This window comes from Strigops habroptila, chromosome 5, assembly GCF_004027225.2.
Source record: "Strigops habroptila isolate Jane chromosome 5, bStrHab1.2.pri, whole genome shotgun sequence".
Taxonomy (NCBI): domain Eukaryota; kingdom Metazoa; phylum Chordata; class Aves; order Psittaciformes; family Psittacidae; genus Strigops; species Strigops habroptila.
Genome location: NC_044281.2, coordinates 25,398,472 through 25,469,968, shown reverse-complemented (window position 1 = coordinate 25,469,968; position 71,497 = coordinate 25,398,472). Strand labels below are relative to the sequence as shown.

Genomic DNA, 71,497 nt, shown 5'->3' with positions numbered 1-71,497 from the left:
CATTTAAACTATTACCACTTCATATGAATGCAGCCATGCATACACATAACTGACACAGTCATGTTCTACTGGTGCCACTTGGGGGTGGGGGGTGGAGGAAAAACAACCACAGAAAAAACACATCACTAAGTAAGTTTACAGCCATTTGGACGAAAACTCTGCTTCTCTCTCCATATATTATAATCACCATTACTTAAGTAATGTATATGACCAACAAAGAGAGAATAAGAGGCTACAGTGTCCATCTAACAGCTTAAGAAAGTTTATGTTCATTTCTAACATAAGCTTGTCATTCATTGTCTGCTTTCCCCTCCAGATGCAAACTTATGAGTTGAAGATTAGTGGAGAAGAAACCCCAGCAAAAGCCTAGCAATGCACAACTAAGTAAATTAGTACTCCTCAAGTTGACCTAAGGGGTAGAGCAGAGATTATAAAAGTATAACCAGCAGGGAAAGGGCAGAAAATAATTGAAGGTAGCAGGAAACAAGTTCAGAACAAGCAAAGCAAAGTTTTTCTCCGCTAAAGGAGTGCTATTCAGTGGAATGACCTGCCACAAGAAGCTAAATGTTTATATGGGCTCCAGGGGAAACTAGGCAGATTTGTGGAAGAGAAATCCAGCCAGGATTACTAATTACTAATCCATTCATATGTCTGTATGGCCTCTTTGGAGTCAGAAAATCCCCAAGCTGCAAATGGAGGTATCATTTAAGCTTATCCCGTTTTCACACTCTTTTTTTTTTTTTTTTAAGCACGCATTGCATAAATCATTGCTTAATTCATTGACTTGGAGGCAGAAATATTAGGCTAGCTACACCTTTTGTTTGATACCATACAACTGTCCTTATGCAAATCAGGCACCAGGAAAGCCCTAAGAGGACAACTAGAAGAGGTCCATACTGCCAACATTCTTTAGAGTGACAAACTTTTAATCCTTGCCCCTGCCGAGCAGTTTTAAGTAACCTTCTTTCAGTTTAGTTTGAGCAATTAGGAGGAAGTTTAACTTAAACCATGTTCTAAGATACACTTAAAACAACACGTCCATACAGAAGCCAGCACATTTAAGTCATCTGATACAGATACATATGCAGGTAATCCCTTAGCTCAGAGGACCACCAACAAATATTAGTCTGTGATTTTAGAGCTGAGAAGGCAAACAGAAAGCAAATCAGAGAAAGCCAACAAGGAAACCAACTTGTTTGCAGGCGCTACTAAGGCTAATGGAGACACAGAGCACCTTACAGCTGCATAGCTAACAAAAGCCAATTGCCCATAGCTCTACAGCCAAAGCAAACTAAGAATCCAGTTCTTCTTGTTGTGGCCAATGGAGACACTGCACGCTCTTCTAGTACGTGTTCAATGCTAAAGCACCCTATTCCCAAATAAGCAGTTATAGTGATGTGGAAAAGGTTCCGTTAAAGAAAAGGGAGAAATGAAACTGAAATGAAAACCAACTGCATGCAGAAGAGCCTGTATTTACTCCTTCTGTATTTATCTTTGGTTTATCTTAAACTCTTTTCCATCCTTTTTCTTTCTGTTGCAGCTTTCATTGCCTCAGAACTTTTTTTTTTTTTTTTATCCTCAGTAGCTCAAGGAATAAGCAACTTTTAAACAAAGCTAACTACTGCCTGCTAGATCTACAAACCACCAGGTTTCCTGACACCATGAAATAAGTAAATTAATAGCCTTCATTCTTTGGAGGAGATATCTCTTAAAAAGGGAGGGGCAATTAAGCAATTAAATGCTGATTGGTAAGCAAAACACAACCATTCATGCAAAACTCACTATTTGAAACTTAAAGATATATGGCCACTGTTCCTAAATCACTTATGTGGAGGAATAGGTTTGAGTGATTAATGCAACAGTTCTCACCTGAAGTAAATATGAGAATGACTACTCATTTCTGCTCATGGTCTAGACTGTAGCAGTTACTGTGTCAGATGGATATGTGACACTTTTAGAGGTTACAAATTTTTCAATTCTCTGAAGCTTTTCATAAGAACTTGAATGAGGATTACACACCTCAGAAAACTCAATGAATTTTACACCAAAGAAATAACATTACAGAGCAATACGATTCCAAATCTTTACTTGCTTAACTTAAAACAATTTGGTTGCCTCCATGAAACACTGTGGAGGGGGGGGGAAACAAAGCAAAGGTAAGCCTTGGTGGAGAAGGAGGAAGACCTGGAAGGCTGTGCCCAAGCCATTGCAAGTTATGTACAGTGTTCAGAAGTGCTAACAGGGGACTTAGACAACAGTTTGCCCTGAGAAAATCCTTCTCTGAGAAAAAAAAAAAAAGTGCTTCCCTGGCATCACAACCTGTTACGTTATTTATAGGGTATCCTTATTATGCTCAGAGTATTCTTGTGGTCTTTATTGTAAGCTTTATATTGTAAACTTTACTGTAAACTGCTCTGGGTGCAGAGCTCCAAACCTGAAGGCATCTGTACATAACAGCACATGTTGTTGGCTATTTGATTTTTGAGGAACTAAGTTTTCTTTTACCTAAACAACATGAAAATCTTGACAGTATTTGCTGTCATTCCAACCTGCACTTCGATCAATTTCTCCCTGAATGTAAATCATTCTTAAGGTCACCTCTCTTTCTAGGGTGCCTGTTTGTAGCACGCTTTACAAACACAGCGAGTGGTGGGAAGCCATTTGAAATAGTCAATCTGCAGGGGTTTTGGATGGCTGTAACCTGAGCTCCTGCCCCAAACGGCCTCAGAGTTTGAGGGCAAACTGCCCAAGGGCCCACGGCCCAAGCCGAAGCCAAAGCCGAGGACAGTCTGGCTGAGGTCTGACACGGGCACATGCCTTGGCTCCCGGAGGCTGAATGTCACCATCCCCTCTGTGTAGGTAAGGCAGGTTGACTTGGGGTAGGGCCACACTGTGGGACATGGATCTTTAAACCGGCGGAAAGCAGGAGATTTCTGGAAGCAGATGTGTTAGCGGTAGGCTGGTGGTGCTGAGTGACAGGACGAGGCTGAGCTAGTCAGTGGGGCCCTCCGCTGTGCTGCTGTGGTTGCTTTTTGGTTCTGGGTGCATCTTTCAGCTGCAGTAGTTGAATGCGATGCCAGTGACCCCTGAGCAAGCTCAGGACCAGCCATCGCCCACCCGTAAAGAGCATGGGGTAGCCTCTATTTTATCCTGTGGGCACATAGGGATAAAGTGCCTGCTGTACAGGTCTGCTCTGTTCTCAGCCCCAGCAGTCAAGACACTTTGTGGAACAATTCATTCCCTGGCTGCTGCCTTTCAGGAGCACAGGCAGTGGAGGGCAGGCTTTCCCGGCTGGCTGAGCACGGCCAGGTCGGGCTGTAGGAGGAAACTGAACTGTAGATGCTGAGATAGAGCTCAGGCTTTTAAAAAATAGGACAGAGGGAAAGAGGGGGGAGTTGGGCTTCTTTCCACGTCTTTATAAAAGCAAACTGACATCCTGTATTACACCGAATGATTGTCAGTAGCTCCCACACCACCCAGCAGCACATCCCATGGAGACACAATGTAAACGAAGTTAACCTAAAATCGATTGATCTGTGATCAGCTAGAGTTCCACTGGAGCAACCTGACACAGCTGGTTATCTGGGAGGAGAGGCTTATCTTGATAGGACAAACCTGTTATAAAACCTACAGGAAGTGATTTATCTACAGATCTATTTCGACAGCTCTCATGCTAACAAATAGAAAAGTAGCAAAGGAATTACATTCTCCACCTGCATGATTTCCTTGGGAAACTGTGTAGTCCACACCCTCACATGGCATGGGCATGTGTGAAGTCAGCAACCTTTGCCAATGTATGTGAATTCTCCAGTCTGTCAAGGGTTTGCATTTTCATCTGAATATAAGATATTAGAACACACACACACACACACACACACACACACACAAAGACCTCTCTTTCTATGGCAGATTTTTCCTCTTTCACAGAATTTGACAATGATGCTCTAGTTAGTTGCCAGGTGCTCAGTGCAGCAGAGGTGATGATAGTGATTCTTATAATTAGGTCTGCCTAATAAACAGTAAACTGTCATATTTTTGGTAATATATTATTTCATTGACTCCTTTCTACTTAGAGTGCAAGTTCTAGTCTGGAAAACTGTGTCAGCCTGAAAGATTTTCGAAAATTTTGATTTAAATGTTCAGGGCTTTATAAGGAAAAAATGCTGTTTACCCAGTTGAAATAGTTCTTAAAATGATTTAATTGAGAAGGTTCTGTGCTTTTCGTGTTGAAACAGGTCTTTCAGACATCATATGGAAGGACTGCCCTTTTGCTGTCTAGTAAAATTCACCCATTCAATCTAAACTTCATAAGGATCTCCCATGGTGCAATTTGGCAATTGATTTCTCCAAGGAGTGTATTGATGGAGCATGTTTCATCTCTGCAGTTAACGTAATTGGTCTAAGCCATCTCCCAGGAGCAACTGTGCTTACTTCATCACACAGCTGAAGAAGCGGGCTGAGATTTCTTACATGATTTTAACTCTGTATTGTAAACCTGACTGCGATTCTGAGCAGAATGGAATGTGCCTACAAGTAACCATTCAGGAGAATAAGAATCCCGAATGCCTTCTATGCCAAGGAGTAAAGAACAGAAAAGAGTATAGAAAGAAAATGCATGACAGAAGCACTAATACAAGTAAGTACTAACACAAGGGGCTAATGAACTGTGACGGGACCAAGGGCAAAGGCGTCTGTTGACAAGAATGAAGAAACCAGGGCTTTATTCCAGATTTACCTGCAGCAATTAATTGCACTTCTCTTTAAGACTCTTTGCACTTCTCCAGAAAGGGAGTAATTGATATTGACCTCTTTTGTAGAGCCCAGCACACAGTGAATGTTGAAAAAAAATTGTCCTGTTTTCCAACCGTTACATAACTACAACTTCTTTTTTTAATGTCACATTGAAAAACCTGCACACTCAGGTGTAAAACTAACAGAGCATGTAATAGACACACAGATAAGATATTGTTTAAAATCTACATAGATGAAAATCCTCCAGATTCAAAAGTGACAAGACAGGTACAATAAATGTGGCCTATCACAGGCTATAGAGGCAATATTATTTGTATGCTACCAAACCACCAAGAGAAATCACACACCATTCTAAATAAAACTAAACAACTTTTTAGCTGTCCTCTTTTTTTTCCATTTCGAAGGAAGATGTAGCTAGGCATACCTATTTCATACCCTGAGAATACATTCACCTCATTCTTAGAATTCAGGCATGTAAAAATCTTCTCCTACACTATGATTTCAAGAGACATTTGTCTGGCACATCTGCCTACTTGGTTTGAAATGTGTTTCCAATGTTTGTAACACAAATGCTGAGCACTTGCTGGAATGATGAAGTGCTAAGAGAAATTTTAGATCATTCAAAACTTCAAGCAAAGCAGAGGATGGACATATAGACATGCTGCTTTATCAGTGCCACTAAAAGCTTCATCTCTCTGAGCTGGAAGAGAAACTGTGGTGTTCCTATGATGGTAATCTATCATGGATAATCTGGACATTCCTAAGCACATGCCGTATGAAGGCTGACCCTTGGATCCTGTCACTGTCCCTCCTCATTTTCACTGCAAATTCCATTATAGCAAAACAATAAATAAAACAGGAGTAATGTCTTAAGGGTTTTTACCAAAATAGACAACCCCATCTTTTATACCTGATGCTTAGGTTTAAATATGCACATGACTACTCTGGGTTAAATATTCACAAATATAAAGTGGAAATTGATATTTACTCAGCCTACACTTCACATGGGCTTTGCCCAAGCATGCAGAAAAAAAGCAATTTTATTGTATAAGTGGCTACAATCATGACATAAAGCTCAGTACGTTGTAAGATTAAAAAAAAGGACAAATTTTGAAAATTTATATTTTGATGGAGGGACAGAAAGAAATAGTTTTTATGTTGGTATCTGTATATAAATGTATTGTCAAAACTAGCCTAGACAGCATGCATGAATCTAGGAAAAATTCCAAAAACCACAATGTTACTTTTTATGTGGCCTGGAAGGCAAATGGGCATTAACTGTGTTTCAGAAAGTTATTTTGCATTTGCCAGGTATATCAAATGTGACATAAAACTAAGTAGGAGGAGTTATTGCTGAATTTACTGTCTTTCAGATACTGTCCTCAGATGCAGAGACTTGAAAAGCCTGTGTTGGGGGAAATGGACAGTATATATTTGCAAGTGCAGGTTGTGGAAAAATTCAGTGTCACTCACTTCATCAGTGTTGGTTATAACCAGAAACAAAGGTAGATCTTCAGAACAAAGACCTGCAAGTAATGACCCACAAAATACATATTTCTTAAAAATAATGGCACTGAGGACTGGCAATCAAACAGACCTCTGTCACTTGATGGGTATTCACAGCAGGACACAGCCAACAGTTCAGTTAACCCATCAGCAGATTAAGGAAGTCATAAACATTAAAAGGCTACCTAGTACATATATAGAAAATATATGGTTCATTGATCATAAGGAGTGATTAACAAGGAAGGAGTCCTTTCAGAGAGATAAGTGAGCCTTTGCTCCATTTTTGTCATGTAGAGAAAAGTTTTCTAGAAGGATGTTTTCAGACCCAGGAGGAAAGTTCCCAGGCTTCCGCATAACTCTCGCGATTCAAGCAGAAAATATAACCTTAAGAAACAGAATATAACAAAGAATAACAACTCAATTCAATATATTTTTATACACATTTAAACTCCACATTACCAGCTGATTAAAACTTAAGTGCACACTACATATTTTAAGTTTATGCATGCAGTAAAAAAACGTGTCTTGAAACAAGTTGAATATTTTTACTGAAATAACTTCCCACAATTTAGAAAATTATTGGAACATACTATAAACCATACTGGTTTACACTGGTTGTCAACAAATGCATTACCAAGGTGAACATGAACAGTTTAGTAATGTTGCCTAAGTGACAATGAGGTTAGAGTATCACAGTCCTCTACTGTGTCCAGGGTCCTTCTTGTGTGAATCCACCCACTTGTCTGATACGACCCACGAAATTGAGAAGTAAAAATGGGTTTGATGCTTCAGCGACTAGATATCTGACTGTGCATTACAGAAGGTTATAAACCCAAAAGCTTTCCTTTCTGATGTGTATTTGCACAAGATCTGGTTTCCCATGTATCTTGTTTTCAGTCCCATGTGCCAAACTGCTTTAAGTTATCCCAGCCCAAGTATCCCTTTAGAAAGGATAAAAAAAAAAAAAAAAATCTCTTATTTTACTTCAACACTTCCATGCTTCTTGCAGACAGGCTTCAACATTCAATCAGCCACAATAATTATAGTTCTGAGTTAGGCTTGAACTGTTGTGCTTCCTTTAGCAGCACAGTCTCTCTGTATTTCCCCTGACAATAAGGATAAAATTTAAAGCTTTTTATGCATTAAATAGAAAGCTACTAATTAGCATAACCTAGATATAGTCATTCTTTCACAGTTTTGAAGAGAGATAAGGTTGTACCAAAGTTGCAAATAGAGATTAGTAATAGTAATAGAGATTTAGCTGTGCAGGAAGTCTCATGGTCGGTGTTTGCAATCCTGCATTTCCAGAATTATTAAATCAGTAGGCATCCAGAAGTAAATCTTCAATATACTAGATTCATCCACCAAGACTAGATATTCATAGGAGAAAGCTGTAATGAAATCAGAAGATAATAATGTAAGATTTATTATAGAGTACAGTAAAAGAGAAGTTACAGAATGACAGAGATAAAACTTGCAAGATGCTTCTACACAGAGATCTGCAGAAACAGTTCCATCAGGCAGCAGCTTAACATGCCTGACATCATCATCCAGGGTTATGCCATCACTGAAAATTCACCCAGCAGCAGTAAATAGAAACATCTACACTTCGGAAACATGAACTCCATCAGACAAGAAGTTAATGTTTTTTTCAAACTGTTTTAAGCCAGGAAGGGCAGAATAATCTACCCTTTGAAAGTCAAACCCTGTGAAATCCAAGCTTTTTGACAGTGTCTCAGGATGGGAATAACAACAACAAAACCCAATCAAAGGAAAAAAAAACCACAAACCCCAAAAACCAACCAACCAAACAAAAAAATCCTAAAATAAAGATGACCTTTGCATTAACGAACTGTAGTTTCAGGCTGTATTTCCACCAAGATAGTCCAGGAGGACTGATGAACATCTGGACTTTGTGGCGTTATATGGCTGTTAACATTTGTTCAATACTACAGCGTAAGATTAACTGTACTAAGTGCCAAATACAGCATGTGTCATATTGTGTACAACTTGACCCATCCTGGGGGATCTCAGCAGACCTGTGGTCATTCCCATGAGGGATACATTCTGTCTCTAGCCTTTCATGCTTCCAGCACCATTTTCAATATACTTGGCAGCTTTCTTCTGACACAGACTGCAGTTAAAGTAGTGTCAAGTGATGCTGTGGATGCTTTCTGATGCACCTACCTCCCTGGCTTTTCTCTGCAGTATACAACATGCCAATCAGTATACAGAATTGCCTTCTCTGTGCTTCTATGACTGGCTCTGCCAGCAGCTCACAAGGTTTTTGTGAGCTGGCTTATGTAGACTGCTAAATGAGTGGGACCAAGAACAACTGTGTACATGTTGGGGTCAGATTTTTGTTGTGTTTTGGGGGGTATTTGGGGTTTTTTTTTAAAGTTTTAATCAGCTGTTCCTTGCAGGCACAAACAGGCAGTTTTTCTAGCAGTACGTTTATTTACCTTGACTGCAATCCTGATTTCTTAGTGCTCAGGGAATTTATATGTAGGGGACTACAATCTGAAGATACTCTCACTGTTTTAAATAAGTTACCTGAGAAGCCAGATGCAGTATGCAGGTTTGCCTGATTAAGCCCATTGAAATCTTTGGCATGCCTAAGACTACTTCCGTGCTTTCATTTTCCAGGAGGATGAATTTCAAATGTGCTCAGAGCAGGATACAGATGTTCAAGTGACAAAAGCCAGTGCTCAGTAATCTTACTGCACAAGCATACTTCTTTTGGCAGGATCCTGGCACTCCAGCTGTTATTCTGATCTGCTGGCCAGCTGCTTTCTATTAATCGCTTCTGTCAGAAGAAAAGGCCTTCCAATGATCTTTCACCTTTGGCCTATACTCAAGCAGCAAAAAGGATGTTGCAGCACATAAAGCTTGTGCCAGAAGGGATCTTCAGCCTAACAAAAAGCATGAATCTGAGGGGTTTTTTGCCATGAGATTCCCCACGGGTCCACTGTGCAAGACTCAGCAATCTTGTCAGCCACACCACATATTAGGTTTCTATATCTAAATAGGGTATTAGTCCTCAGCTACTCTGCCTGTGTTTGTAGTTACCTGACAAGTTAGTTCATGGGATTGACTGCACCCTCAGCAAATTTGCTGACACCACCAAGCTGTGTGGTGGGGTTGTCACACTGGAGGGAAGGGATGCCATCCAGAGGGATCTTGACATGCTTAAGACTTGGGCCTGTGCAAACTTCATGAAGTTCAACAAGGCCAAATGCAAGGTCCTGCACATGGGTCAGGGCAATCCCAGGCACAGCTACAGGTTGGGCAGAGAATGGCTTGAAAGCAGCCCTGAGGAGAAGGACTCGGAGGTGTTGATTGATGAGAAGCTCAACATGAGCCAGCAGTGTGTGCTCACAGCCCAGAAAGCCAACCGTATCCTGGGCTGCATCAAAAGGAGCATGACCAGCAGGTTGAGGGAGGTGATTCTCCTCTTCTACTCTGCTCTCATGAGCCCCCACCTGCTGTACTATGTTCAGCTCTGTGGCTCCCAACATAAGGACAGGGACCTGCTCAAGCAAGTCCAGAGAGGGCCACAAATATACCCAGAGGGCTGGAGCACCTCTCCTATGAAAATAGGCTGAGAGAGGTGGGGTTGTTCAGCCTGGAGAAGAGAAGGCTCCAGGGAGACTTTAAAGCAGCCTTACAGTGCCTAAACAGGAGCTTACAAGAAATCTGGAGAGGGACTTTTTACAAGGGCATGTAGAGATAGGATAAGGAGGAATTGTTTTAAACTGAAAGACGGTAGATTTAGATTAGATATTAGGAAAAAAATCTTCACTATAAGGGTGGTGAGGCACTGGCACAGGTTGCCTGGCAAAGTTGTGGATGCCCCATCCCTGGCAGTGTTCAAGGCCAGGTTGTACAGGGCTTTGAGCAATCTGGTCTAGTGGAAGGTGTCCCTGCCCATGGCAGAGAAGGGGGGGAACTAGATGATCTTAAGATCCCTTCCAACCCTAACCATTCTATGATTTGTGCATATATATGTGGAACATCAAGTGCAAATCAATAGCCATCAGATTATATAGTCTACATTCCCACTAAAAAGCCAAAGTGAAAAATAACACGATTTATGAACCATCCATCAACCACATCAGCTAGTGCAGGTTTGAATTTAACTCAGATGCATTTGGACATGGTATCGACAATGCCCAAGTAGTACCTTGTCTATGGATTTAGCTACTAGTGTAACTCTGTCTTGCAGTCAACTATTCCTGGAATAAAATAAGTTAATTCTGGCATATAAACCCTAGCCTACTCCCAGTCAATGTGCACACCACATTGGTGCTGCTGTAACTTGGTCATGCCATCACACCAGCCTGTCCTTGCTTCAACAATCCCAGTCTGAAGCGTCAAGGCAGCATTTCCACAGGTCTAGGAAAGAAATGGCCTTTCATGTTGCCATCTGAACAGAAGCAGACACCAGCCTTCCGCTAAAGCTCTGCTTTTCAATTACTGCAACCCACAGCTTGGAGAAATAGCCTGATTAAGAGAAAGCTAGAACTATCTAACAGTATTTTATGAAGGCACCATCTCAGAAACAGCCAGAGCCCATTCTAAACCACTCTCCCTCTTCCTCTGCAGTCTCCTCTTGCTTACTTAATGCAGCCTGCAGGAGAGTAAATATTTCTAGGTATTTCCAGCCTCATGATTGATGGCTTGTCATTGTCACATGAGGGGCTGTTACACCCCTTGGTGTTAGCCAGGGTGGTTATTTTTAGTAGGCAGGACAGAAATGGAGGTAGAGCCTTCATGTGAGTACTCTGCAACCCTCTGCTACTCACAGATCGGATCACTTTTTGGCACCTTCATTAAAGCATTCAGCTAATGAACTCTGTTTGCTTTCCTCTTCAGAAACACCGGTATCAGCCAGCAGCTCCCCCTGTAATACCCTAAATTACTGTTTTATCTTGGGGTGTGGGTCAGGAGAGCACACCTTGTAGTCACTCATCAGGGCACTGCTGACTGAGGCGATAGCCCCCTGGTTCGGGTTAGGGAGAGTTAAGAGAACGCAGAGCTTGTTAAAACAGCACTGAGACCTACTGAGAAGCAAAATAAGACCTGCAATCTAGGCCCAGTTTGGGCATCAACTACAGTTTAGTTTGGCTAGAGCCTGATCTGGTGCAAAATAACATTTGTGGTTTTACAGAAGCCGAAGCTAGTGCTTCATGTTTTTATTGCCTTCTCTCCTCATCGCTTTGGCTCTTTTTTCTAGATCAAACTGCCACTTCATGTAAACAATTCAAGTGAGCCTCCGAAGTCCTCTTGGAGCACATGCCACCATATCCCCGCTCCCTCAGGCAGGACCTACTCTCCTTTGCTTTCCACCACAACATGAAGCACAGCTTGTGCTTACCTTGGAGCACAGGAGGATGGGAAGAACAGCACTCACCTTGTTTCTGGCAGAAGAATGCACAAAGTAAGTTTGTGGCGTGCAACAGTTTCTCTGCATGTATAAACAATAGTCATATCAGGTTATTATTCTGTGTTCAGTATTACAAGCCTTCCACAATATTAAAAAAAAAAAAAAACCACCACCAAAACCCCCCAAAAAAACCCCACCCAAAACCAACCCCCCAAGGAATCTTTTAAAAAGTGCTGTTAGAATACAGAAATCTTAAGTTCTTAGTTTTGCCAACCCTTCCCCCCCCCCCCCCCCCAACCCCTAACATCATGAAATAATTTGAATCCAAAAACTTCAGCTCTGTATGGAACCTCTGTGGTGATACTTGTAACAAAGTTACAAAAAACACCAAAATTGCTAGTTACAGTTTTATCAACATGTTCAGTGCTTCCATTCATACACCAGGGAGACTCCAGAGAGACTCCTTAGGGGACACAGTCACCTCCTTAATGTGTTTTGGAATCCCCCCCAAGCTGCATACTCCACTCTCCTTCACAGGATCCATGAAATTAATTGCTTTTCTTTACATTAACTAAAGACCCTTCTTCAGTGCCACAATAAAAATAGCAAACGTTGCCTGCTACTGTCTACTCTTCCTCTCTGCCCCTTTCGTGTTACGGCTATTGCCTCAAATTATAGTAGAACAAAATGGTCCAAGGAGGACAATCTGAAGTCAGTTATAGCCAGATTCTATCACTTAAGAGTGTAGGGCATATAGAGGTGTTTTACCTGTATTTTAACACCAAACTTAAGCCCATCTACATAGATCCTGGGTTATATCTTCATTACAGATAGCAGCAACTGTTTCTATCTCTGGTTGTAGCAGTAACACTGAGAAGTGCAAGTTACTGCTGAAGGGAAAGATTTTTTTTTATTCAAAGTTCACATCTCTAAGCAGTATTGTAACATATTCTTGGATGCAGGCAGCTATTTTCCCTGGAAGCCTTCCCAATCTGTTTTACAACACACAAAGCACATACTTGCTTAAAGTTGCCTAGAACACAACCTACTGCTTCCCAGAACATTAAACCATAGGCCACATAGTCTGCAACTGGTACACTGAACCTTCTTGCTTTTGCTTCCCCCTCTGCCTTGTAATTGTATTTTCCTTTGAGACAGATTGGTATTGACACACCCATTTCTTTTTTGAATCTGGTCTTTAACAACTGATTATTAAAAAAAAAAAAAAGTCACACCAAAGAAGAGCTTCATATTCAGAATTCATCTAAATTATCAGGTGGATCAAGATTTTATAATTCAGAGGAAAGTAAATGAAAAACTTTCTAACAGTTCGGTACATTAAATTTTCCTGGCTCACGCTAATCAGAGAACATTTCAGCTGGATTAAGATCACAAAATTATTTCAAAATTGCCATTCGCAAATACAAACATTCAGCTCCAGGGCACACAGCATACTTGGTATCCTGTTTAAGTTTCTCCATAGGAGTAAGTGTACATTCTTTCACATACCAGATGACTGAAATCTGTGATTGAAAATAACAAGCCTAACACACAAACACATTAGAAGAGTAAGTTTTCAGAAGCTACCTTTACTCTTTCACAGTTTTTCCCAACAGTTTTTATAGACTGTTGATTTACTGTAACACTATTCACCACCAATACCTAGAGACATCAAAGTTACCTCAGCTGATGAGTTTTTGAAAGCCCTCTTGTCATACTTAACTGAGGTCTTACAAGATGGAATGCATTTTCCAACTTCCTAATAACAAAAATATTTAAGTAATTTGCCAAAACAATTTACAAGTGGAAAAAACATCATTGTGCAGCATGCATTTTCATACCAGTAAAACAGAGCTTTGAGGAAAAACAACTCTAAAACCTAGATTACTCAGGTGTACGTCTACAGTCACAATGCTAACAGAGATAGAGAGCCATCATTTTACATATAAAGTAAATCAAACATTTGTCATCTTTCAAATATTTTATTTTAGTACTTTTAAATATGTTTTAATACAACAAAGATATAAAACAATATATTAATTCAATCTGAGTTTAGAATCAAAACAATATTTACTTATTTACAGTAAACTTCCCTAGCATACCTTCTAGCCATTAGGGTAATACTATTTTCTCTGTCAAAACAAAACTGAAGTAACTGTTCAGTGTGAAAAGCCATGTTTCTACATCCCTGTTATCTTAAGTACCACATACTTGCAGTTAGTGGTTTCTTACATTTGACATATTTCTTGTATTTGCAAAACTGAATTGAAAGAGCAAAATTAAATTACACTTATTCTAACTACACAGTCACTGGGCTATTAGGTCAGGTTATTGTGCTCCACATTTATCATCTGAAGTTCTTACACACTTACTACAAATGGTCTTTAAAAATATGCATGTCACTGAATTACATACATAATACTCACTGCAAATTTCTTAAGATACAAATACTAAGTATGCAGGATACTGCTGTATGGGAAGTTCAGTGTTCACAATACTATAGTGTTTGAGGGGTTGTGAGGGTCTTTTTGGTGGTTTTCTTCATATAATAAACAGGACATCAATAGGTTCACTCCAAAGCACTTTTTTTCCCAGAAAAACTGTTTCAATTAGAATAGTGATGATATCAAAGATACATCAGAAATAGTAATCTGTATGATCATCAGTGGTCTATCAATTAACTTTTGACTGATAAAGTCTAAATGCATAAAACAATTCATAGGGTAAAATGATTCACTGCTACGACTTCTGCCAAATATATTTCCATCTTGACAAGACTATGGTTTCTGTAGTTACAGGTCAAGTTTCTATAAAAGTATACTAATTATTTAAAAAAACCCAGAAGAATCAATATTGTCTGTAGATTACTGCAAATTCTTCCCAGTTCTTCAGTAGAAATTACATGGATGAAAAACTATCAGTCATTATAGATTAATTTTGTTATTCTCCCGGTCCATAAAACCTACTTTTTCCCCCCCCAATATATCTGCTATTTCTTCAAATGTGTATTTATTGATTAGGACTCAGCTCCACAATAGTTTTGTCCACTAAATAGTAGCAAACAAGCGTAGCACTATGTAAACGCTGCTCAAAACCCAAGGAGATATCAACTGTTGCAAAAGACTTGTACTGACATCGGAGTTCAACTTTCCCTCTTTCCCTTCAACACTCTTTTTGGCACATGAGACACAGCCATATAGAAAAGAAGATTGCAGGAACCTGTGCTTTTATCCTCACTGAAGGGTTTCAATACTTCTGAATAACTTTATTTAACATACTTGCATCAAAAAATAGCATTTTATTTAATCATTTAACTGACTCTTGCTTCTTAAAGCAGCTACCAAGATTTATTTTGATACCCCCCCCCCTTTTTTTTTTCCGCAGATTTATTTTATCAGAACTCAGTTAAGTAGTAATTTCTTTGAAATTCTACTGGAATGTTTTCCTCTATAGTAGATTGGAGGGGGGAAGACCCAAAAGAAAGTGACATTACCTATTCCCATTACTGTAGAGTATACCCCATACAGCATGCACTTGGCCTCATCCAAGAAAATGCTTAAACTCAAAGGTGGTAACCCTTACTGAAATCAAGTGTATGTAGTGATTGCTTAAAGTTAAGCATATAATTTGCTTCATCACAAGCAATATACTTGCAAGATGCAATTCCTGCTAGTCTTGGACATTTAAATACTTCCAGCTTATCTACATTTCTGTAACAATACTTTGTGTTACCTTGTTTGCCAGAGGATGTGAAGTTAATTAACATATATGGAAGCTTTCTATATCATTATTGAAGAACAGTTGGAGGAACCTTGCTTAAAGATCCTTCCATAAGCTTTTGCCAGTGTAATCACAACTTGTTAAAAACCAGATCTATCAAAGTCTTATTTCTGTATGCAAGTGTAATGTCATAAACCCACTAGTTTTAGGGATCTTTTAGAAAGGAAAAACTAAAGGCAAAAGGTTTAGGAAAGCTTTATGAGAAGCTGTATCATAAGATACAACAAAAAAAAGAAAAAAAGAAAAAGGAGGTGGGAGTGCCTATGTGTCTATCACTTGCAGTATGTGCATACAAATCCCCAAACTGGTAATAATAAGGAAAAGCTTAAGACTATTGTCAAGTCTCAAACATTACTAGATTTGCTAAGCTACCAAAAAAAAAAAAACCACGAAAAAAAGTGATCCTCTCCCTCCTTTTTATATACAGAGTTATTAAGACTTTACTACTTGATTAGATTGTGCACTTCGTAGTACTAGACTAATGTTGTTGGACACTTGTACTTGCTGACATAATGCAATAATTCATTAATTACTCTGAATTCAGATTATGTGTGCACTCCCACAGACCACAGAAAATGACTTTGCACAAAATAGATGCAGCAAGTTAAAGGACAGCAAGAAGACTGGTGCATGAACATAAGGGAGAAAGACAACCCTGAACATATTTGGCATTAAATCCAAGGCCAAATGATGCTGTGCTGCCTTTACTTAAAAGAGCTTGTCAGCAACAGAGAAGCAGCAAGGTTTCTGAAACACTGACTCTTGAAAAAGGAGGTACAGAATTTTAAGCCTGTCAGTTACTTGCAACTTGTTTCCATCTAGTTAACAAAAAGCTTCATTACCAACTTTACAGACTGACCTGTGCTCTTCTGCATGTTAGATCAGATTTTCACATCCTCTATCAATTTCAAGCCTTCCTCTTGCATGTTTATAGAGAGACAAAACGAACTTCCAAAATTGAAGACTGACAATCTTTTAACTCACTTCAATGTTCACAAAACCAGTCTCTGTTTATTACTTATCTTGGATTTAGATATTCAGCATCAAGGGAATCAGCACAGAACAAGAAGCTTCCTTTAAAAACCACTGATAGGTGATGCTGATTTAAAACATGGATTTACTTAACAGAGTTTGAAAAATTAAATTAGAACAAAGAGAGAAATTTTATGCTTTAAGTATATGAACTTCATTAAAAGAAATACTATTGAAATGATAGCTTTACTTTATGTAAACATTGTTACACTGGGCTGTACTTGAAAATTCTCCTGCATGTCTAAGTTAGAAAGTAATTTTTCAGTTTAGACACAGCTATGCCACTGACATAGCTATAGCACTGACATGGTTCTTTCCAGAATCAACAGCATTGCAAGTTTAAGTGCATACCTCTCCACATGTTGTAATTCAGAATAGAATGCTGCACATCCTGAGAACAGATGTTTCCTAGAGTTTAAAAAAAATAGTATTCATAACTGTGTGTGCATTGAAAAGGCAAATATAAATTAATAAATAGAACTCTTCTTATAAAGTCTCAAGAGGAATGTTCAGATCGCCTTTCTGAAATCAGAAAGGTAAGAACAGCAAATGAAAAGTCTTTAAATCTTTCAGAATATTTTCTGATTTTTTTCTTAATTTCCCCAAATTTGGACAGCAAGAGCCATCAGGCTATGGCAGATGGAATAATATAGTATTAAACCTGAAATTTTGCTAAAAAATCGGAATGTTAGAAATATAAAAGCCTGCAGAGTAGTACAACCTATGTGTGCTCAATACCAAGATACTCCAAGATGCACAACTGCTCTGTGGAATAGGAGCTAAATTAGGTTAAAAAAGTAACATAAGACCAAATTAAAAGGTCTACACCATTTTTATGACTTGCACCACTTGCCTGGAAGTTTTCATTTAGCACAAATCTGATTTCAAGTCTTTACAACCAACATTAGTATCGTCCCGTTAAAAATGACTGCATAAGAAATCACAAACTCTGTGACCCTTGCTTACGCATTATAGACTCAAGAGACTGGGTTTGAGGGGTATTTTGTTGTGTTTGGGTTTTTGTGTGTGTGTGTTTTGGGGTTTTTTTTAACAACCAAAACTCAACTGCATATGGTACTTTTAGCTTTCAGTGTGGTAAATGAGCAACTTAAGAACTAGTCTCTTTCCATACTTGTTAGAAGAACATATACTCTGTGTGTTTATATAAATAAGCAAATATACTGTGTATATATATCCAGAGATATTCACCATATTGTTGACACCAGAGTGCTAAAACATACATCAATATGAGCACTATTTCCAATACTCACTATTATTACTTTTCTTGAAAGAGTTACTACATGCATTTTCCCCATCCATTTATGGGACATTAAGATATATGAATATAACTTTCCTTATTTTCCAATGTTAAAGAGCTGCTCCTAAAAAAACATGCACAGGTTTGGGTATAAAGCAATTAAAACCACACAAAAGTTATTTTGTGGCTTTAAAACTCACTAAAGCTAAATTAACTTTACTTTCAGTAGATGTAGCGTTTACTTTAACTCATTTATTTAAACACAAAAGAGAAAACTTCCAAGTGCTAGAATAACCATATAGACACATTGATAGACTAGACTAAATAAGCTCTCATTAAAATAAAACATCATCACTTCATAGCCACAAGGCAGACTTTCATTTTTGGCAACCTCTATGCAGACCGTTTATACTGTTGATTATACTTTAAGACTTGTTATTTAACAGTTAAGAGACCCTTTCAGCAAGGAACTATACTGTTTTCTTCATTATGACACAGTACTCCTCAATCTTTAAGTATAAACAGAGTTTGTTTTGAAAATTACATTTACGACTCTTTTAAAAGAAAGTCTTCATAAAGTTCTAATTTTTTAGTAAGTAAACATAAAGGCTGGCATGTCAGGTAACAGAGATTATTTGGACCTGTAAATAAAAACCCCATTATATTCAGTACAAGCACGTATTTGAGGTTAAAGTTACATAAACATTCACATAGAACCTTACTAAGGGTAACAGTATTCTGGTTTATATTCATGGTTCCTGGATAGCCTTTACCAGTCCCCACTGTTTTCTATTTTAGCAACAAGAAAACAAAATACAGCCCTGTGAAGTGTGGGAACACCATCTCATGGCTAAGAATCAAAGACAAAGGGGAGGAGATCACAGAGTGAAAATTATTACTTTACATTCCCCCCGCCACTAGCCTTGTAGGATCTTGGTCATAACGCTTCATAAAAATCTGAACTGACCTACACACTCTTCAGCCAATCAATCTTTTCAGTATAGTAGGTTTTGAAAAAGGCCAGCAATACTCATTGGGAACAGTACCATTAACATTGCATTCAAAAAAAGAAAACATAGGAAACCAGATCCTTGCTCTCCTACTCTGTTGATACGCTCTAGTATTAGCCAATGTATGGTAATACAAAAAGAGTCTTGTAGTGATGTAAAAGGCAATGAAGACGTCTATAGAATAATGTTCATGTGCAGCCAAAATGAAGAAGATTCCAAAGAGATTCAGGACCCAGGACAAGGTGTGCAAGAAGTTCCAGCTCCTTGGCGTATCTAGAAGAAAACAGAAAACCACTAACCTTCAATGTCTCAAAAATCTGGGTCATTATGAAATCCATGCCTAGATACTTCCAGGTTTTATACAGATTTTTCATCCAAAAATGTGATGAACTTACTGTCTCCATCTGGAAATACTGTTTAAATCTACAGGTGCAATAAAGCCAACAAAAACAATGGTACAACTCGTGTCTTATCACTTCATAAGTTCATTTACAAATACAGCTATTAAGCATTTCTGGATGAACAGAGCATCCTAAAATGGTTTAGGACTACACAAAGCAGAATTCTTTGTTCAACTAACTTCTATTAATGAAAATCATGCCTTTTCTCCATGTAATAAGGGGAAAAATGTTATAAAACACATAACCCTGTTCATGCAGTCCTTCCATCATTAGTGAACTCAAACTAAATATCTTAGCTTGTTACATAACATATCAAATCACACTTTGTATTTACAGAAGAGCACTACTGTTTCATATATTCTCACTCATTACGAGGTTTGGTAGTTCAGCTTTATGGATCTATGGATTATACTAAATGTACAGCCAGGTATTTTTCTCAACAGGGGATCACTGGCAGATACCTAGGGAAGTATCTTCCCTAGTGTTCTCCCATTAGCAAGCTAGAAAGCCTTTCTAATTTTCTTGGCTCACGTGTTCTTTCAAATGTGCCCTATTCATCCCTCCATTAATCTAGGTGCTTTTTCTTTTCTGTCTGTAAGTGAACTGTCACAAACCTGAGAAAGGGCACAGCAATCTGAATTTTTATTTGTTTGCTTAAATGTTACACACTGAACTTTTTGAGGAGGTCAAGCAGCAGATATTCTTAATACTTAAGGACATTAAAGTATTTATATTCTCGCACCCTTGGTTGACAGCAAGCAGCTCATATTCTTAACAGTTAGGGACATTTAAGTACTGACACTCTGTACTTACATTCTGTGACAAAGAAGTTGAGCATTGTCAGGACAACAGTGTGGCCACTGAACATATAATCTCCACACGTATGTACTCCAGTAAGAGTCATGCCAAAGCCACTCCATATTGCAAATGCCCGCTGGAGTTTTGCCCAAACATTGCCATACAACTGAAAGACAGTAATATTAACCTTTACTATGTTCTAACCCCACTTCCCGAGAAGCTGTCCTTAAAGTTAGTTTTACAGCATCATGTCTATTTAATACATTTATCATGCATTTATCATGGGTCTTTCATTAAAATGTAGGTTATCAACCTCCCACTGTGTCCTTGTCAAATTTCCAATATATTCAGCTCAAACTTCTTCTAACTAGAGGTTAGGATGAAACCACAAAATCACATGTTCTAATAAGGGGTTATTAGAAGGGATGAAATAATAAAACGGGTTTGAACCCTTTCCCCCCAAAAAAACCCCATCCATCCAGCAAGACATAGATGCAATTATTCCACTTTCAGCCTTTCTTCATGAAGTCAGTATCTTAAGTGCACGCTCCTCCAATGTAGTCTCTCCAGTTTACACTGTTAAATATTCTGAACACCCCTTCCCGAATAACTATCCCCTCTCCAAAGTGGCAAGTGCTTCTAAGACCCCTAAGGACAATGGCAATTAATGAAGGGGTGTGGAGTGGAACAGGAGAGAAACATCGCTGTTCTTACAAACACAAATCCAACATTATGGTCACAACAATCTTAATCATATAGAAAATAAAAAATAAAAATAAAAAAAGATAATTTATTTAAAGCATTTTAAGTTTTTACCTTTCCAGTACACTGCAAGTGCTGGCCTGGCACAGAAAGTGAGGTAACAAACATTGTAATGCAGCGTAATAAGAATACTGTCCCCATGAGGCTGCACAGCCTTCGCAGAAGTATAGATCTAGGAAAAGTACATAGGAACTGAGTGCAAGAATCCCAATATACTGTATTTTTAAATCAGCAAAGTTATGATAAAAACATTTCCCCACATTCCAAATTAATCCCATACAGTCCCTTGATCACTGCTGCAAGTTTCACAGTAATTTTGTTGTTTAATTTTTATTTTTTTAAAGTAGTACTGTAATGGTTCCACATGACAGGCTGAGACACTGTAGCAAGCTTACAGTCACCAAAAGGTACAGCTCCATTCCTCTGCAGCTACACTTGTTCTAGCTTTGGCATTCATACCTTCTGCTGGCAAAATGATAAAAATCAACAAACTGTAAAAATTTAACTTAAAATCTGCACGCACACAAAAGGGTTTTCTACCCTTCTGTGACAGCAAGCTGCTAGGCTGGCTCAGTCATCCTGTGGAATTTCATTCTCATAGGATTTTCTTATATACAAAATTGTTAAGAGTATGAGAGTATATACTGGCAACTCTCTGAAATACCTATGTTCTGAAGGAAACCACATATAAATCTGGTAGAAAAGTAAATTCAGATTATTCTTTTGTAAGATTCACAAGTGACCATTCTTGATTAACTCCTCTCTACCCCATTTTAACAGAGACATGTTAGAAGCTTGTAAGATTCCTACTGAATGGAAAATCTTAAACAATCATCATAACTTTTAGTTACAGTTCTTTCTCTGAATCAAATTACCAGATATTTTGAATTTTATATACTGTACCTGTGTTTGTGAAGCAGAAGAACCAACAGCCAAATGTAGCAAAGAATTACGCCACATACTTCAGTCATAGCAAAAGCCCATGGTATCCTAGGGACACTAACAAAAACGGATGAAGCAAGAAAGTTAACTTACAATACAAAGGCTTAATTTTTTATTTCTAGTCTCAGTATTGAGAATAAAGGCATACAAAGTTCTAACTACAAAACTAACTCGCATTAATCTGACAAGAGTTTAAACTACAGCCAAAAATTATTTTGTTAGACAGAATGAAGTAGAATTTTACTTAATTTTTAATTATCTCCTTTGTAATAATTCTTTTCAGCAGACATTTAAACATAATTCACTAAGTCAAACAAAATCACTAGTATGCTCTCTTAATTTACATGTGTGATTTACTAAGAGGATGTATTCCTCTACCATTGTTTCCCAACAACCTTTTTCATTCTGACACAAACTTGCATCATGTCAATTATGCAGCTTATACTTGCAAGAATGCCATGTCAACACAATTAATGAAATGCTGCAAAGCCTGAAATCCTAAACACTTGTGATAAAGCAAAATGACACAGAAAAGCATTAGGAAAAATAAAATTTGCTTTCAATGTTAGATTTCAGTGATAATCACTATATGTAAGCCTTTTGGCCTTGCTTGTCAAAAGATTTAATACTTTCTTGCACACACGAGTAACAATTTCCACTCTGCAATTTTACCAAAATACAAATAAACAGATTTCAAGAGAGGCTGCTCCTCATAGCTTTGTGTTCTCCCTGATACAAAGGGGTAGCAAAGCACTGCTCAAATGCTAGCTTTGTAGTAATCTCCTCACATTGTTTTGAAAGCTGCTGTTTTCTGACCTCCCCATCCTCCTGCCCACTGAATACCATGGTAGTGCCCTGTGAACAAAATCCGGTAATGTCATAGCTCACATTCTCTCTCCCCTTGCTGAATTATACCTAAATTTACCGGGGATTCAGCACACCTATTCGAAAGATTAGACTTTTACTGACATCATGAAAACCATTAATAAAAATGGAAATTACTTGCAGGAATAAGGAGATCACAAAAACTCTTAACTAGTTTATCTCGTCTTTTAAAAACTCCCCTAGGCAGTAAGTCCTCTATGGTGCAAGCATACTTCCTCAAAGGGAGCATTTATCCTCTATTCAATCTGTAGCCAATGACTAAATTTCACCTTTGCTACTGTGTCTCTTTGTCGCCTGAAGTGAAATATTTTCTTTAAAAATGAGTGGGTACTGTGTAAGTCACAACACTGTTTTAGTACACAGATACTCTATGGTTAAAAAAGATGCTGGTCTATTCGGTCTACTTCAGAGTCTCCCTAAACCATTTTCAACAAATTGACAGCAGGGAGACAGCAAAAATATACCATCTATGCTATTCCCTTTCAATTCCTTGCTCACTAGCAGATCAAAATATTCCTCCATCAAAAGTTCTTCTGTATCAAGACATGTTAGGCTTCATAGCAGCACCTGGATTTCAGAAAAAGCATATGCCAGATTATTTATGCCAGCTGACCATCACCCTTTCTACTAGAATAAGAGGTTAAACAAATTAATTCCTGTGTCGTTATTAGCTAAAGACATAGAATTAAACAACAGCTCAAATTATTTTCCATTAAGAAGCCTAAATCTCTGCAACTAACCGATGCACATTTCAATCTTAGTAGGAGGGTTTACTATAGTCCAATTACTATGTCTCAGAGGCATCTTCAAGAGCACATGAAACTTTGAGAATGAAAAAAAGACAGTCTATATTTTAACTACCAATTTACTGTTTTGTTTTAAAGGAAAATTTCTTACCTATCTAGAAATATGTCTGGTAGAGGTGGATATGTTTGCATGTCAGGTACTCGCTCGTGTACTATAACCATAACAAATGATGTAAAGCCAAACACTATGAAGACATACACACAGCTTAAAATTGTCTTCCAATACTCTGGGTCCAGTCTTCGTGTAGAGTGTTTGTTTTTTCCATTTGCATATTGATATTGATCACCATTTGAGTCAGTAATTGGTCCATCATAGTCCCGAGGTACTTCACCATTACAAAACCAATCTGTGCCCTGTAGCGAACCAACACTTGGGCTTGTGCCAACATGACTATCACTGTTGTAACCCAGCTCTTCTAGGACATCAATATGTTGCTTCTGTAGTTTGCGTATGGACAACATTAGCCTTTTGATATCCCCCAGGACTTTGATTTCCAAAGGAGGGGATCGTAAATCATACTCAGTAAGTGTCAGCAACGTAATTCCGTCTAGCCTGTGTCTATTGCACAAAACATCTACATATTCACAGAAGCCTTCTTCCTTCAGCCACTTGGCCACGTTCTTGGTAGTCCAGCGTCGAATGCAAAGCTGGCTATTGCCTGCCATCATCCTTCTCTATCCGCCAATAAAATTGACCTGTTACATATTGGAGAAAGAGACAAGACCTGAATGTTTACAAAGATTAACAAAATGCCAATGTATTTTGTGTGATTTTAGATGCTTAATTAGCACAAGGTTTTTTATAAAAGAGCCAGCTGAAAAACAGACGTATAATTCATTAGGTAAGTAATAAAAAAATGCTTGTAAAACATTTTTTATTCAAGCAAAACTACATTAAGATTCTCTCACTTGTTCCTAAACAGAAATTTAAAGCTACCAAAAAGCAGAGTATTTCCTACGTGTACCCCGTCTAATTTTATTCTTTTGTTAAAAAAAATAAATAAAAAAATAAAATTGAGTTTATTAATTGCACCAGGAGATGAAAAACAAAGTTTACTCTGTTTAAATACCAGCTTAATCATTAGTCTTTTCCACTGTTTGCAGTTCATAAACTAAGAAAGTATAGCCATCAACCACATAAAACTAAATTAAAGCTAAAATAATACATTACAGGTCCAATACATTCCACTGTTTTAAAATATATACTGAAGCTTTGCTGGCATGACATTTCCCCCCCAGCCCCTCCCAAGTAAACCTAAGACTAGGTATCTACAATAATATGGACCTGAGGCATCTTAGTTGTATGTTGATGGTGCAGCCATCACATTTATATCTTTGTTTGATCTCAGTAATTCAGATGCTTATTATATTGCAAATACTTTAAAATATTCAGCTTTCAAAACAACATTACTAAAAATGAAGCATTAGCTTTAATTCCAAAGTATCTTCAAAAGTAATGTGGTAATAGATAACACATAAATCCCAGAAAATATGTATTCTCTTCATACAGATTTCTCACTAACTGCTTTCTTGACTCTAGAATATGGTTTGAGGAAGGCAAGACATCTCAGGAACATTTTAGTCACTTGGAGCTGACAAGTCACCAGAACATTCAGAACAACCACCAGAAAAGAATATAACCACAGAAAGTTATGTGGAATACATGAAAAAACTTGGAAAGGCTACCGGTGATGTCACAGTAATAAAAAGCTTATCCAATATTTAAGACCTACAGCAATACAGAATGGATTTGTGCATAATTTATATTTGGTGGTTTATGTACAGGTACCATCCAAGAAACAGCTACCATTTCACAATGGTTCTTTTGTACTCAAAAAAAAGTCCCATTCACTAGCATGCTTCAATCATGCCAAGCAGATCTCAGAAAACAGGACAGTACAATACACTAGTGCCACATACATCAAAGTTTTCAGAATGAAAGGAAGGAAACAGTCTATTTATAATCTATTATTTAGCTTCTGAACATAGGAAACAGGTACTCAAACCCATCATGAATGTTCAACACAGGTATATATCTTTTTCAGGGACACAGCTCTTCCAAAAAGAGGAGCTCTTTCCTTCTCACTTCTCTCTTTAAAGAGGTACTGTACCTCTTATTGTTAGAAGTAGCTCCTACCCTAATTATTGGATGCAACTTTTTCTTCCAGCTTACGTCTAATAGGACCACATACTTATTTATTTCCTATCAGGGAAGATTCAATTTGTCCAATGATATTTCCCAGCAGTGCAAAAGAAATAGTTTAGAAGGAGTGCACAAATCAAACTTGCTCTTAAAAAAGATTTATGGGAGTGCTACTTTTGAAGATATTCTCTCTGGAGTTGATTGTATATCAACGACACGTACTTAACGCATAGTTTTAATTTCTCAAAACTCCATATATGGTCAGTATGTATATAAGCTTTAACACCTTGATTTAAATAGTTGCCAAAACAACCATGAAGCACTACTAGAATCTCTGCATTTACTGCATTTTTCCTTCTCCCTATGAAACAGTATTTTTTCATTTCTATGTTATTTTACTATTTTTGAAAGTCTTGCTCAAAACAACTGTAACAACTACTTTGTTCACACAGCTATTAACAAAAGAAATTATGAAATTTAATTTGTAATTAATGATCAGTTAATTGACCTTTTTTGTACTACATATTTTTACCTTACTCCAGTGTTTTGGTTTAACCCTAGCTGGCAACTAAGTACCACACAGCTGCTCACTCACCCCCATCATCCTGTCCCAGTGGATTGGGGAAGAGAGTCTCAAACCAAACCCATGGGCTGAGATAAGAACAGTTTAATAGTTGAACAACAACAATGAAAAGGGAGATAACAAAAGAAGAGAGAGGTGAATAAAATCCAAGACAGACAAGTGATGCACAATACAGTCACTATCCACCTGCTGACCAATACCCAGCCCATCCCCGAACAGCGACTGGTGGCTCCTGGTCAACTCCACCCAGTTTATATACTGAGGATAATGTTCTATGGTATGGATTACCCCTTAAGCTAATTTGGGTCAGCTGTCCTGGCTGTGCTCCACCCCAGCTTCTTGTGCATCTCCCCAGTGGCAGAGCATCCGAAATCGAAAAGGCCTTGCTTAGGGTCAGCACTACTTAGCAACAATTAATCAGTGTGTTATCACCATTATTCTCACACAAAATCCAAAACATCCAGTAAAACAAGCAAACAAAACTTGAGTTGCTTATCTGGATTTACAGCTTTCCTTACTCAGAAATACAGATTAAATACTGAAGAAGGAAAAAAACAAAAACCAAAAAAAAGTTAATCACAGGGTATTTTGTAACACTAATCATCATCAGTTTTCCTTAATAACAGTAAATTTAGACTCACCAAAAATACACTCAACTTACTGATTTGTAACCAGAGCAAAGGCAGGAAACTCTCCCTAACCTACAAGAATTCTGTCCATTTGTCACAAGTCAAGTAGCCTAATACCAGCCTAATGTTTCTTCATCTGGCACTACAGGAACAAAAATCAAACCTTACCAAATGTGCAACAGAAGTAACCTTACAACACTGAATGAGCATACTCATCAAAGGTCACTACTGAATGGGCTGGATCTGGGAGAACTTTCCCTAGCATTCTTAGCACCTGGAACACAATACAGATCTCTGTGCCAATTGCTCCTATTCATTTTTGAAGCTTAAGAATGCTATGTAACATCTTCAGTACTACCAGCCTGCAACACAAGACTGATGAACACAGCAGATGAGACTAAGTCACCTAGAAAACCATACTCTTCTTCTGAAAGAAAACAACACTGGTAAGTACTTTACCTTCTACATTACTGGTTTTATTGGTGAAACCAGATACTGGATAACATTACTTACTTATGAATAACATGCATGAGTAACAGAGCAAGCACAAACTTAAGCGTCAGAGGGCAAAATATACTTTTTGCCTGACATCAGCAATGTCTGTAGCTAGCTAGTTGATTACTGTGACTTTATACTTAGTCAGCTCATCAGCAGCACCTATCACATGTCCTGTTTCCCTTTTTCCTTTCCCAGCCTTTTAATTAACACCATGAACACAACTGAATATGAACTTAAAGCACGTGTATAAGTATTTTCTTTTCTTTTTTCTTTTTTTTTTTTTTTTTTTTTTTTTTTTTTTTTTAAGAAAAATGTTACCCGTATAAGCCATGAACATTTCCACAATTTGGTCAGGTCATTTTAAGAAGAGATGCTTCTGAGAGGCTGAAAATACCCTAGTTGTTAGCACAGTATTTTTCCTAGAGATATATTTAAATATAGAAAATTGATCTCTCTCAAAATGATGACACATAAACCTATCATGTTTTCCTCTACTGAATTACTGCTGGTCAACCATTAAGTCCCTAACTTTCCTAGCATACAGACTGTGAGTCAGTATATTGAGGTAAAAATGTGGAAAAAAGGAGAGCCAAGGAGAAGTAGCAATACTATCACACTAACATTAGGCTACAAAGAAACAAAACTTGATTACATCAGAACGATAGCTGAAGGGTTAAATAAGATCCTAGTTACTCTGCAGCAGTTAGCGGAATGCTGACTGGATTTGTTTATTCCAGACATGCATGCAAAACTACCAGCACCATCACTGCTTCACCACCTGCCCTCATGGGCCTGGGAGAACCTGTGGCTCTCTCTGCTGACATGCCTCTTGATTTTTCTCCCCACCTCCCAGCTAGGCTCAATTTTCACTATCCTTGAGAGGAATTTTAGGAAGAACACTGGAAAAACTACTAGATTTCAAGTGATTTAATCTACATTTCTTTGCAGAAGGTTTCAAGATGAAGGTGAATATAGGCAATTCCAACTCAGCCCCTCCTTCACTGGGCCCGCTGGGCTAGGAGTACAACATCTCACATTTCAGGGGAAAAGTTCTTCTGTACAAAGGCTGCTCGTTCACAATGTGAACAAGACCCAGATTTGAGCTCCCCAGCACAAAAAAGCCATACACAAAAACAAGCACTGAGCCAGCCTGCAATAGTAAGGCTACTGTCACGTACCAACTTAGTAATGCTGTGCTGGAAGAAGAACATACAGCACTGCCTTGTTATGCATCAAAAGTCTTGGACACCCTGGTGACTTGCATCAGAAGCTAGTCACTTGCTCTTCCTGAAAACTCTGAATTCTCCAGTGCTTATTTCAAGCAAATAGCACCCGAGATTTCATTGCCATATAGTATACAGTGCCTTCATCCTTACCTTCTAAATGCCACCATATATAGTACAGTATCTTGTAAACAGAAAAAAAGAACACTTACAAAAACATGATTTTTCAAGTGGTTTTAATACAATAGCTACCATGCTATATTAAACTGATCCAACACAGCACAATGCCCACCATGAGCCCAAAAAATTGGCTAAGTATTTCCCTGAAGCAAGCATAGAGTAATTTCAAATGCAGAGAGATTTCTGCAAAACTTGCATTGTTTTAGTGACTTTGCTGTCGATTTGTTTCAGTAACATTTCTAGTAAGCAAGATTATCAGCAGTATTTTATCTGTACCCAAGTGTCTTAATGCTATTTATGAAAGTAAGATAAGAAATGTCATATAGTAACACTCATTTAGTTTATTGTATGTCTTAAGTTTTAAACCATCAAGGAAAACGTGCTCTTCAAGAATCATTTACTGAAGTGCTGCATTGTGGAAAATATAGAACCGATACTGTAAAAATCAAAGACTAACTCCATATACTTGGAAGAGCCCTTCTGTTGGAACGCCTCCATGCAAAACCGACAGCAGCTACAACAGAAAGTCCTGAAAGCTAAAAATATTTGTCTTAAGAACCTCTAAGTGCAGTTACATATTGCAGCAAGCTAACCGCTCCCTGGCTTTTACACCTCATTAAACCAAATGAGTTGTACTACACTCAAGTGAACACTTAGAGCAGCTCAACTCCTGATCTACTAACCAGCTAACAAAACATTTTTTTATCCTACAACCATAATTCAAGACACACTCAAGTGATTTTTAAACAACTGATCAAGTACTCCAACCACTTCTCTTAGGATATAATTCACAGTATTTCATTAATATTTGTACAAGACCTTGAACATTTCACACGCTAAATGTCAAGTGTCAAGTATTTGTTCCTCCGACTTCAAGAAATAGTATATCCATCTCCTAACAGAATGCCTGCTGCTCTTTATCCTTATACAGCTTAGTAGTAAAACAATTCAGGTTTGCTTTTCCCCTTTTATTTCTTTCTTTTCTTCCCATACCCTCATCTTAGGATGGTAACTGGGAGGACATGAACAAACTCTCCATTAACAGTATCTGAAGTGAAACTGTGTTTGTTCTTGATCTCCACGATCATTCACAACCTGATCTTTCTAGTCTAGTGAAAAATCCAGAAGCCTTCCTCATTTTAGAGGTATTAAAATAAATTAGAAATAAAAAAGTTTTAAAGGTTATGTGATTATCAAATCAACATTTATAAAGTAGTATGGTTTATAGACCTCAACCAGCTCAACAGGCTGCAAAACTGAGCTCTGTACAAAGCAAACTGATAGTATAGAGCCTGAAAAGATTGCAGCTCCTAGGCTAACCTGTGTTTTTAATTCCATGCTATGGGGAAAAAAAAAAAAAAGAGATGCCAACCAGCCATCAAAAAGATCGTACAGAACAGCAAACAAGATAATTCAAATTTCTTGCTCTTTACAAATATACAGAATGTTTCCTTCATATCTAAGTAGCACTTTCGCAACAAAAAACTTATGAAACTTCCCAAAGAATTTCCTTCCACTGGGTATAAAAATCACTCCATCCCAATCCTGTGAGTTAATTCCACCTTCTTTTTCTATCACAGAGAGCCAAAGGAGAAACAAGACCAGAGGCATTTCCTTATCTCTGATACCCGGCAAGAGGCATCCCCAACCACACCTGAGGGGCATTTAAATGCCAGGGAATGTCTCACTGAGCTCTTGCCACTCCAGAACACAGCATGATCAGCTGCTCTGTGGAGGTGGTACAGACACCATGTCCAGCTGCACAAGGGAGCTCTTTGGAAATGAAGCATACTTAGCACAAGTGGAATCTTCCATCAAGTCACAGAACGGTCACCTTACAACACAGAACATGTGTTGGGTTTTTATAACACAAATTTTGCAAACTGAAGTATCAAATACAAAACCATGAGACCACTTCAATTACAAACCAATACATACATGAACAGTAAACCTGCCTCTCCTTTGCCCCTTCTTCCATTAACTTACAGAGCTGAAAAACCCTGCCCTATTTTTCAAAAACAGCAATTGGGAATCATTAAAGGAATCATTAAGTCCAAGAAGCCACCTAAGATATTAGTGATGTAGATTTGAGACAGTGAGCAGATAACAGTTCCTGCAGAGTTTCAACTTTCTGAACACACTCAGGCCTTAAACTCACACAAAATCTGTCCCACACAGGCACACTCCTCCATTTAATCCCAAATCTTGAAGAGCATGCATGCGAACAGGGTAACAGCACTTTGCTTTGTAATTATCAAATCCTACATGCTCAGAAACTTTTTTACTCAGAACTAAATATTCTGCTCTCAGGAAACGCACCAATTTTATACCATTGGCAGAGAAATTCAGACAGCTGAATATCAGTTTCGACCTGGTACAACTGTTTAGTTATCTAACTGTAAGACCGGCACAAAGCATCACTCCCAGGGAGGAGTTGTTTCCTGCGCAGGCTGACACAGGAATGAGAAACCAGACGATTTCCCTCTTTTCCCAGGCCCGCGCAGTAGCAGCACGCCCCGACCCACCTGGTGTGTGACCCACTCGCGGATCCTGCCGCCTCCCCGACACGTACGTACGCTCACGCCCTGTCTCCTAGCGAGGCTTTCTCCTTGTTCATCATCGTTGAAGTAGAGAATACACAAAGTTCAGAATGACATCGACCCAACCAGGCACAAGGACTAAACCGCTTCATCCCCTCCACAGCAGACGAAGTAACTTAAGCGAGAAACACGCACGATTTTCAGTGTCTGAGCAGACTGGTTTCCTCAAAAGGCAGCGTCGAAAGCTCAGGGCTGCGCGGCCGACAGCCTGTCTGCCCACCCAGATCGCAGGGTGGCGATGGCACCTCTATGCTGGAGAGGATTTTAGTGACAACGGATAATTCAAGAGGCTTTCCCCCCGCTCCTGCGGCAAACGCAGCTGCTCTCCCACAACACAGCAACTGGACCGGTGCAGCCCTTCCCCTCACGGGACTCGCGGAACCCGCCCGCAGCCCGCACATGCCGGCCCCGCCGCAGCGGAGGCAGCCCGCGGACCGAGCCGCTCAGCAGCGGGCTCCCTCCCAAGACCAGGGCGGCCCCGGCGCTCCGCTGCGGGGTAGCGCACGACCCCCGCGGGGCACAGAGGAGGGGAGCGGCCCACCCCGCACGGACCCCAGCTCACCTGCCGCCGCGGCAACCGTAGCAGCGCTAAGTGGCGGTGCCGCAGCGCCCGGCCCCGGAGCGGCGGCAGCGGCGGGTCCTGCGCGCCCTCCTTCGCTCCGGCGGCGGCGGCGGCCACCGCCACCACCCCATCACCCGTCCGGAAGTGGCGGCTGGCAGCACCAGCGCCCCCCGCAAGGCGGAAGGGGCGGGTACGGGGCGGGCAGCTTCCGGAAGGGGCCGCTGCCGTTCCGTCAGTGAAGTGATTGTTCCGTGTGAGCACAATGACAGCTCCTTCGAGCTGTGTAAGACATCCAGCGTCTGTAGGTGGTTGGCAACACAGGTGTTAGAAGTCATAAGAGTAACTGACTCGTAATCCCCACACAGACCGGCTGAAGGGAGAATTACGGAATTACCACAGAATGGTTTGGGTTGGAAGAGACCTTAAAGATCATCCAGTTCCAATCCCCTGCCATGGGCAGGGACACCATCCATTAGACCAGGTTTCTCAAAGCCCCGTCCAACCTGGCCTTAAACACTTCAGGGATGGGGCAGCCACAGCTGCTCTGGGCAGCCTGTTCCAGTGCCTCACTACCCTCACAGGGAAGAACTTCTTCCCTATACATAATCTACATCTAACCTCTTCCAGTTTAAAGCCATTCCCCCTTGTCCTGTCACTACAGGCCCTTGTAAAAAGTCCCTCTCTCAATCCCTTTTAGTCCCCTTTAGGTATTGGAAGACTGTTACAAGGTCTCCCTGGAGCCTTCTCCAGACTGAACAACCCCAGCTCTCTCAGCCTGTCTTCAGAGGAGAGGAAGCAGGGGTATCTTGCTTTTCTAACCAAAGAAGAACAGAACATGCTTAAACCAGGTTAAAGGTATAAAACTGTACTCCCGGAAGAGACTGTATTTTATTCCGTCATGATCTTTCTGCCCGTCATTGGGAATTACCTTAGTACAGCCTGGATGTGAGAAAGAGATGGAGGTTTCTAACCACACCAAATACGATTTTTCACTGATTTTTTATGAGATGAATTAACACATAGAATGATCATGACATAATTTAAAAACCCAGGAGTAGTAATGAAAATGTCCCCCTTCTTCATCAAAGACATTTGTCAAGACAAAATAGCAGGGAAAACTTACAGGACCCTCATCCTGTCAATTTTCTCATCAAGCAATCACTACAAAATGTTTCTTTCCTCTTCAGATGAACCATTTTTGGCACCATTATTCTTTTCTGATGTCTGTAGAAAAAATAAATAAGAACTGGCAGCTGTCTGGCAGCACTCAGTCATTTATCCAAGATGATATAAAGCACAGATGTGAACAGCACAGGTGACTTATGAAAGCTTCAAGTAAGTACTGTAACATCAGGAGCTCTGTAACCTATAAATAATACAAATGAAGAGGATAGAATGAGACAGACAAATTAGAAACAGATGACTCCAGAAACAAATTTACTTTATATATCAAGTGGCCATGGTAGCAGCCAGCCTTTTGCAGCGGTCTAAAGATTGTTCAGAATTTGCTTTGTTGATGATGTAAGTGCTAGGAGGTCCAAGACAAGTCTAAGTTGTAGCATCAGTTGAAGTAAAAAGCAGGTGCCAGCATAGCTCCATTGAGTTAATGACAGTAGCCTTTTCAGAGAAGTGGGGCTTGTGCTCTTTCTTCACAGAGGGGAAAAAAAGGATCTTTTGCAAAGCTTACATGTGAAACAAGGAAATCTTGCACTTCAAAATGCTTCAAAGCTGCTCAAGTTGTCAAGTCATCGAGCAATCTAATGCAAATGCCCATGGTTGTACAGTCTCAGTTGTAATGGGCTATTATATTTTAAATAGATCAAATATTGGTTATTCAGAACAGAAACAAGCTGTAATAACTGCTGCTCATTGCCACATGTCCTGATACTGGTTCAAAGATGATTATCTCTAAGCAATTTGTTCCATACTGCTTTTGGATTTTTTCCCACCAAATGATGTGTAGTTCCCAAATGAGTTGCTGAAGTCAGAGGGAATGTTCCACTTTCTTTACCAGCTTAGCACCCCCTGCAAACAATGTAGGAATTAAGTGCAGTTTCAGTCCTTGCAATGTTCCCCTTCTTTCCCTTTACATGCACTGGATGAAAAGCTGACAAGTCTGAATTCATCAGTGACAAACCATAGAACACATATGTATGAATCTGAAAAAAACCCCCGTACAAAGCAAAATATCAAATGGACCTTGTCTTCCTGTTAATAATGGACCTGATAATAAAGTTGAAAGTTGAGGTGATTTTGCTTACTTCAGGTCCACATATTGATATTAAAAATAACTAGCAGTTTTCTGACAAGGAAGACAAATTTACAGGAGAGCAAGGCTTGTAGCTAAACGAGAGTTTGTGTTTCTCTACTACACGCATTCTTCGCTTTTTCTGACGTGAATTTTTCTTCACCAGCTGCCAGTCAAACACAACTTTTTGCACACTTCCAAGTGCCAAATCAGTATAATTTACAATACATTGCCACATTTGCTTGTATCTGAAAAACGGGTTTAAGCTAAAAATGTAAAAATAAGCAAAACCTGAAATCAAAAATTGCTGCAAAAATAGCTGTAGCAGGCTGCAGAGCTGTCTCATCACTCAACAGGTCACCGTGTCAGGGCCTTAAGCAGAGACCTGGAGCTAACTCACCTTTGGGGATCTCATTGTTAGCCTTTTGAGGAGGTGCCAGGAAAGTGCTGCTTTGTTCAGAGTCCTATGGCTTTGTAGTGTGTTTGTTTTTTAAAAAAAAACACCTATAAACATGCACTAGAATCCACCAGCTCACCAGATTGCCAGAAGGAAGCAGAAATGAAAGCAAAAGTTTCCTTATCCTGTTTGCCTACACTGTTTATAGCAAGACCAGAAATCCACTCATGAACAACTTCCCAAATTCAGTCTCCAGATTTTAGAAGTTCAGGTTGGAAAATGAGCTGTATTTATATATGCATGTGAACCCATGACTATATGAAGTTTACCGACCCTAAGGTATTTTATATCAGCAACAGATTTCCATGCAGCAAACCCCTGGCCAAGAGCTGCATCCACAGTAAAAGCAGAGCAGACTTATGCAGCCTGGCCATGTGTCCCTGGAGAGAGCCCTGTGCCTGGCTGTGGAGCTGCTGGGCTGGTTTGCAGCAGCGATTTGGCAACCTCAGCACTGGAGGAAGCCTCGACGGTCAGTTTCTATCTGAAGCTATCACTGCTAATGGCATTTTTCCACTCTGTCTAGTTTCATCACCGAACACATGTTTGGAAAATGACCAAAATTAGCTTGCACAGAAAAGTGATAAAGAGCACAATTTAAAACTCGTAACTCTTAAATGAAAGTAGACATGTAATAGCTGCTTAGCCACTGCACTTCAAAGCCAAAAACTACTTCTTCTTGCTAACATTTGATGTTCTTTAACAGGGTGAATTATCTAAATAGTTTGTGCTTTATTTAACAGAAATTTCCAGTAAACCTCATTCCATCACTCTGAGTTATGTCACTTCATGCCGTGTGACATAAAGGCATTGATATAAGTTTGACAGGCAGTGGCAATGCTGACATGTCAGTCTGAGAATTTATGACAAATTATATGCTACAGATATTTTTAAAACTACTGTGGATTGCCAAGAAAAAAAAGTCTTTAAAATGTGTAATTACACTGGGTATATCTTTAGATTGAAAACAATATATTCACTTCACATAGTTACATTGAGGCAGTGTTCAGGCTGACACTTATTAAAAAAAAAAAAAGAAAGGAAATTTATATGGAAATTTCCCAACTACCTCCAGTGATATATTATATAGCAAAGGAAAATGAGATGTGTCGATGTAATACTTTCATTATTTTTTTTAACATTATGTCATTAAGTAGTACTGTTAGCATTTAGTAAGTTGAAATAATCAATCTCAAATCTCAAGACAGGAAAGAAAGGCCCCACCTGAATGGAGAATGACTTGCTTATGAAAATTCTATTCCAGCAAAGACTACAACATTGCGGGGCGGGGCGTGAGGGGAGGAGGGGGAATCTGTCACAAGAAGCAGTAATAGATCTATAGCATGCTTTTTTCTTTTTCTGGGTTTTGGGCTTTTTTTTTGTAATCTCAGTTTTGTACAAATCAGGTCCTGCCTTATAATTTCTTTGTAATCCCTGTACTTCAGTTAAAGCATGTTTAGATTAGTAGTCATGTGTGAGCTTTCAAGCATCTATTTTATCTTCAAATTTCTTACTCCCATAATGGAAGAAAAAGAGACTGAATGCCTAAGAACTAATCAAATTAGTGAAACATAATAATTTCTTCAAGGCAGAAGATTCACTTATTAGGGGGAAAAAAGGAAGGGGAAAAAAAAATAAACTCTGTGTGCTAGCAGGACAAAATTGTTCTATACATTAATAATACATTAATGTTGTAAACCACCAGAAAATTCTGTCTCACTTAATATTGTCCTAAATGTACCAGAATTCTATTAGTTCAATTCTCCTTCAATAGCTAACCGTCCCAAAAATCAAATCCTGAAAACAGGCTCATGAGTGAAATGAGTAGATCTTTCGCAGTTGGAGATAACTGTGTCTATAGAATCACAGCTAGCTGAACTTCATGCTGTAGCGTTTTCACTCTAAAAGCTTTCTTCTTTCAGGGTATGTGAAAGGAGTTTGATTTTGGCCCAGTTTTCACTAGAGAGATGGAGAGGTGTCACAGGAGTGGCATCAGTTCATACTGGTAGCAGTATTTTCAATAGAAGGGCCTCCATGAATGTCTTATTTTTGGCTGCTGAACATTTTTCTGGTAATGCCATGCTGCATGCTACTAGAGCACTCCATGGCAATTTACACTGTTGCCACCTGATACATTATTATCCAGGGAATGTTTGCAGTAGATTATTGCACCAAGTTCTACCTACAGAGTAATCACAAAGGCGTAGTCCGATTAGAAGGATGCCTTATGTTGGGTGTTCTGAAATTAATTTCAGCTGAAACAGGAGCTGGTTTACGATCATACGTAATTGCACACACGTTTGGCTTATTGCTGCCCACCATTCCTCCAGTCAGGAGAACGTCCAAACTCTCAGAATCTCAAAAAGTCCGTCCTGCACAGAAAGGTAATTCTGCCTCTGTTGAGTGTGACCAGATATCAGTTTGTTGCTTTTTACATCCACCTTTAGCAGCTTTAAAAGGGCCGGGAAAGAAACAAAGCTATAGAGAGCCAAATCCATCTGGACAAAAAAACTACAGCTGGAAGGACTCTCCTGCCAACTTTGAGGACAAAGCTAAGTTCATGCTTTTCATAGTTTTTTAGCATTTGCATTCAGGCTACTTTTATACAAACTAAAATACCACAATTCTTCAGAAGGAGAATTGTGGCCTTTTCCTGAATGTTGACACAAGGACACTGTAAGGCAAGGACAAGATAAGGCACTGTGGGAGCAAGGAGATGATGGAACAAAGCCTTCAGCTTCACTTAGGGGAGTTAGCACTTCTGCTGAGAAGGCTCTCCAGCTTCCTGGGAGTTTCATATCAAGGCACATCTCCGTAGCAGAGAACCTGACTGTCCTGGATCGACCCACAGACCTGGTGGCTAAATCCTGTGCAAAGACATGGAAGGAGAGGTATGCTCTGAGACATCCAAGCCCAGTGCTGCAGACAGAATGGCAGGCAGGAGAGAACATGGAGCAGGAAGAGATGATCTTGTTCTCTCTAGCGAAGTTACATCCTGTGGGTTAGTACGTAAAGGAGCTGGTCTGAAAGCCACATCTCTGCTTCCCGTCTGTTACAAAGGCAACTCCTGGCAAAAAGAGAAAAATCAGTAACACAGCTTTACCAGTCATGTTTGCAGACCATGAAGTGCTTAGAAGTTGCTAGGTGTGGAAGGCCAGGGCTTTGAAGGTGTATTTCATACAAACGTTGGAGGCACACAGGGGTTGGAGATCACTCTTTTGGCGTTCACACTTTTCTGCTCTACAGCTTTCATGCCACAGTTTTCATGAACTCTGAATTCTTAGTCAGTGTGTTTGGGGTAGAGGCCAATAAAACTTTTACAGCTGAAAAGGGCCAAACTTAAACATGAGTGTCAGCTTTCTGACAGAACTTGATTAGCAATAAAGGGCTGGACTTGCATTAAAATAAAACAAAACCTGCTTGTAAAGCCTCACCTTGAGCCTCCACCCAGAAACCTGGGAAAAGTAAACCAAGTTAAACAGCTTCACCTGCTCAGTCAGTTAAATTTCCTCAGTCATAAGCACAAATCAATCAGCTTAAAAAGCACTAGTTTAACAAATGAAAAAAGAAAAAAGGAAAAACAGAAAAACAATGTGACATATTAAGGACATATATGTAGTGCTTGAAGTATAACTTTAACCATTTTTGCAGTGGTCTCCTCTGCTGGATCTGGCCAGCTGCTTGCCTCAGTCACAGCAGGGCCTGCCCCACTGCCCCCTCTAGATAAGCACTGCAGCACCATTGCTTGTAATTTCTCTTATTTCACCTTTTAGGCCAGAACATACATGGCAGTGGGAGCTAACAGTCTTCGTATACAGGAGGCTGTTCAACAGTTTCTTCTCTAAATCCCCAGAATTCTAGCAATTTCTGCTTTGTGACAGACTCTAAAGAAAGTCACTTTTTTATTTCCTCTCTTCTTGCATATAACTTTTGCCTTCTGATGCTGGAAACTATTGCCTTGATCTCTCACCCCAGGTACTCCTAAGCATAGTTAATTAGTCCAGACTTTAATACACGGTTTCAAGCAGCTTTCCACAATATGTGTTTTGTTAAAATAAAATAAAGCAAATCATCACTCCATCTTAGTAAATCAGTGCATGTGGAATAAAGGTGGCTCACATCTGACCAAGGGTTCTTTCCATTTACTGCCTTTTTTTCTACAGGGGATAGTATCAGCAGCAAGTTTCTTCTCTTGCGTCACCTTCTCTTCTGCACTGCTTTGGTAGAGGAACCATGATTTGTCAGCATGTCAGCCACCAGACTTACAAAGGAAGAGCATCAGCATTTCATGTGCTTCACCCTGTAGCTCCATCACTGACAGTTTTGCAGCCCCCTGCCAGGAATCACACATCCTGCAGACCAGAAGCACAGGCACTTGAAAGAGCCCACTAGTATTACAGTTTGATATGATGGGTCTCCAACCTGAGGCTCACCAGACCGTCTTATACAAGCTAACTCAGTGGCTCACAAATTTCACCTGACAACCATTATGCTCACCTCCTTTGTTCTCTTTTCAACAGAGGGAGGTATCATAAAATACATGGCAGATGTATTGTATTTATACAGTGATGAAAGTAGTGACTGCAATAGAAAAGATTAAACGTATAATGTACATTTAGGCTCAGATAATTTTACTTGATGAAAAAACAGTACCTTCAAGAAATACATTTCTCTAGATTACTGGTGATAGGCAAGATTTCATCATCCACTTGGTGTTTAAGCTCCTGGTGACCATGTCGGTAGGACCCACTGGTGCATTTCAGACCCTTTCACAGCTAGTAAGCTTTTAAGCACCTCAAAATAAATGACAGTTGTTACTGGGAGAGAGTTGCCACTCTTTCTGCACTGGACAGGTTTCTGATTTTCCTTTATCAGGCCTTTAATTGCTTGTGATGAACATCCAGATCTCACTGACTGCTGCTGCTGGGTGTCCTGTGGGAAGGGGGCTGCTGCCACATGTGGCTGACACCCCCAGCACTGAGGCTGCTGTGCAGCAGAGCAGTGTGGCTCTGGGGACAAGCCCTGTGGAGCAGACTGGAACCAGTAAGGACCCAGTAATGCCCAGTTTGGTACATGCATCTGTTTCAACTGGCTGTGCCCGTTAGGGCAATGCACAGGCGAGTGGCCAGCCCTGGGGAGGGGGCTCAGGGGATGCCACAGTGCAGGGGCAGTGTGACTCTGCAGCAGGAGCTGCTGCCCAGCACCTGGCTCAGCCCATCTCCCAGCTTGCCCCGTGACTGTCCCGGGGGCTGGCAGCACTCCAGCACACAGCGCCGTGCCTCTGGCTGGTGGGAGCGGGATCTCTCCCTGGCTCTCAGCATGTCTGGGGTGGAGGTGCTGGGCTCCCAGGAACCCGAAGGCGCTGGGACATGCACAGAGGACGTCCCCTCCATTAAGGAAATTGAGCAGCTCCTGAGCACTGGGCGGCCCTCTTGCAACCATGTTGATGAAGTGTGGCCTAATCTCTTCTTAGGAGACCTGTAAGTACAGCTTTACCGACATACCTCCGCCATACATTCTGCCTGTTAGTATGCCTCATCAGTGCAGCTTTAGGCAGCTCATAGTTTTGCTAATTGCTGTCATTTACACAAGCAGACAGCACAGTTTCTCAGAAAAAATTATGACTAAGCTGGTACTTTCTTCTTGGTTAGCCCTTAGAAACAACGCACGAGCCAATGCTCCACCAAATGGCTTGGGAGATGCAATCGCAGCGCTTTCTGCTCCGTGATTATCTCTGCACCCATGTCAATTTGTCTTTATCTTTTCCTTAGAGTAACAGCTCACAACAGATTTGTTCTATGGAAGATGGGTGTGACCCATGTTCTGAATGCTGCCCACGGCACAGCATACAGCCACGGAGGCCAGGACTTCTATGGAGCGACCATTGATTATTATGGTGTACCAGCCCATGACCTCTCAAGCTTTGATATAAGCCAGTTCTTTTTCTCTGCGGCGCAATTTATCCATAACGCCTTGAACACACCAGGAGGTATGCAATTATTGTTGGTCACATTTTCATGTGAGTTGGCAGCCTCTATTAACAGGTCAGCTCCACGAGCTCAGTGGTGGACAAGTCACTACATGGTCTCCTGCCAGCTGCTGATCACCTGCACGTTGGGTGGCAGGAGGAGGGAGTGCTGGCTACACGGATGTAGCTCTAGCTAGGTTCCAAAAAGCTAATGTGAGAAAAAGGATGAACAGTGTACTAAAGAGACTGGGGCAGGGGGGAGAGGAGGTAGAGTAGAGAGAAAAATGTCTGGAAGGAAAGGCTGGTTCAAAAAGGGAGAAGCAAAAACATGCATGTTGTAGATGCCCCATCCCTGGAAGTGTTCAAGGCAAAGGTGGATGGGACTTTAAGCAACCTGGTCTAGTGGAAGGTGTCCCTGCCCATGGCAGGGGAGTTGGAACTAGATGATCTTTAATGTCCATTCCAACCCAAACCATTCTATGGTTCTATGCATTTAAAATGGACACCCTCTTTTAAGACCCTCATATGGCAACTGTATTTGCAAGAACAAATGAATAAAGAGACAGAAGTCCTGATTTTTACAGCCACCAACCATATGAAAGGCTCATATAGTGCAGGTGAGCTTCTTGAGTGATCAGGGCCTGCAGGGCTGTGCCCCCAAGGAGATTTACCTTTTATAGTGTGTTGCACAACAGACTGAGCTTCTTGGCACTGGTGCAATAAAATACTAATTAACCTGTGTTACATAAAAGAGCATTTCTTAGCATAAGCAAACTGGTATTAATGGAGCTGTCTCAGTCTGTATCACAAGTTCTGCCTTCAAAAGAAAATTACAGTGGCAGCTGGTTGCCTTATTATGCACTGGTACTAGGCCAGTCGTTTTTTTTGGTGGCTAATGTGGTAGTGTCATCCTTTCAGGCCAGATTTTAGCATTCTTCTTCACCTAAGTAAGCCCCTGTGAAACCAATGGGTCTGATTTTCATCTTGTTCACAACAGAACAACTTATTACTTCAACAGGATTTTATTTGTTTACCAGTGTTTCTGAGATCAGGCTGGAATCTCATGGCACTTCTCATGCAACTGAGTGTAACAATTGCAAATTAGACTTAATTGTTAGCGTTCATGTGATCTATCAGAAGGGTAAGAAATATATGACGTTTGCGGTGTTACTCTGACCAAGCTGGAGAAGGCAGAAGAGGTTTGCTTTCCCTTTAAATTGAACTTCATACACTATACTGCTTCTCTTCTATGGTTATATATAGATATATTTTATTTTTTTCTTAACTAGCTAAAATTTTGGTCCATTGTGCAGTTGGAGTAAGCAGGTCAGCTTCCCTAGTCCTAGCATACCTCATGATAAATCACCACCTCCCATTGGTTGAAGCCATCAAAACAGTGAAAGAACATCGATGGATTTCACCCAATCGTGGCTTTCTGAAACACCTGCGAAATCTGGATGTTCAGCTACGGCAAAAGAAGGACTGTTGAAAGGGCAAAACCATTTACATTCACTTATCTGAATTTCAGCCTTCATAGCATACAGCTTCCAATGCTCGATGCATGTTGAAAAAATGAAGAAAATTATGCATCAAAGAAAAAAGTCAATGGAACTGTAAATGGATTAATTCTGATATCTCAGTTTCTCCAAGACCAGAACAGCCAAAATCAGCACCGTAAGCACTGTGTGCTGTAAAGCCTAGCATAGTGCTACCAGATGACTCTACTAGAGTGGTTAAGATGGACAGAGTTTGTTCCTGGTTTGTGTTAATGCCGGAGGCAAGTTCAATAATTGTCTGTAGCTGTACAGTATGCTTGCATGCCCTTTACTTTGGAGTGTAACATAACCAGTTTCCTTGGTTTGGTTACAGTTCTCATGTGCATGTTCTCATAAGAAAAGCTTTCTGTGTTTCAAGCCTAGTAATGTGGTGAGGACAATTTCTTAAAAGCACAGGCATTGCTACAGAAACATTCCTCTTTCACTGGTCTGCTAAATACTACAGACCTACTACAGAAAGCTGGGACAGCCTGAAGACCCACACCAGCAAAATAAACTTCTGTGCAGCTCTCTCTGCAGTCTCTGGGTCAGCAAACCTACAAACCTTTCTTGCGTAAATATGTTTTCAGCAAGATAATGTATATCAATGCAGTATATTAAGGACATAAAAAAAAAAAAAGATGTCAGATCTTCAAAGCGTTTTGTAAGCTCATTAGTTCACTCTCCCTCCATATTATCCCAAATCAGTTCTGTGTAAGTGGCTTTGAATCATCCCTGATTTAACATCAGGTAGGAACTTCGCTTACGTCAATGGCTAGGCTTAATTGATACAAATTAGTTCTAAGCAGTTTTGAGGATGTCACTTTTCCTGTAACCAGTTAATTGGTACTTAAACCAATGTGATACTTCATGCAGCAACAGCTGTATTTGAAATTCATGCTACTACTCTGCCTGAAAATTAGCTTGTTACCTTGTGATGAACCATGAAGTGATAATCAAATCTATTTTTGCACTTTGCTACTGGTTTGATTTCTTGATTAGCTGACCTTATAAGCCTTCCCCGCCAGATTAAATAAATACATTTATACTTGTTTGCATTTGAAGCATCAGTTCTGACCATTTTCCCCTCTGCTGAGAGAGACTTGCAAGGTTCTTAGAAAACTTAAATAGTGGTAACTTGTGAGTTAAAACTCCCTTCCCAGACCGCCTATCCTCCTTAATTCTTGGAGAGGTTATAACATGAATACTGGTACTGCTTAGCACATATGGGAATGTAGAGATCCTTCCCTATTTCGGTGTACACGAATGTTTTGCAAAATATGCAGATTTAAGATCCTCTCAGAGGTCTATTTGATGGTCCAGATTTTCCAAGATGTTGCCAAAGAGAGAATGAGAGAAAGAGAAGACATTGTCATGTAAAAAGATCAAATACAAAATCACATTTAAAGCCCAACAGTGCTAAGACAATCTTTATACCTCACAAAGCAGCAGAGTGGTGGAGGAGGAGCTGGGTTTGCTTTGAAGTTCTCCATTAGAATTAATAAGGATTTATATGAGTTAATATTTCATTATAATTTATACTTCATTCATGTTACAGTAGGTTTTAGTCTGGAAACCTTTTCAAGACATGGCATTGAAAAATCTGAAATTCACATGAGTGAAATAATGCATTTTAATGGCTTTAGGCTGGGCAAAATTAGACACATGTGAGCAAGATTAATGGACACCCCCCCCAGCAGGATAATGCTTTGCATGCCCCTGAACATCTGTCCCACAAAGCCACAGCTGTGAAAGCTGCTCCTGTTGTAAATTAGTACCTGCTCTCAGACATACTGCTCATCCTGGGAGAGTGCTGTTTCATCAGGGGTAGAGAAGAGTACAAACCTAAGCTGAGTCAGTATAGCATCTATGCCACCAATGACATGGTAGTGATCTTGTACAGCAAGGCTTACGTATCCCAGTGGAGGGAATGAATTAGTTGAAAACTCTTTTCAAGGGCACTGGCAAATCACAGAAGTGTTCTTTTATCTGTGCAGTTAGTATTGGCTGTATTTCCTGCCTGGCTGTATTTTGCTCCCTTCCTTATATACAGTTTAAATTTGGCTCCAGGTCCGCTCAGGTAAAAAGATTGTAGTTAACATAAGCAAAAGGTCTGCTCAGGAAAATATTCCAGTCAACATAAGCAAGAGTAGTAGAATTAGTCCTGTAACTACTCAAAACAGAAAATATTGTCTGCTGTCATGTGCCAGGAGGAAAAGGGACCTTCTCGCCTGTCACTTACACTACCCACATTTAAGTCGTGATGTGACTTGACATTAGTGTTTCACTGTTTTCCGTTATCAGTGGGAAAACTTGTATTTCAAATATTGGTTTGGCAAGTTGACTAAGCAACCAAAACAAGAGAAAAATACTGCTTCACCAGTGGCACTTTCTTCAGAAAATGTACATCTGTCAGCAGGACCTACACAACCCAGGAGACTAAAGGCACTGAATGTCAACTCCTAACTGAGGGAGGGACCTTAGAAAGATATTGAAGTACCTAAACATAGGCTGGGTACCTGCAGAGTAGGACAAAGCACCTACGTTCATGCAGCAGTGCCTGCATGCCCTCCGAGGAGCCTGCAGGAACTGTCAGTCCTGGAGATCCCGCCTGACCAGGAGCTGATTACCTTCCATCTCCTCTGAAACAGGCACATAGGCCTTCCTGCCCCAGGCTTGCCTTGTCATGGGGTCTTTCTTTAGTCTGTTCTTAATTCCTTTATCCGTTTTAAACTTTTTCTATTTGGTTTTAATGTTTAGATTAAGAATGCATCTGATCAAAGCCCCCAGTAGAGCGCATGCAGTTCAGGAATGAGCTCCTCCTGTGAGAAAGGACCATGCCAGAACGAAAAATTGGATCTCCTCTGAAGACAATCTGAAAAACAATTTTTTATTCTTTTGAGAGCAATTTTCATTGAGATCCAACTCCTGAGCCACCTTACCAAGTGGGTAATGAGGACTAGCGCCAGCTCAGCAGAGGCTGTGAGTGCGTGTCTCTGAGCAGAGAGCACAGTGAAAGGGACTGTCCCAGCTACAGCTGACATACATCTGCTTAAAGCAATCACAAAACCACAGTGTCGCCTGAAGTGAGCCATGTAAAATTCCACTGGAAATTTCCCTTAATTTTATTTTCCGGTACAAGAACTCAGGGAATCAGATGAAGTCAGTAGAAGCCAGGTCTAAAACAAGAGGAGGGGGTTTAGGTGAGCTGTGTAATGCCTTGCCACAGGATGTTGCAGAGGGCAAAAGCCTATAAATGTTCACAGGGTACCTAGAAAAGTTTATGGGACAGAAATACATTCAGGATTGCCAAATACTTAGAAACTCCCTCCAGATCAGGAAGCTAATGAGCTGCAGCCAACTGGAAGCTGGGTGAGTGTTCGAAAGCAGTGTAATTTGTCATATATGTTTGTGCGTTCTTATTTTCTGTAGGCATCCACTTACAGCCACAGTCAGGCACAGGATAGTGCACTCGATGGACCTTTGGTAAGGCCCAGGACAGCTGCTGTCATGGTCTTTATTTTGAACTCACCCCTAAGATAAGCTGTCCCCTCTTTCCCGGTAGCTTATTATTAGAACTGGGTCACATGAGACATTTGGGACTGCGTCTCAGTTGCGTTGACCGACATTTCTTTCATAGGGAAAGCTCTATGCTGGCAGGCACACCAATATAGCTTATGTGGGGAGGGGAGTAGCAGGGTTTTTGTGTAAGATTTGCTTAATGCAGAATCTTCATTTTCGTGGCTGTTCCCCATTGCATCAGGGATGTAGCGCTGAGCTAATCCGGGGAGGCGTCAAGGCGCATGCTGTATTTAGAGACAGCCACCTGCTTGGGAACGTCAAGCAGCAGCAAAGAGCACGCTTCAGCAAAAAAAAAAATATCCCCTGTGGATTCTGCAGCAGCAGCACCCAGCAGGCTCTCCCCTGCCTAAATCTGTGTGTGGCCACCAAAGGGATCAGAACCCGAAGACGGTCAGATCTTGTCAGCCCAGGAATGCTCTGAGCCTGGTGCTCCTTCTGCTCCAGGAACTGCCAGATATTTTGGACAGCTGTGATGTGGAATTAAATCACATGGGTGAAGAATGGCCTAATCTCTACATAGGCAATATGTAAGTGTTATTTAAGGCTGTGCTGTTCTGAAGGGCTGGGGAATACAGTACTGGTTGACATATGCTGTCCAACTACTTTATTTAGTTAGCTTGCTAGACTTCGTTGCCTTAAAATAGGCTTACAATTAACATAGAAGAAAGCAAAGAAACTATTTATTACAGAAATAACCTACAGAACAGAATAAAATTAATTAAAAAGAGACTAAGACTCTCTATTGCTTTGCATTATAGTTATTCAACATACAGATTTTATAAATGCTGCAACATTTACCATATAAAGCACAAGGCAGACTCATGATCCTGAGTGGCAGTAAAATTGAACTATGATTGGGTTTTACTTTTTCAGTTTAATTTTAACTAGAATAGAATTTTTCACAGAAAAAAAAGCATTCTACTTTTTGCTGTTTGTATCACAACTTGATTTGCAGTCGAAATTTCCGAGAAAAAATATACGGATGCTCTGAATGACAACAGACTTGTGTGGATGGTTGTTTTGCTCTGGAGCATGGAGAAAGCATGCAGTCATCTGCACTCAACATGCCTAGTGCCAAATGTTACGCCAAACCAAGTTCTTTCCACCACCAGCAGGTTGCAAACTTGTTGAAATATCAGTAATCAGTAATTCCTAAATGAGAGAAGCAGGAGGAACTAACGATCCTTTGGCTAATTGGGCATTACAGGCTAATTGTGGTCATTCTTTTAGCTATGAAAAAGCAAAGCCTAAAAATGATCCAGATGACGGGGAAATAACGTGCGTTTACAAAACTTGGTTTTAAAAATTACAGCCTGCTTCCTAATCTCGCTGTGGTTCTAATCAGGAGTGTCACACCCTGCAGATGAGCCATGTGCACAGCGGGGGGGGGTGGCCACCCACTGGTAGGCACTGGTGGGCACGCAGAAACATGATTGTGCTTGTCTGGCCTGGGTGTGGAAACGCAGAAGCCAGCAACATGCAGTACTTCAGTGAACTGCCTTGGTGATGGGAGTGGGAAACCAACCTTCGCCTTTCCAGTTAAATCTTGTAACTATACTTGGAAATTAACTTTTTTACTTTAGTAGAACCATTTGGAGAAATAAGGATTTGCAGAATTGAGCCCAACAGGTAGTAAAAGCAAAGATTTAAGACTATAAAAATCACTGAAATTGTATTGTCTTAACACCATCATTTCATTTTAGACATCCTTCTAAGTGCAGTTTTAAGACCTCCATTTAATCCCTGTGTATGTGTGTTCCAAATTATTCTTTCATATTTATTCTCAATATCATTCTGTCTCTTGGAGAAAAAAAAAAAAAAGAATGCTGGGGGGGAAGAAGTATAGATAGCAAGTGTGTACATGTAGTAAGGAAAAGATGAACTTCGAGAACATTCAGCTCACAAGAATAAAAATATAAACAGGTTTGTTTGCTAATGCTACAGCTGATTGCTCATATTGAACTTAAGTACGACGAGTTACAGACTGCAATCAGTGAAACTGGAAGTTTATCAAGTGCTATAGATAGAATTTTCTTTACTCTGCCAACATCAATAGACAAATATGAACAGCACCTGAGAATAAGCTTTCATGGGATCTTCCTGAGGGGGAAATGGGGAATAAAGAGAGTATTTGCATTTAGAGCCCAACCCAACACTCAGTGAAGTCAATAAACAGAGGAAGTCTCTACTACTGAGCAAACCCGTGCCAACATCAGGACTTGTGCCAGAGCTAAAATAACCTAAAGCAGTATCGTAAATTGTCACTGCTTGTTTTTGTGGAACAAGTTAAGCACAGTTTATAAGGAGCTACCTGGAAACCAAAGATTAATCTAGAATTAATGCTGTATTTTATAAGAAATATTTCTCCTCATTATCAGAAATTTGATGGTCATCCTTCTTTAAAGTAGTTAAATATCTCTTGTAAAATAAAGTAGGGATGGCTGACTTTACATGATATCTTTTGTGTCTTTCATCCTGGAGAACTTTGAAGTGGTTAACAAACCAATTATTAAATATTTATCTGGCTGTCAGCTATTGCTGCTACACAGGGCCAAAGCCAAGACCCTTTGGGTTTGAAAGGTAAAATTTTTTACAGTGATTATATAATAAGCAGCTAAGGGCACAAGATGTAGAATACCCTGCAGAAATCAGACTTCATGCTGATCTTATGCAGGCAGGTTTATCAACTGGAGTTTAGCCAGATTAGCAAGGCTAATACCACTCAATCAAAGAAACGTCATACAATTACAGGCTGAGGCAAAATGGTTACAGGCTATGCTGAAACCTGGGTGTGTTCTTTCGACATGCGTATTTCAAGACCAGTTGTAAGAGGACCTCAGCTACTTCATAAACTGAATTTCTGTAAGGTGTTTGGGCCAATAACTCCCAGTGACTTTATAGTCAGCTGGAGCCTGTAACACTTGTTAAATTTGCAGGAAATTATAGGCAGAAAACTGTCTCTACATAAGTGAAATAACTTGGAATTCTGCATTTCCACATATATTTTGCATATATTCAGAAACCACAACCTTTTACCTTTCCTACACAACATGTCTCAAAACATGGTGGGTGCCAGGCTCTGCAGGCAGGAATACATTACAAGGCAACAAAGCACCTTGAGTTGCTTTTTGTTGTGAGTTTTCATTTATGATTCTCCACAGCTCCATAGCCCATAACAAGGAAGACTTGAAGAGGTTTGATGTCACCCATGCATTGAATGCTGCACATTTCATGTAGGGAAGCAAAGGAGATCAAACATTCCATGGCCAGGGAATGCATTATGATGGAATACCCGCAGAGAACTTGATCGACTTTCACCTTGGTGCACATTTCCGTACTGCCTCTGAGTGCATTCACAAGGCCAAATGGTGAGTCTCTCTCTTGGTGGTAAACCACTGCTCTTACGCAGCACTTTCATTAAGCGATCACAAATTACTTAAGCAGCATTAACTAAACCTCAGTCAACCACATGGGTAGGCCTAATTATCCACTTACAGACATTGGCTCCATTGGCAGGTGGTAGGACAGCAGGATCCTGAAAGCTTAGGAGTAACCAATGTCTAAATCAGTGGCAAGGATCACAGTGGTTTACTGGAAATCATCAGTGTATTTCTGTAGCAGGAGAGAAAAAGAAAAGCAATTATAAAAGGAAATGATGCTGTGTTCTAGAGAGTGGGGAGAAAATTCTGAGTTCTCAGTCAGAAACCACTGATTTCTTAAGTTTTCAGTGTTAATTCATCAGCATACACAACACAAAAATTGTTCCTTTCAGGTTTGAGAAACAGCCAAAAGCTGCAAAGAGCTATCATAGAGACATGCCAATTGGCCATTTACAAAGCCTAATAGCATGTGTTTTCCACTCTTTCTGGACTTGGATCTCTAGTAACAAAAAGTGGTTCTTGATTTATGAAAGGGATGAATGTAATACCCTGGAGGCTACTTTATCTCAGCTGCTGTAAATTGGATCTCTCAGAGGTGAGATGAGATGTGAATGAGGCAGAAGTATGAACTTTGCAGTCTGTGACCATGGCATTATTCCACGCAACCTGGAACAGCACTACATGTATTTATTTCTATTTTGAAGGGGAAATCTTTGTTCACTGTATTCTTAGAAAAAGCAGATCAGCTTCCCTTGTGCCGGCTTACCTTATGATCTTCTGTCACTTTCCTCTAGGCAATGCTATCCAAAACGTTACCCAGTAGTGAGCAATTTTATCAAGCTGCAGGATTTACATGTTGAACTGAGATAGAGTGTACACCTATGTAAGCTCTAAACTCTCATGAAATAAAACAAGATCAAAGAAACAGGGAGGAACATCAGACAGACAATCTGAATATGAGATAAACATGAACATGACCTAAAACTTCGGCATCAAACCTAACTTTCCTCTCTGTTTAGGGGCTAGAAGGTTTCTGAATTCCGTATGCTCCAGTCACTCCTCAATCATTTGGTTAATGAAGGTAACAAGAGTACTAGATACTCCTCTAGGATACATTCCCAATTTGTTGTCCATTCTGCTCCTTAAAACACTTAGAACTCAACACCAGAAGAAAATAGTCCCCTGTTTAAAGTTAAAGCTCTTAAGGATATCCCTGGACATAAAAAGATGCTAACCTGTTTTGCTGCATTGGGATCAGCAAATGAAAAGGGAAAAAAACGTCATAGTCCAGCATGTACAAGAAGTCACCCATATGTGGGACAGAATTTTCCCACCCTGGTGACAATAGATGCTCAATGGGCAGGGACTTCCCAGAGGTAGCTTCCTCCTGCTATGCCTTCTGCCCAGCTCTGTCTAGCTTTATGCTTTATAAACCTGAGATTTATAGCAAATGTAATAAATTTTCATCCATAAATTAGCCTTCATTTCATGCTTAGAATTCCCCATTCCCATAAAAATTCTTTTTACACAAACATTGCTGTGTCTCTAGCACTGGTGAACACAGAAGTAGCCAATTTCTTTAAATTTACAGGGATATTTCATAAAGGAACTGGTCTTTCAACCTTACTCTGCTTCCTCAGAAGACAGGTTTCTCCCAGTACCCTGTCTTCTGACAATCTCTCGGAGAGAAAAGGGGACTGCAAAGATAAACTACTCAGACTTTTGAAATGACTGCCCAAATTGGCAAGTTAAGCTAGACGACCCTGGGGTAGTTCTCATCTTAAAGCAGGTCGTCTTAGAGCTGTAAAACAATTGTAGTTTTAGACTGAAGTCCTAGACATGCAGAGGTAAAATACCTGGGGAAAGTTGCTGGTGGCAATTCCAGCACCTCAGCAGAACTATGCAGCATTTGCTCAGAGCTCATTTGCCACGAGTGCATTTCCATACAAGACAATGCAGTGCAACAGCAGAACACCAACAGTGGGGCCAAATTAATCCTTGGGGAAACTCCCACCAAAACCAACGGTGCAACCCAGGGCTGAATTTGCCCTCCTATTTCCGAAAAGAGAAGTCTGCCAAGGACAGTATGGCCTAAGAGGAACACAGAGCTGGCAGGCTTTCAAGTGTCAAAATAGAACCAGCATTGCTGGCCACGTACATCCTGTGCTTTGCAGGCGAGACATAGACAAGAAAAACAATCAAGTTGCCTGGTGGAAAAAGCAGCTTCCCAGGATCGCTCTAGCCACGGTGTAATTGTGATCAATCCACATTGGCAAGTATCAGCTTTCCATGTGTGTTTCGCCTAATGCAGGCTGCCTGTGGAGAGCAGCTCAGGCAGGCTGATGCATGCTTGTTATCACCGGTGTAAATATCTCTGCCTTGTGTTATTGTGGCACAAAGCAGCTGGACCATTTGAAAACCATTTAAAAAGCACTATAAAATTAGGGCTCCAGTGCTCTTATTTTATGACTTTCATGAGCAGCCATTGCCTGGAGAGAAATTATCCTCTTTATTTTCAAGGCTAAAGGTTCTTTTATCATTCATCAAAATCGAAGTGCACCCTTGATAACACATTGAGCTGTTACTTATCTCGTACCAACTCTTTACCTTCTGCATAATATAATGTTTGAGATCTCAGTTCTTCACATACAACTCATTTCATTGTATCTGCTGTTGTTTTCACCAAGTGAATTTGCATAGTTTCAGGAGAGGTTAGCTGATGCACTGAAACATATTCTTTCCATAATTCCTAATTTTTTTTTAATTTCTAAAACAATAGCCTGGAGTGTTTTTGTTACCAATCCTTCTATAAAAATGGTCAATTACCTCGTCTGTCAGTGGATTTGCACAGGCCGATTAAACACTATAAGTGAGGTTTTCAAGGGCATGAATAGTACTTAGGTGCATAAGCTGATAGACTCCCCTTTCTGCCTTTGAAAAATCTCTCCCCCCGCCATGTATATATATATATATAAAAAGTCTTTCATAATTTTCCTTTTTTCTGTTCTTGTTTTCACAGACAGCTTCTTTACCAAACTCAGGAAAACGGTGAGTGAACCAAAGCAGCATGACAAAATGCACAGTACAAAGGGAAAGCCATTCTTTTCAGAAATAAAAAAGAACTGCAGCTATATTGACCATACTTAAAGCTCAGATTGAAGGGCTTAGGAAGAGACATTGCATGAAATCCTCAGCCACAGAGGTTGCGAGTGGGGAATAGTGAGACCCTGCACATCTTCTGCCCTGCAGCTCAGGAAAGCCACTGTTTTCCTCTGTGTTGCTTAACCTGCCCTAGGTTTCTGTAAGAGACTGGTCCCCTTATTACCCAGACATCAAATACAGACTGAAGATAAACATTTAGAAGTCATAACCCAAGTTCTGTTCGCATGGTTCCCTCTTCGGCCAGGATTTTATTTCCTCTGGGGGTAGCAGACTGCCTTCGTGTGCCAAAAGGTGGCATGCTTTCAGATCTCTCCAAGGGGGGCTGATGGTGCTAATAGATCCTGCTGTGAAAGCATGTGTAGCCATGTAGAGGAGCTGTAAAGTCAAGGTGCAGCATCCTACGTGGAGGAGATGTAACCAGCCAGAAGGCAGGCTGCGTGTGTGCAAAGAGAGCCTCGTCACCATGCCAGCACCTCTGCTAGCAGAGGGAGTTTAAATTTTTAATCAGAGAGGTCTTGCCTGTCGTCACCCAGTTTGTGATTCATCAACAGGATGCTTAAGCTAACAGAGGGATGAGCTGGAGTTACTTGGTAATCGCAATCGTTTACGATCCTAGGAAGGCAGAAAATGGGACAGGCATGATCAAAAGACCCTTGCAGAGTCTTCTGTCACCATGGATAAAAAAACCTGGGACAGACATATAGTAAGTCAGGATAAGAAAGCACCTCAGTTCTACAGCACATTTTTCTGTTCCAATAGTCAGCAAGTCAATAACCCCCTTCCTGTATCTGATGATCCCAGAAATACAAAAAAGGGATCAACTGAGCTGACCTAGCTCTGGGCATTTCAGACCAGATTTGATCTTTTGGGTTAGGACCAACCTACCCAATCTCAGCCATTACTTGTAGCAATGGTCAAGAGTAAGTGGCAGAAAAGCAGAGTTCAGTGCAGCCCCCTCAAGCCCTGATCCAGCACCACAGCCATGATATGTCACCTGTGCAGGAGTGTCCTCCCTTCTGAGCTGACCTGCACGTATGCTTGCTCCCTCTCAGGTATATACTCCTCACTCAGTAGAACAGAAATAGAAAATCTCATATACCCAGAACTTTCAAATTCCTGGGCAGCCCTGAATTTGTCTGTGTTTTGGGGATAACTACCTGTGCAGAACAGTTTCTTGCTGTTGTCTTCACTAAAAAAAGAGAGAAGATTGACATTTGAAGTTAATACTTCAAATTAGCTGAAAGGGGAGGATTTTCCTTTCAAGCATGGAAGGGGAACAGATGCCTATAGAGTGTTGTTACTCCCATACACACATACCTACTAAAACCTCAAGATGTAAAGAATATGTGCTTACCTCATGTCCAGAACAGGATTAAGCATACCCTGGCACCGCTTTGACTTAGATGATCCATTGCTGGAAGCCTGGCTAGAGGACCCAGGTAGTAGGGTGTCCTGGAAGAGGCAGACTGAAAGCCATCTTGTGGTGTGTTAAACCTATTCATTTTCAGGAAGGCTTAATCTACTTCTGAATAGCCGGTGGGACTCTGTAACTCAGAGGTGGGCAGCCAAAGGACAAAAGAAAGCTCCTGGATGTTGGCAATGCTCTTGTGGTGTTGCCAGAAGCTGCCAGAAGCTGCAGAAGCTATTACTCTCTTTCTTCACAAGATGAAGTTGATTCTGCTGCTAACCACATAACTAAACTGGGAACAAAGTCATTTTAGCAAAGGCAGCAATATAAGAAACAGTACCTTAAAAAGCCAAGTAGGATCAGAATCTTGAGGGAGAAGGCGTGAGGGCACTGGGGCCTGTGTTAGCATCATCTCAAGTGGCAAGAGTGTTTCTGCGCAGGTGATGGGTGTCCATATCATCAGTTGCTTTTCCTCACCATCAACAACAGCTGAAAGTTGCTTTAAACATTCTTCTTCTTCACTCTTGATCCATTGTCATTCTCGTCCTTGCTGCCACTGTGAAATGAATGTTGGTTCATACTGATAAATATATTCCCAGCCTGGGAGGCAGATGCTGGATGTTTGGTGTCCACGTTGTATAATTTGGTATCTAGTTATGGATATTGTGGACACCTCATTCATAAGACAGGTGAAAAAGGTGCAAAGGCAGGTTAGACCTGAAGGCCTGGCTAGTCAGTCATTCTCCATCAGCCCAGAGCAGAGTCTAGGGGAAGGCAGCATAAGAAACAGGACAACTGTAGAGTGATTCTTCCCCTGTCTATCTTCCAGCTTTTAGACTTCAATAGCTTGGCTGCTTCCTAAACTTCATGATGCTTTTAATTACTGCAGAATGGGCAGCAGAGCTGTCAAAAGAGAGTCATAGTACAAAACCCCTTAACTGCCGCCATCAAGCACCTTGCCTCCATCAGCCCCAGGGAGGCTGGCGCAGGCTGTGGGGAACAGAAGGGAGGCTGCAGGTTGGGTGAGGAATCTGGCGCTGCGGCAGGAAGCACGCCGGGGCCGCGTTCCCTCCCGTTTCCCGGCAGCGCGGAGACACCTGGCGGGCAGCGGCGGCGCGGCCGCGACCGCCACCGGGACCCCGGGATCGGGACCGCCAGCGTCTGCGGTGTGCTGCCGTTCGGAAACAAGGCCTCCCGGTTCATAAGCGCCTCATGACCTCTGCAAGTTCTCTTCAGCTTTCTTTCAGAGGATGCAGGGGAAGCTTCGCACTAGGTGGGGAGGAGGAGTCCTGCCTTTGGTTAACTCAAAGCCCCCAGCCAGTCTGACTGCACTTTCCAAACGAATTTCCATTCTTGTAGAGGGTTTATTTCCTTTAAGAAAAGTGGTTGAAGTAAAAGCAGCTGGGGAGAGAGCATGAACAGCATAGACTCCTCCATCCAAGCCCTCCTTTAGAGCAGCTCAGTCCTGGCAGTGGAAATATCCCTCTATGAGACCTGTGTGACTGAAGGGTCAGTTTTCCCCTGGGGAACAGACAGGAGACACGCTGTCTGAGGTGACCACTAGCCCAAAACCAGGCCAAACTGCAGTGTGTAGAGAAAAAATGAGCACTCGTACAAGCTTTTTCTTATATAGAGAACCTGCATGGAAAACATGGGATACAGTGTCCATCATTTTATGTATACACCCAGGTCAATACCAATTTAATTTATCCAGTACATTTCACATTTATCTTCCGTCCAACCAGTGCAGTTTCTTGTCCATTAGTAGCAGCTCCCTTTAAAGGCCAGTCATGAGTATACTATTTTTAAATCATTCAAGATTGCTTTCTTCTGCCATCTTCTGGCAATACGAAAAATCACAGCGTTTCAGTAACTGCTGGTCTAAGGCAGGGGTTGTCAGTAAAGGCAGTGTTTAATAAGATCAGTTGACATAATTGGGAAAAATATAGCCTTTCTTGCACACTGAAAAGCTCATCTAATTATTCCAGCTCTACCTGTTGATCTCGTAGCAGTGGTTCAGTGGTTATCCCAGACCAAAATATTATGTTTCTTGAATGTATGTAACGGCAAAGGAGAGTTGCATAACATGTGAGGCTTTATCATTTTATAACAGGACTTCATCAAGTACACCTTAAATATTTTGAGGAGAGTCCTTTTTGTCAGTTTTGCTCTCAGGTCCTTATAGCTTCTTGACAAAAGACATTTTTGTTTCCTATGAAACCACAGGAAGATCTCATCTGATAGCCATGTAAAGCTTTTCCTTCTACTGCAGCAACTATTTCTATCTGATCTCTCAATGCAAACATCACAAATCGTGCCAAAACACCTTGCTTTGTTTGCTTAACACTAAAATAAAACATTTTCAGTATTTTGTTAAAAACACATATAAGATTTATAGAAGAGTAAATTTTGGTTCCTGGGTTTTTCCCCCCCTTTTCCTGCAATCACACAGAAGTTCTTTGTAAATGACTACTTGTGATCCCCACTCTCCTATCACAATAGCTTTTCCCACATAGTTGTGCTAAAAATATGAAAGTGATATATGATGATTCTATGAATTAAAAAAATAAAAAATCCAAAAGGAGAAAACACCAATATTTTCCCTTAAAATCTACTCAAAATGCAGAGCCAGTAAGAAAAACTATGCACAAAATTCCAGCCTGCAAAGATAACACTAATAAAAGCTGTTCAAAGCTTTGTTCATTTTCACTAGCACCAGCAAGAATGACTGCTTGGGATGCCAGGTATTGGAGAGAAAAGATGTTGATGTTATTTATAGCGCATGGGTGGCTCCCATTACCATTGTACCTGAAAAACTCACAGTCCTTAATGTATTCCTGCTTACAGCAACTTTTACAAGCAGAGAACAGCCTGCCCAAGGCTAAGCTGGAGGCACTGAGATTTGCTTTGGGAAAATGGACTGTTGCACTTGCAGCCTGTTCCCAAACTGTCTATTATAAACCTCCTGCAGCAGGCACAACCTCCAGCAAGGCTGCAGCCCTCCCTGCTACCTCTGCTTGACTTTCCTTGGGAGCCACGAGGCTGTTGCTTTGCTCGAGGCTCTTCCTTCCTCCACTGCCCTACCAGCTTTGGCATCAGTCTACAGCCTCACCAAACCTCAGCAGGAAACAGCATCGGAAAAACAACAGCATAAAACATGACAAGATAAAGGTGAAAAGACCCTCCAAAAACTTGCTGGCACATAACAATCCTTGCTCCTGCCCGCCTGACCTACTACAAGATGCAGGTAGCATCAACATGGTATCTGGTGAGTGGGGCAGCACCATGCTGCCGGCTCCTCACAGAGACAGCACAGCAGAGGGCCTGGTGGGGAAACTCCTTCCCACCAGCTAGCAAATGGCAGGGCAAGCTCTCCCAGCGACTCTCAGACTGGACATTCCATAGGGCAGCAAGAGCATCCCGCTGTCTGCCCTTGGCCCCTCATTCGTCACAGCCCAGAGAGGTGGCTGCACACACCGCTTTACCCACAGGCCCTGATGAGGCAGCTCCCTGGTTCACTCTGGTTTACCTGGCACCCCACACCAGGGAGGAGCAACAGGAAAATCACCCCCACTTTTATTTCTTCAAATTCAAGATGAGAGCAAATAGTCATCAGACACATAATCAAAAGTTTGCAAGAGAAAGTAAACCTCAGTTCTAGGTCTTAATATCTTCTCTCAGTTGTTCTTGTGCACCTCGCCAGTGGTCAATTCCTTTGAGACATACAATCATCGTACTTAAAAGATGACTTAATTGAAAAACAAATCGTGATTTTAAAGTCAGCAATTAAAAAAGAAAAAAAAAACTAAAGGAAAACTGGTCCACTCTGCCCCAACAAAGCTGAGAGTGTCCCTTGAAATCTCTATGATGTGCTGGAAAAAAACTTAAGTGACAAAATAGATCTTCCTCTGTAGAGTTTTGAAGTCTTTTTGCACTTGATTCCACTGCAAAGAATTTGTACAGCTTTGTCAGCCTCAGAAAGAGGTGTCATTTTCGTATGTACCCTTTCAAGCGAGGCAAGGCAAGGAGAGCACTTCACTGCTTATGTTAAAAGTGCAAGGAGAGACAGACAGCTCAAAGACTGAGGATTATCAAAACCCCGTTACTTGTGCCTTCAAATATTCTGAAATCTTACAAGCTTGACAGCATTTTCAATTTTGTATTGACAGCAGCAGTTAGACAAAAATAATTTGAGGAGTAAATCAAGGAGAAGAACCCCCACCCCTTAATCCACAGTCACACAAATCCATACTGCCTGCAGAATGGCTAGTGCTTTGGAGCCCCTTTTAATAGCAGTATATTAACATCCTTGTTTGTCTTTCCTGAAGCTCGCAAGGCACCCCTTCTCCCCCTACCCCTCCCACTCCGAGTCTGGTCTCTTTGACATAATTCGTATCAGAACTGCTCGTAACTTACACCTATCGACAGCCTGTGACACGGATGAAATCTTGGCACAGCGCTGGCTGTGACAGCACTCACTGAACTGTTATCAATATCAAGGTCACTTTGTTTTTCTTGCTCTCACTGGAGCTCCTCTGCCCTGAGGGCATGGGCTGCCTAAGAAAGCTTTCTGTCTAAGCTCCTCACAAGTCACAGCCTCTCTGCTCCATTACTGGCATTACATAAGATTAGAGTGAAGTTTCTACTATTAGAAGCAGTTAGCTGCTTGCTGATTGTGTGCTCTCCTGATATAGCATATAGCACAGTTATGGCTGCTGGCAGCAGAACTTGGAACTACAGATATTTTTAATTCAGGGAGAAGCATGAGTGTAGTCGAGATGCGTCGAGAAAAACAGTATTTTTCGGGGTTTTAATTCCTAACTGTGGTACCCTGGACAGGAGGGCCCCAGAAGAGAATTAAAGGTGAAAGCATCACCCTAGGCTTGGCAGATATTCATCGACGAACCGCAAATTATGGTAGGAGCCTGTGGAGGGCAGCGCTGTCTTGCTGGGGATGGTGTGTTGAATAGCTCAGAGATACCAGCTGCTAAGGTAATACTCTTTTTTTTAATCTCCCTTGAATCTGAAAGCTGCAGATGTAAAAGCTGTTGTCCTGCCACAGCCATGGCCTGTCACTGCAAGCAGGACTCCCCGTTTTCCCACCCACTGCCCCCATTTTTCAAGCATCCTTTCCTGCGGTGTTAGCCCCGTGCACAGGCAGGTGCCTCTTCCTGGGCTCTTAAATGGGAGGGTTTGAGGGGTGGGGAGGCAGGGCGGGACTGTGGGGCTGGAGGCAGCACAGAGGTTCTCCCCCCTTGGAAAGGTAGGGTCTTGGGAAAATATGTGCAGATCCATTACATTGCAAAGGAAAGGAAAAGCTCTCCAGGACTCTCCACTTTGATGCTGCCCAGAATCCAGTTTCCCGCACAAGCCTGAATCCTGCTGGCAGGGCTGCGAGCCTGGCTCAGCAACCTCTGCTGCTCCTGGGGGCTTGCCTTGTCCAGGGACAGCGGTGGCTGTGTGACCTCAGATGGGGCTGCTGGAAAGAGCTGTGTGAGAGTGAGCACTGGGAAGCCTCACTGAGGCTCCCCACCTTACTTGGGAAACCATTTGAATTGAGACACTCAAGCTTCATCTCCACCTGTGTTACTTCACAGCTCTGCCCGTGCCTGGCCATGCATCCCCTTGACTTCCGACTTCACCTGGGACCTGCCTTACCATTGCCGGCTCTCCCGGCTATCTGAACCCCTGTCCTGCCCTCTGACTGCTCGCATTCCTGAAACTGCCTCACGTGTTCCTGCCATTCCCAGATGCACACCTCTCCCATGGGGCAGCAGCAGGCTGCTCCTGCCCTGCAGCAGCCCCTCCAGCCCCAAGGGCAGCCCTGTGGGGGAGCCCGGAGGGCTCATGATGGAAGGAGTCTTTTGCTCTCCAGCCCAGCTGAGGCTCCTCACAAGCAGAAGTTGGTACCTTCCAACTCAGTTTGGAGGAGTCAGAGGGCCCCATCATAAATGTACAAGGCCGGATGTGAACAGAGGTGTTGGGAGGGAGACCAAGCAGTGACGAGGTGTGAGGACTCAGATTTTCTCCCACCCAGTAAAACACGGCTGCCAGCACAGGGCGAGGGGCATCTGTGAGCTGAGCTGAGGGGGTAGCCACAGAGGAGGCATGCAGGGCTGCTCCTGCTCCTCCTCAATGTTGCGGTTAAAGAGAGGGCTGTGTTTTCCAGAGCTCTCGATCTGGCATCTTTCCCAGGTAGTAAATTCTCTTAAAACCCGAACCAAACAGAGCTTTAATTGTATATTCTGCTTTTCTCTTTACTCTGGAATAATGGCAATGGCATTAATACAGCGCTGCATTGAACACGTACCCGCACTGAGGCCGAGGGACCGATTCTGCTTTCCATTATTCAGGGGCTCTGCCTCTGGTGAGGCAGATCAGGGTTTAAACAGCGAGCAGGAGCAATGAACTTCTACTGTTCCCTGCTGTTTGAATGTGGGCAAAATAAAAGGCCATAATATATGATGCAGTCAGCCAAGAAAGCAATATTCCTCTGCCATGTGCACGGTCTACACTGAGACGAGCCCAGGATCTCATTTCTAAATTCCCATAGGTGCCTCATTTAAACCATCAGCCATAACCTGCTTCTCATTTTCAATACCACTTGGTATTAGAGCTGCAGTGAACTGGTGGTGAGAGATTCTAATTCCTGCAAACAAGCCCCTGTAGGCTTGCAAGGAAAACAGAGAGTTCCCCTCTCAGTTGCCTGCTAGGTTCCCATCTGGCTGTTTTAACTTTGCTATTGCTTTTAAATGTGCCTGTTTCTGCACACAAGGCTTTCAGCTCTACCTCGAGAGACTCCTGGGTTCTCTTAGCATCAAATTCTGACCAAAATGTAGAGACACAGATTGGGTCTTCTTAATAAAAAGGAAGATCAGATTTCACATTACAGTATCTGAAAGGTTAATTCCACTTACATGATCATTTCCCTGTGAACCACACTTCTTTCCATCTGGATTTTTCCATCAGGAGGACAAAGAGCCATAGTGTTAAGCACTACCTGGGAGAAAAGAACAAGGAGTGTAAAAGATGAGTGCAGAGATGCTTGCTGAGAGAAGAAAAACAGTAGACAGCAACTTCAAATGCAACGAGAGGCTGCTGTTTCTTTTTCCATGTTAATTATATTTTCATCTCGAGCTTTGGTATTTTGAACCATTTAGTTTGTCAGGTTTTGATTCGGGAAATTTAGGATATTTGGCTGCAGGAGCTTTCTGTATCATGTTATTGTTAGCTGGTGTTTGTGTTATTCTAGTAACCACAGGTCCAAAATTAGTGCCCTGCTGTGCCCAAGGCTATCAATAATCTCATGTAAGACCTTGTTATTGAAAGACGCCTGCCCCTATCCAAGCTATCATCATAACCACAAGCAGAGCTGTGCCAGCTAGGAAGGTGCTAGCAAAAGGGCCAGAGGAAAGACGACTTGGGGCCTACCTAATGCCCTGACACAGACTCTTCTTGGGACTTCTGTAATTTAACCTACGGCCCAGTTCAGTCTTCAGGAGACAAGGTAACAACCACAGCAAAATGGCGAGAGGCTTTCCGCCTGCCACAGAAGTGAAACTTAGGGCTAGCTTAGGGTGGCTGCTGGGTTAGTTTGTGTTCATTTTTAGTTAAACAAAACATGTTTTTCTCAACCAGGAACAAGCCACTTTATCTTGTTTTAATATTTTAAAAGATTTTACACAATGCTGAAGTAAAATTCCAAAACAAAAGTAACTTTGAATAGAAAAATAGAAATGGTCGTTTTTCTTTAGCTATTTCAAACCTACAATATTGGAGTGTTTGCTTTTTTCACAGAACTTTGCCGAGTTTTTTTTCACTGGAATCTGCAAATGCAACATAAATCTGTTAAATGCTTTAGCCAATTGAAGTCAGTGGGGGTTGTGTGGTTGCTTCTTTTCTTTGCCAGAAAAATATTCAGTAGAAAACAGCAATTGTTTCCAGTGTAGGAAAAAAAGCCTTGCAGACTGTAATATTCAAGTGGTGGGTAATATCAGGGAGATACAAAGCTCAACTAGGATGTTGCAGATGAGGTCCTGGAATGACCCAGCTGCATGCAAACAAGGGCACGGACTCACCCACAGCCCTTCCTGGGTATCCCTGCCAGCCCCCCAGCCACCTGCAGCCTGCACCTCTGGCCTGGCTCTCATGCCCACCAGGGAAATCCAAGCCCCTGTGACTCAGGCTCCACACCTCAGACCCATTTGAGGTGCAGTTTGGGAACTGATGTGTAATGGTAGAACTGTTTTAAAGCTCGTGCTACCTTGTATTTTCCCAGGGAAGCCAGGAGAGTAATACATCTGGATTGCCCTTAAAATCCCTATCTAATATCAAACGCCTCCTATAGGTAGAAGGCTTTATTTTTTTTTTCTGATGTTTTGTTTTTCACCAGGAGAAAAAAAAAAGAAAAAGGAAAAGTGGAAAGAACAATCTAATGAGATGGTCTTTAGGTACTTCCAGGCTACAGTTTAAAATGAAAGTAACCCTATCCAACTTGCATGGTCTAGTTCTCTGCAGAAAACATTATTGACCTTGTAAGACAGAACTATTTTTTCCTCCCAGTTACAAGGGCTCCTGCCCTCCTGCAGTCACTGGCTATTTCCAACTAGAGCAGCTTCTGGGAGCCACCCAGAGGGAGAAGCTTAGAGAAATGTAATCAGTGGCAGCACTTTTGCTAGCTTTGCAGTATCTTACAGTAGAAGAGGAGGGGGGGACACACTTTCAGCAAAGTCCCTGTCCTTCAATTAAAAAATTCATATTACTTTCCTCATTAGTCCAATCATCTGGTATAGCTATTTCCAAACTTACCCCAAAGGCCCAGTGGAGCAATTCAATTTCAAAGCCAGCGCAGTGCAGGACTGAGCGGTATGCCTAGGAGGAGCTATGCTTCTTGGTGTTGACATGAGGAGCTCACTTGTCTGGCATTAGTCATGTGAAGCGAATGATGTTGACGCATGTTTTGGAAAGGGGATTGCTGAATGAAAGGGAGCTCTGTTGCAAAACACCTCCCTGGCTGCAAAGGCTAGAGTTCCCTGCTAAGTTTCACCGGCACCAAAACCATTCAGTTCTTGGAGAACCTCCTCAAAGTCAGGTCTTTCTTGAACAAAAGGCCTCGCAATGTAATTCTCTCTGCTAATCATCCCTTTCCCTCTCTCTGCTAATCATCTCCATTCCTGCAACTAGCTGACAAGGCTGCAACAGAAGTTTAAAGCAGCGGGGCCTAGGAGAACTGGAAGTTTAGTATCCGTCTGCTTACCTCCACAACTTCAGCCTTTAAGCATCTGCAGCAATTGAGAGTCAGCCACACTCCTTGAAAACGAGCCTGCGGTCTTATGAATCTCCTGATGTGGAAGCTGTATTATCTTTTTCTTGGTTTCCTTTTACTGCTTCAACTTAACATTCTGTGTCGGTGAAAGTACAAACAGGTCATCATAACGATGCTGGCAGTAGCTCTTGCTCATAGTGCATGACTTATGCAAGGCAGTAAAATTTGTAGGGCAATGCACAATACCTTTTTCTGTGCTGTTGTTCACGCTAATCTGTGCTGGGATTGCGCAACATACTCTCTTACCAAAGCTTTTGATGTTATGTTATCTGCCCTGAAAAATTCGTAGGCTTTTACCCTTATAGTCCTTTATACTTCCCTGCCTTTTCCTTCATCATTAAAAGTAAAACCAGTCAGGTTTTTTCCATCTCTCCCATCATTTTTATTGTGTTTTTCATATTTTCCTTATTAAGTAGTTACCCTAGGGAGACTTCCTTTTTATTGGAACATACAAAAAACTATAAGTGCTCTTAACATTTGTGGGGAGGAGGAGGGAGAAGGGAGCAGGGGAAGCAAATTTAGGCTGAGGTCACAGAAATATATATGGTGTGTTCAGTAATATGCCTTGCATCATCTGTACTTCTTTTTCCATAAGCAACAAGATATTTTCCCATGCTGTCTGCCTATTCCCCAAATAAGCATATGCTGTTAAAAACAAGGTACCTGGATGTTTGGAGCAACATCCATCTGGTGGCTGCTGCTGCCGGGCAGGGGTCAGACTAGATGACTTCCAAAGGTCCCATCTGCACTTGTTTTCTAGAATTGCTGAGAAAATAAAGCCAAACTGTAGATGCAGGCATTCAGGCATTACAGTGAAAGCTGATGCCATGTCAGAATAAAAACTGGCCACCCCACTTTGAGAAGAGTTCTAGTATGGCCTTAATACCAACAAGCAACCAAGGAAAGTTCATCAGTGTTCTCTGGGGGTGAGAACAGCAATTCAGGATAGTGAAAAATGCTCCTAACGTCTCAGAGAAGGGACTGCTTGGATATCTTTGAACTCTTGCTCTTGACTGAAGCTCTGTTTCAGGCTGGTCCGACCAGCTTGAGCTTCCTGAGTCTAAATCAATAAACAACATTGCAAAAGGGATACCCATATTCTACTCCACGATCTGTATGGGACCAAAGCAGTCCTAGATGGGATTCTCAACAGGGTAACAAAGCCAGAACTTTCAGCTCTATAATTTCCCAGAATTGAGATGCTCTTTTTTCTCACATCCCAGGCAAGGGCCGTACCCCTTAGATGAGAGAAACAGCCTCTCTCTGGAGGCAAATAGCTATCACGTTATTTATACAAAGTGGAACAGCTCCCAGAGGAGAGACTGAGACAGACAGATGCAAGTATACCAGTATAGCTGAGTGTTCAGGGGTATTCACCTGAGATAGAAAAAACTAGTTCAAGTTCTGTCCATTTATGTATGTACAGACACATATATAGATATACATATATGCACGTGAAAATCCATTTATATATATATGTGTATGTGTATATACATGTGTTAAATACACCCCATAAATGAAAGAAAACTGTATGCACATACATTTTATATATGTATACGTATACACTATATGAATATATGCCTCACATACACATCATAAGATTTCCGCCTTGGCCCTTGGAGCTTTGTAAGTATACGTCAGTCCAATGATTCCTTCTTTCAAAAACTTCCAGTTTTAACCAGAATCAAGTGTGCACAAATGCTTCAGTAACTCTCCAACACGAAGTACTGGAGCTTTCCTGCACACACTCATCAGCACTATAGTGACAGAAATAATACCTGCACCTATGAGGTTCAGCCAGTGCTGCATTTTGGTGGCACAGGATGTTCTTTTTCAACAGCATTACTTGTCAAGAAATTAAATCATATTGTCTGACGATGCTGCTTTCTCAGGGTATGAATTACATGCCTGTAGAGTCCTACCACAGAGTCAGGCCTGCTCTCTGGATGCTTTTAGCAACACCTGCAGGCCCTGCTGCACACACTAGTTAGAATAATGTAATGCTATTTGGAGGGTAATGGGCAGGACTACTTTCTAGGGAATATTATTTCTGTATGGAAATGTCCTCTTAATTCGTTTCAGAAAAGCTCTCTCTGATAGAGCCCAAGAGCAGCCAGATGCTTCACACCAGAGACTCTTCACCTCCAACAAGCAGTGCAGGGAGCACTTCCTATGAAACACCAGCGCTATCAGACCTCCAGAGGCTCTTTTGGTTTAGAGGAGGGTCTGATAATCATGTGGACCAAGTCTGGCCAAATATTTACCTAGGAGATGCGTAAGAACCCGTGGTCCTATTGTTAAACTATTCTTGGTCCCTGGGAGGGGGAGGAAGGGGTGTGGTACACTGGGGAGCAGCTTTTGGGTCTGCAGGAATGTTTTTGCTATGCAGGCTTCCAAAACTGGTATCATAAGGAGTCTGGATGTCATGAAAAGCACGACATACAAAATGGTGACATACTCACTGCATGTCGGAGTTGGGTTTTCTGTATTGTGTGTACAGCAGGGGATTTGGCAGGGTAAGAATTATTTGTACTCTAGACAAAAGTCCATAAAAAAACCCATCTCAAATTGGCGTAAACTCTGAAATGCACTATCTGCCCTGGAAACTGTGCTCAAAGACAGCAGACAAGCATAGTAGCCCTCACATTCAAATAGGAGTAGCAGGATCAAGAGCCAAATGGAGGAGGACCTAAAGGAATTATACAATAGGGATTTTGCCAGTCAAAATCCAAACTTTCTTTCAAAGATGGTAAAACTGAAAATATCAAACAGGAATTTTCATGCAAATACCTTATTCTTGTGACAACTTCCATTTATTACCATTTCTTTCTATTTGGATTGCTGCAGATAACATAGATCATCAGCTCATTTTTCCCTCCTCCTCATGAATTCATCAGTTAAGGATCACAGTTTTGTGGAATAACTTCAGTCCCAGTTTATGTTGGGCAGGGGGGAGAACCTGGCTGGTAAACATGATGTGAAGTAGGCACTTCATTTCTGAACCAGGAATGCAGTGCTGCTGCATCTGTTCTCGCCCTTGTGACCCATGCACACTATGAATGAGAGATTAGCTCTAGATCTTGCCAAACCACTGTTTGAAGGAAAATCTCAACCACTTTATACAGTAAGCCATGTTCCCAGGCATTAACTGCTGGAAGGCATTTTCTTAACTAGCAGTATCCCACTGGCAAGTCTGTGGTCTTGCTGCTCTCCACACCACCATACCACATTTTTCAAGTGTGAAGCACTATGGGCTTCTCAATATTTGCTACTCTGTAAGCAAGACGCAGTTCCTGTATCCTTCTCTAGTGGGAGCAGGCACTAACTTTAAACCATGCTATTTTAGCAGGATGTTAGGAGTGTTGCCAATGAGCTCTTCACGTCTTTAAACAGGTGGGCTGCTAAGAGCAAAACTACTCTTCAAAGCCTCAACATTACTCATATCCTTAATGCAGCAGATGGGCCATATAACATCAACACAGGAGCCAAATATTACGAAGATCTGCAAATAGAGTACTATGGAATAGAAGCATTCGATGATCCTTCCTTTAATTTAAGTATCTTCTTCTACGATGCTGCCAATTTCATCGGAAAAGCCTTAAACACCTCAGGAGGTAAGAGGGAGGCAGAGAAGCTTTGGAAGAAAGTTTCAACATGAGCCAAATGGCATCTCCTTGCAGTAACAGGCAGCCAGCAAAGCTCAGATTCACCCTGCAGTTCAAGAAGATACAAGCAGAACTACTGCATGGAGGGTGGAAGAAGGGCGCCTGTGCCACACACTGCAGGGAAGGTGGCCATGGCCAGGCACCTGGGGAGCTGGGGAAGGCTGGCTGCCCCAAGCCCAGCCTGGTGGGAGAAAGTGAGATGGAAGGGCAGAGGTTATGGCACTGTGGTGCTCCCCCATGAGCTCTATTCCTGCAGGAACTGGAAGGATCTGTGTGCCTCCACATGCACGTCGCACCCTGGCAAGAGGCTTCAGTCCAGCGATCCTGTCCTACATACCGCAGCCCTGCTCCTGTTCCTGCCGCACTCAGCTGGGAGCAGCAGCACTTCAGTGCTGGCTTAAATGCTTCACATGCTTAAGTGCTTCACAGAATTGGAGCTTTATTCAGACTGCCTATTAAGCTAGAGAAGCAGCAGAAGTTAATGAACTAAGTCAAAAACTACAAGCCTGACCCACAGCCTGCTGAATTTTTGTCAGCAGAGTTTGGATTATGGCTTAGTTATCATAATTTCCATTTGTTCCAGAGTTTGTTCTGACTCTGACTGGCTGCGAGATCTGCTGCTTTTACTAGAGCGCTTTATTAAATCCCCAGTTATAGCTCACACTGGGCTGCTGAGATACAGTAAATTATGAGTCCATTTTTACAGGCAGACTATCTTACAGAGTTTATGGGACTTGCCAGTGATCACAGTCGGGGCTGGGCCAAAATTTTCTGCCAAAACTGTTGAGTTTTTTCTTTTCCCACAGAAAACTATACTAACAAGTTTAGTCACAGAAAGCTTCTCCTTTCACAGAAAATTGTAGCTATTTTAATCTGAGGCCTAAATTAGATGCATGAGGTCAGTATGAATTGCCTAAGATGTCTGGCATGATCTTATGCTAATCCTCCCTGTTGTATCCGCTAATTGTCACTGTTGTTTTCCGGACTTGTTTCTAGTGGTTTTTATCCTCGCTTTAGAAATGTTAAAGGCCACTCACCTGCTGTGCCTCTTTTTTTTTGGCAGGTAAGGTGTTTGTTCATTGTGCCATGGGGGTGAGCCGCTCAGCATCTTTAGTGCTTGCCTTCTTAATGATCCATGAAAACATGACAATCGTGGATGCTCTAAAAACAGTGAGTGCTCACAGAGACATCTGCCCAAATTCAGGGTTCCTCAGCCAGCTCCGGGACTTGGACATTAGACTAAACGAAGAGAGAAACGGAACCAGAGCATCTGCTACCAAAGAGCTGTAAGAGAGCATTGCTGAGAGGACAAATGTTATTTGAGTTTCCTGTATCTCTGTTTAATGAATTGCATTTGTAAACTGAGAATGAAAGTTTATGATACACCAGAATGCATGTTATTACTGAAAGTAGATTTTACTTGATCTGTCCATTTTGCAAAGCCTTCCAAGATTGTACTTACAATCGGTTGTGTATTGCATCCTTCACTCTCCACCTTAAAACATTGCTCTCTGCTGGTAAAAAAAAAAAAAAAAAGAAAAAAAAAAGAAAGAAAGAGAAAAAGATATCGGGTTCCACTTCAGAAATAGCTGTGTTTCAGCAACTAGTAAAGCTCATATCATTTTATGAAGTGTTAGGCTATTTGAGGTGAAAGATGCCATATTATTTATGCTATGATAATGCTTAGAAGTTTTCTTCTGAATGAGCGCCCCACACCTCTTTGCTCCCCATGTCTAAAATGGTTGATATTTTGAGACTTGAATCTGGTACTGGTTAGTTCTTCCTTTTACGATTGGTGGAGCCCCCGAGTTAGTGGCAAGAGGCTGTTTAAAGGCAGAGCAGCTGGGAAACAACACAAGCCACGCTAAGAAATTATTCTAGGTCTCTCTATAGTCTGTTTCCTTTGACTGTTCATCAGTTTGGGTTTGCGGTTTCTTTTTTTTTCTCTTCCATGAAATGCCTTTGTTTGAGAAGCCATTCAAATATCGTTAATCTTTCCTGGTAAAAATCATCCAGAAGATGCTGTGGAAAACACTTCCAAAGATGAAGAAGGTGGATTCCCAGCTGAGGCTCCAGACAGCTGCATGGGCAGTGGGAGGGGGTGAAGGAAAGCATCTGACAATGGATTTGAATGTAGCCCGAATTTGTCTGACAGTCGAACATTATAAAACCTGGGATTTTCTTTCCCCAAAATAAAGGTCATTAACATTGCAACATCGTGTTCTGTGGCATTTGCTTTTGTGAGGGGACTCAAGTGGAAACTGAAGGGACAGAAATGGCAAGGGAGGTGCTGACAGGCATCAGGCTTTCATCTTTGTGTCTCTGGGCCACCATAAAAGCACTCAATAGCTACTGTCATCTGATGGATCAGTGCTGCCTGGAAACTATGTGAAGCACATCTGGTTCTTGGTTCCCAGTGGACAAACACTCGCAGCACAAAGCCAGCTGAGGGATGGCAGTTGTTTGCATTCCTAGTACCAAATTCAGGAATGCAGAGGCATGAATACTCCCCACCATGTGAGCTGGCTAGTCAAGAAGAAGACAGCAACAAGGGAAAACATTCCTTGCCATTCCCAGTGCTGTCTACAAGGCAGATTTCTGCCTTCAGGACGGACAACTCTGCACCTTTTATAACGCTTTTTGGCAATATCTACATCTGCCATATGGGCCAGGCTATAGGAATGGGAGCACAAAGCAGAGCATGTGGCACTGAGGACCTGGCCCTCACACCGATGGGGCATCTCAGGAGGTTTTGCTTTGGCTAACCCTATGGACTGGACATCCCTGAGAAGCAGGAGAGCAGTGCTGGAGCACTTTGCTTTAGTTCCCTGTGTAAGGAAGCCTGTTCACAAGCTCCTAGGGCTGCCCTGCAAGGTCAACAAAAACACAGCAAGTAGGAATGGTCAGCTTAACGGCACGCTTCAGACCCAAATCAAAACTTAACATGTGTGTCTCAGCTACCAATTAATTCCAATTAATTCTAACAAACTGATTTCAGCTTATGGAACAAGCTGGGAAAAAACCCAACCAAGCAAAAAAAAAAACAAAAAACAAAAAACCAGTGGATGTGGCTACAGATCTGCCCCAGCCCTGAACACAAGAACCCTATTTCCTTGTGCTTCTCACTATGGGAAAGCTCCTCTCGCCGTCAGCAGCAGCAGAACTGAGGCCCACCAACTATTTTCAGCTATAGGGCGAAGGGCACTGCTGAAGATGCACTCACTGTGGGTACGAGAGTACCTACAAATTAAACACATTTCACACTCCAAAAACGCGCTTTTAAAACACAGGTTGGTGGAAAACCTGCATCGTACTCCGACGATAAATCACTGTGAACACTGCAGAATAGCACACAGAGCGTAATGCCCCACGCTGCGAGGTGATACACGCGGTTGCCCCGTGAAGCCCCGGCGCGGCCCCGCACCCCCCCCACCGCCCGAGACACCGCATATTGCCGCCAGGTGGCGCAGCCGGCACGGCACGGGCGGCGCCCCGGCCGCAGCAGCAGCGGTGCGGTGCGGTGCGGCGCGGCGGGGCCGTGCGGAGCGGCGGGCGCTGCCCGGCGACCCCGGCCCTCAACCCGCATTGGCCCGTTTGTTCCGAACTCGGATCAAACCCGGAGGGAAACGGAACAGCCGGTGCGGGGGGTGCGCCCGCCCCGGCACCCCGCAGGCGCCCTGTGTCGGCCGGGGGGATCGAGCCCAGGCCACCCCGCGGCCCCACCGGCATGTGCCCAGAGTAAAACTGCCCCCCCCAACCCTGGTGCCAGGGCTAACCCCAACCCCGGAGTGATGGGTACGGCGTGGTAAGACCTCTCCTGGGAAGACAGGCTGAGAGAACTGGTTTGTTCAAGCCTGGAGAAGGATCCAGGGAGACCTTAAGCAGCCTTCCCTAAAGGGGAAGGCTACAATGCTACCTAAAGGGGGCCTACAAGAAATCTGGAGAGGGACATTTTACAACGGCATGTAGTGACAGAACAAGGGGTGATGGCTTTAAACTGACAGAGGGTAGATTTAGATTAGATACTAGGAAAAAATTCTTCACTGTGAGGGCGATGAGGCACTGGAATGGGCTGCCCAGGGAAGCTGTGGCTGCCCCATCCCTGGCCAGGTTGGATGTGGTATCTGGGGCAAAACCCAACTATCCCACTGCCATTCACATCTCTCGTGCAAATCCTAGGACTGTCACCAGCACTGTCATGCCCAGTGTAAACCAGCAGAGCCCCAGCAAGGCTGGCAAGGTCAAATCTGCTTACACCACCTAACGATTAAAACTCAGCCTCCTGCTGCTGCTGCCCTCCAGTTGCCTCGCTCTGGCTGCTGCTTGCAGGTTCAAAGAGGGTAGTGGATTATAGTTTATAATTAACACAATTAAAAATAGACTTTGAATAAGCTGAACACAGAGAAGCTAGAGATCTGTTGTACAACTGGCACGTTAGGAGGAAGCTAAGTGGTATTATTCAAACAAAGGTTATCCAAGACACCGCAGCGCAGGAACTTTGACTACCAGGCAAGTACTTTTAAGCTTGTTTACAAACCAACCCTCAGTGAACTCAATACATGCACTGAGCAGCATGAACTTTACCACAGCCAGCTCTGCAAGTGGTGAGACAACTGCAGGGCTAGGCCAGATTATCGTCTCTGCCGTTGTACTTAGAAACTCTAACATTTGTGAAATTCCGGTCTGCTTTCCAGCTGGATTCCCAGGCTGAGGATCTCCCACTGAAAAAGATGCTTAAATTCAAGTGTGGGTTTTTTTAAATACCGGTCCAGCTGTATTTAAGATTCTTACAGATCTGTCTTGAAGATAATAACTGTGAAACGCTGTATCTGGGTTTTCTTCTCAGCTGATGTTCACAAGAGTCATCCCTGAGAAGGGAGAAACTGGCCAGCCAGATACCCTGGAGAAAATGTGAAACAGGCTATGAATAAAATGCTGTGCAGCTCAAAAACAAAACCTGGGAGAAACAAAGATTAAGAAGTTTGAGAGGGAAGTGGGAGGGGAATTTTTTTGCTCCTTTTTTTTTTAAATACT

At 41.6% G+C, this 71,497-nt stretch overlaps 3 protein-coding genes across 5 annotated transcripts; 2 read left to right on the top strand and 1 right to left on the bottom strand.

Moving 5' to 3' along the window:
- Positions 1–13,980: 13,980 nt before the first annotated feature.
- On the bottom strand, positions 13,981–31,935 carry SAMD8 (sterile alpha motif domain containing 8). Of its 2 annotated transcripts, none has more exons than XM_030487204.1 (6): positions 31,737–31,935; positions 23,410–24,014; positions 21,589–21,684; positions 20,740–20,857; positions 19,939–20,089; positions 13,981–18,997 (listed from the first exon to the last, which is right to left on the bottom strand). In XM_030487204.1, exons 2-6 carry the CDS (start codon positions 23,985–23,987, stop codon positions 18,693–18,695), a joined length of 1,248 nt encoding a protein of 415 aa, XP_030343064.1. In that variant the 5' UTR covers positions 23,988–24,014; positions 31,737–31,935; the 3' UTR covers positions 13,981–18,692. The 2 variants fall into 2 exon arrangements, with proteins under 2 accessions (XP_030343064.1, XP_030343063.1); XM_030487203.1 differs by lacking the exon at positions 31,737–31,935 and adding an exon at positions 30,194–31,041.
- Positions 31,936–39,757: 7,822 nt separating this feature from the next.
- LOC115608474 (dual specificity protein phosphatase 13-like) lies at positions 39,758–41,895 on the top strand. Its single transcript, XM_030487329.1, has 3 exons — positions 39,758–39,918; positions 40,210–40,427; positions 41,696–41,895. The coding sequence occupies exons 1-3, from the start codon at positions 39,758–39,760 to the stop codon at positions 41,893–41,895; spliced, it is 579 nt and encodes a 192-aa protein (XP_030343189.1).
- A 4,084-nt stretch (positions 41,896–45,979) lies between these two features.
- On the top strand, positions 45,980–68,618 carry LOC115608362 (dual specificity phosphatase DUPD1-like). Of its 2 annotated transcripts, none has more exons than XM_030487099.1 (5): positions 45,980–46,050; positions 48,685–48,891; positions 51,923–51,951; positions 66,192–66,412; positions 67,527–68,618. In XM_030487099.1, exons 2-5 carry the CDS (start codon positions 48,889–48,891, stop codon positions 67,751–67,753), a joined length of 480 nt encoding a protein of 159 aa, XP_030342959.1. In that variant the 5' UTR covers positions 45,980–46,050; positions 48,685–48,888; the 3' UTR covers positions 67,754–68,618. The 2 variants fall into 2 exon arrangements, with proteins under 2 accessions (XP_030342959.1, XP_030342958.1); XM_030487098.1 differs by lacking the exon at positions 45,980–46,050 and adding an exon at positions 64,881–65,073 and having other exon boundaries at positions 48,871–48,891.
- The last annotated feature ends 2,879 nt before the right edge of the window (positions 68,619–71,497 follow it).

Excerpts from the sequence above, each read along its gene's own strand:
- SAMD8 (XM_030487204.1), bottom strand. The coding sequence starts at position 23,987 with ATGATGGCAGGCAATAGCCAGCTTTGCATTCGACGCTGGACTACCAAG. Across the intron at positions 21,685-23,409 it reads CCAGACATATTTCTAGATAG|TGTCCCTAGGATACCATGGG; the intron begins GTAAGAAATTTT and ends CGTTTTTGTTAG. Across the intron at positions 18,998-19,938 it reads CAACTTCTTTGTCACAGAAT|ATACGCCAAGGAGCTGGAAC; the intron begins GTAAGTACAGAG and ends GTTTTCTTCTAG.
- LOC115608474 (XM_030487329.1), top strand. The coding sequence starts at position 39,758 with ATGTCTGGGGTGGAGGTGCTGGGCTCCCAGGAACCCGAAGGCGCTGGG. Across the intron at positions 39,919-40,209 it reads AATCTCTTCTTAGGAGACCT|AGTAACAGCTCACAACAGAT; the intron begins GTAAGTACAGCT and ends TCTTTTCCTTAG. Across the intron at positions 40,428-41,695 it reads CGCCTTGAACACACCAGGAG|CTAAAATTTTGGTCCATTGT; the intron begins GTATGCAATTAT and ends TTTCTTAACTAG.
- LOC115608362 (XM_030487098.1), top strand. The coding sequence starts at position 64,916 with ATGCTTCACACCAGAGACTCTTCACCTCCAACAAGCAGTGCAGGGAGC. Across the intron at positions 65,074-66,191 it reads AATATTTACCTAGGAGATGC|GTGGGCTGCTAAGAGCAAAA; the intron begins GTAAGAACCCGT and ends GTCTTTAAACAG. Across the intron at positions 66,413-67,526 it reads AGCCTTAAACACCTCAGGAG|GTAAGGTGTTTGTTCATTGT; the intron begins GTAAGAGGGAGG and ends TTTTTTTGGCAG.